At 37.7% G+C, this 62,863-nt stretch overlaps 3 protein-coding genes, 1 non-coding gene and 4 pseudogenes across 4 annotated transcripts; 4 read left to right on the forward strand and 4 right to left on the reverse strand.

Moving 5' to 3' along the window:
- Positions 1-170, forward strand: part of LOC147492039 (uncharacterized) — a 2,850-nt pseudogene extending 2,680 nt beyond the window's left edge.
- Positions 171-859: 689 nt separating this feature from the next.
- Positions 860-2,533, reverse strand: LOC147492040 (uncharacterized; annotated as a pseudogene).
- Positions 2,534-4,641: 2,108 nt separating this feature from the next.
- On the reverse strand, positions 4,642-5,760 carry LOC147492041 (uncharacterized). The gene is made up of 3 exons (XM_086567382.1): positions 5,665-5,760; positions 5,393-5,537; positions 4,642-5,279 (listed from the first exon to the last, which is right to left on the reverse strand). The coding sequence occupies exons 1-3, from the start codon at positions 5,758-5,760 to the stop codon at positions 4,642-4,644; spliced, it is 879 nt and encodes a 292-aa protein (XP_086423508.1).
- A 9,283-nt stretch (positions 5,761-15,043) lies between these two features.
- LOC147492042 (chaperone protein dnaJ 49 pseudogene) lies at positions 15,044-16,021 on the reverse strand (annotated as a pseudogene).
- A 10,948-nt stretch (positions 16,022-26,969) lies between these two features.
- Positions 26,970-29,122, forward strand: LOC147492043 (cytochrome P450 93A3-like). Its single transcript, XM_086566883.1, has 2 exons — positions 26,970-28,060; positions 28,153-29,122. Exons 1-2 carry the CDS (start codon positions 27,089-27,091, stop codon positions 28,840-28,842), a joined length of 1,662 nt encoding a protein of 553 aa, XP_086423009.1. The 5' UTR covers positions 26,970-27,088; the 3' UTR covers positions 28,843-29,122.
- Positions 29,123-51,055: 21,933 nt separating this feature from the next.
- Positions 51,056-51,159, forward strand: LOC147492044 (small nucleolar RNA R71). The gene has a single exon (XR_015200618.1). It is a non-coding gene; the product is annotated as a small nucleolar RNA R71 (small nucleolar RNA).
- A 3,791-nt stretch (positions 51,160-54,950) lies between these two features.
- On the reverse strand, positions 54,951-57,479 carry LOC147492045 (uncharacterized). The gene is made up of 5 exons (XM_086567383.1): positions 56,748-57,479; positions 56,125-56,159; positions 55,805-56,012; positions 55,291-55,437; positions 54,951-55,112 (listed from the first exon to the last, which is right to left on the reverse strand). Exons 1-5 carry the CDS (start codon positions 57,477-57,479, stop codon positions 54,951-54,953), a joined length of 1,284 nt encoding a protein of 427 aa, XP_086423509.1.
- A 761-nt stretch (positions 57,480-58,240) lies between these two features.
- Positions 58,241-59,754, forward strand: LOC147492046 (cell division cycle 5-like protein pseudogene; annotated as a pseudogene).
- Positions 59,755-62,863: the final 3,109 nt, after the last annotated feature.

A 62,863-nucleotide genomic window follows, 5' to 3' on the forward strand; every position in this document is an offset into this window, starting at 1 on the left:
ACTTCCCCATAAACTATATATACACAAAACTATCTTCACTTTTGGCTGCCCAAACAACACTCTTACAAGAATCTAATTTACAATTGCACACATATTAATCGAACTTCCCTTGAGAACTACTATTCTGTATTCAAAATTTTCTAAATAAACCGTTAGCAACCCAATTCAGATGATAGTGTATAGATATTGATTGCTACGTTTCCTATTATACTCCAAAAGGCTTCCATAGGTACGATCAACCACTGCCACAAAGAGAGCCTCAGTATCTGCGCTGAAGGATATTCCTACAATCTCACCGAAAAGATCAATCTCCTGCTCTTTGATGTACTCAGATTGTGAACCATAGATGTGAACAAAATCTGCTGGCTCAGACATTGCCATGAATTGGCCATCTGAGCTGAACTTGATTGCTCTTATTGCTCCCATCCTACCCTTGAGCACAACCAGTGACTGAGAAGGATTCCTCACGTCCCAAAGTCTGCATGTTTGTCCCCGTTACCGGAGCTAGGATCCCGCCATCCGGGTGCCAAGCCGAGGCGAAGGAATAGTCCAAATGTCCTCTAAGACTCTAACCACCCTGCAACGAAATCAATATGAGCCTTCTGGATATAACCAAGTTACCACCATAAATACTAATTGAGATTATACTAGCTGATTATGCAAGTATTGCACTTACTTTTCCTAACCGAGCATCGCAAATAAGGCAATTCACATTGTCACCGGTGAACGCCAAAGCTTTCCGCCGGGGCTAACGTATGTTCTATAGCGACATCAAAGAGTTAGCGAATATTCCAAATATGACAGCAAGTTGCTTGCCACAAATTATGTTAAAGTGGTTGATGCTGCAATGTACTCACATTCACGGACCGGGGAAGGTGAACCGACCAAGGCAAGCAAAATTTTCGTTGTCAAAGACCCTCATCGCAAATCATTGTTTGTCGCCATCACCTTGTAGTGCCGCTGCGGAAAACAAGTTAGATAATGGCAAGGGGCTTTGTAAGTTCAATTTTGCATTTCTTGCAAGCAAGAGGAACTTAAAGAGAAAGGATAGAGGAGAGGTGGTGAACATGTTCTTACTTAGCAGCTTGGTACAGTCCACAAAGATTGGTGATAGCATTCTCACCATCGGTAATTTTTGTACAAAAAAGCCAACTCGAGGCGATTCGGATCATCGCAAAAGATAATAAATCACCAAAGAGAAAAATGTAAGCTTGATTCAATTGCTTAAGTTATAATTCTCAAAATTAATGCCCACGTCATCTGGGTCCTTGAATTCTGAAAATTCTACTACCTTACAAATAAGTTCCCCGTGAAAACCACCAGCCACCGTTAGATTATCCTTAACAGCCATGGTGCTAATTTGTACTCTTGAAAGTGATTGTGTGAAGGATCCATCACATTTCTGTTGAAGTAACATTAACCAAATCACTTTATGGATCTGTCTAAATAGAAATGAAGATTCCAGTGTAAAATGATCCTACACACCATGGTGGGCACAATCGGTCCGGCTGCATTGACAACTTCTTTACCACTTCAGAGCAGAGATGACTAATGCATGACAGAGTAGTTCTCTATCAGGTATGCAGCATGCTTTGATGTTGCCCACAATAGATTCCTCAGCTACACAAGAACAAGGATCATTGACAGACATATCGTGTACATTTCATTACATAAATTAACTGGTAGGAAAAACCCATATACAACATATATAGTAGACCAGTACTCTAATTGTTCCCTGCTTTCATAAGTATTATGATCCAACCAGATATTAAAAGTTCCAGAGACTACAATATACAGTTAGGTAAATGCAACTAATGCGGTTATATGAGAAATTTAAATCAATTATGTGCAGTCTACAACTGTAGCCAATTTTTTATGACTCTGTTCAAAATACTAAACGTTAAAGACATTATATACACACAAAAATCTAAATAAGTTATAAACGTGTGCCAACCGCTCAATATGTAATCACCATCCAAACCATACACTATTAGAGTACCAAGTAAGTTCTATCTTGTCGTCATCCACTATCACTAAGTTCTAACAATAAGAGCTCCTGTAGTAGTCAAAGAAATATTCGAGGTTCACAACGAAATTTAGAAGAAGAAAAAAAAGGTACCAACAACTCATATCATCAGTGTGTCTAATGTTTTATGCAGTACAAATGAACGACTTATTAAATATCGAAATATTGAGTCGGCAAGGGAGAGCAAGCAATAAAAACGCTTTAGTCAGCAGTCATAACACTACATCTGAGAAAATGAACATTCTTCAAAATGTACTCCATAATAGAGCATATTTCATTTAATAGAGAAGGGGACTCCTATTTTCTCTATGAACCAAATAACTGAGACAATGGGTCATCACATAACTGGTGATGAACAACGTTGTCAGCCTCTTCATGACCCCGAAAATACCAACAAAACTTGGGGACATGAACTTCTACAGAGGCCATTAAATTCTAAATATTTTCCTATCATACCATATGGACAGTTAAGCCTTTTCCTCCAAAGAAATGAGGAAGAACTTCCATCCTGCTTTTAATGCAGAAAGAAAGATAAATATCGTTCCTCCTAATCGATACACAAGAGGGGTTAAAGACACATAACGAGATATATTTATACAAGTCATGCAAATCTACAAATAACGAGTAGCTATTTGAAGTCTCTAACAAGAAGGTACCACACTCCTTAGCTGTGACCACAGAAAGATTACGACAAGTAATATTATTGAATAACACCAAAACTGCAGCTTGATAACCGCAATGTTCGTTCTTCACAACATGAACTGATCCTAAATCCTAAAGACAAAATGGTTGTAAGAAACAGTTTTTGAGGTTACTTCATTTGTAGAAGGAGCATTCTTTGGGATAAATTATATGAATCTGCAATAATCGTCGACATCAACCAAAAACCATGAGATAAATTCTAAAACAATCTTATGTTCTTCTCCTTCTCCACATGACTTTCTTTTTGTTTCTCTTCAATCTCTCCACCATTCTTCACACGCGAATTTGCAACCTCATTTTTAATCGGAATTTTAAGATGAGAAATAGAGAAAAGAGGAACCCCATGAGAGGGAGAGAGTAGAGAGGGGGAGATAGGTCACTCTATGTTTGGAGAGAGAATAGGAAAGAGGGAGCGAGTGAGAGAGTTTTGAGGATCCGGCTTCAAAACCCTTTGCGAGATTATATTTTGAAATTTCAATTTTTAAGTAAACGGACATCCGTCTAAGAGCGGGGCTATATATATATACCATTTATGAACAAGTTTATTTATGCATGTTACACCGAACTTAAGGTGTTCCTCTTTGCAGGGCTAGCTCTGAGGGTAGGCCAACTAAGCAGTTGCCTCAGACCCCCAACTTGATGGTTAAAATATGGGCCCCCAAGTATAATCTTATACCCACTAGGCCACATGTAAAAACTGTTCAGTCTAGTCAAATTATGTGCAGTCCAGTCCCTTTAAACATTGGCCCACAACCCCTTGTCTTAAAGACTTGTTCTTTTATCAAAAATATTGGCCCATTTTAAGAAACTCACTTTAAGCCCCTCAAAGTTTAGGGCCAACCCTGCCTCTTTGTCGCAATATCCATTTTGTTGATTTATCAAGTAATTTTAAAAATCTAATATGAACATTGCATGCATATATGTAGTGGGTGTTGCATAACTGGAGCGACGAGAGTTGTTTGAGGATATTGAAAAATTGTTATGTAGCATTACCTAATAATGGAAAGGTGATAGCAATGGATATGATTAATCCTACAACTACTAAAACAAATAATGCTGCAAAAGTCTGCTTCTTACATGATCTTATCATGATGGGACTACTTGGCATTGGAAAAGAAAGAACTGAGAAAGAATTCGAAGCACTTGCAAAGGAAGCTGGATTTTCGACTTTTAGTGTTATTTGTTGTGTATTCAATACTTGGATTATGGAGCTTACAAAGTGAACCAACTTTAGGGATGGCTCTGAGCAAGTGCATGTGGACGACCGCCACAAGGCCCCAAATTGTGAAGGGCCCTGAATTATCATAGTATTTCAATCCAATAAATATAATGTGAAGCGTGCAGGGGAAAAAAAACATAAAAGTAGATAGTACATCGCAGTTTCAAATTTTCAATAATAAAATATAATCCTATTTTCACTCCATCGAAAGCTAGTTTTCTTAATATATTTTGCAATTAAGGAGCCAATAAATTGGTAACATGTTTTAAGAAGAAGCAAGAAAAACAAAATGAATTTATTCCTACTATATCTCTTTAAAAAATTGCTAGTTAGTTAGAACTTACAACTCTTTTAAAGAAGAAAAACATCAATCCAATGCAACAGACGTGGTAGAAACAACAACCTAGAACTACAATGTACGAAATCAACTAAATAACTCATAATAATTAAGAGTAGTAAAACAATGTAAAATACTTACAAAATTACAAACAACCAAGAGAAAAGACACAAAGATTTATAGGGTTCGGCAAGTCTTGCCTACATCCACAATCAAATGGAAAAGTTTTCATTAGAAATAAAAACCACAATAGTACAATAAAATACATACTCACCTTCTTCTTTTTTATCAGCAAGCAAGGTTTTTATAGAAGTCCCCTACCCCTTTTCATTAATATGAAAAAAAATATAGAGTGAGTTACAATCTGATATAAGTTTTTCCCATAGCATCATCATATACAATTTTCTTTGTGTCCTCAGAGAATGAGCTAGGGATAACTTCAATGTACCTAATAGCAGGAACATTACAGGCTAATGCATCGGCTAATTTATTACATTCTCTATAAATATGCTTAACAGAAAATGATTCCATTAGCTCTTTAATCTCCAATGCATCTGTTAGCAATTTCCTTGCTGGCCATGGCACTCTGCTTTTCTTCTCAATGTAAGAAATGGCATTAGTGGAGTCTGTTTTGGCTTCCATCCTTGTGATATTGTGTTGCCTTGCTAATCTTAACCCTTGATATAACCCTTCCAGTTCTATCAGAGCAATAGTGTTGAACCTGGATCTTCCTTTGGCTGCAGCGATAACATGTCCTTCATAGTCCCGTAGTGCTACTGCACATCCTCCTATGGTGCCTAGTAGAATTCCATCTAAATTCAGAATAGTCATTCCTTCTTCTGCCCGATCCCATTTACAAGTTATAGTTTCCCGCATGATAACTTGTACATCCATATTCCAAGTCTGCATGAACCTGGCTCTCTCAGGATCTTCCACCACTTTAACTCCATGATGTGAAGCTTTATCTTTACATCTTTGATAAGAAGTTCCAACACCTATTGAGCAATGCGAAATTTGTTTTCAAAGATCCTTGTGTTTCGTTCCTGCCATACCCAATAGAAATAAGCATTAGTGCATAATCGAATTGCATCCTTCTTGTGACTTTTGCCTGTACAAACATGAATGATCCAATTCAATTCATCTTCCCAATCTATAGCCATGACTCGACTATACCCATCTCTCATGAGCATTTTGCTCCACACATATTGCAAAAAACAACACTTATAGAATAGATGATGTTTTGTTTCTGCCTTCTGCCCACATAACACACATAGATCAGACACAACAACCTTTTGCACCTTAAGTTTGCTCAAGGTTTTGATTCTATCTTGAAACAACATCCATGAGATGAAAGAATGTTTTGGAATTTTATTTGCATACCATTCCATATTCCTCCATGTAACTGGTTGTATCTTGTTCCTTAAAGTTTGATATGTTTCCTTGAGCTGGAACTCCCCATACAGTGATACTGACCATATTGCTTTATCTGCCCCCCCCCCCCCCTAATATTTCCACCTCTTCTTCCACTTGATGAATTATCTCAGGCATGTGAATTCTGAGTGTGCGTGGAACTTGCCATTCTCCATTCTGTATCAGCTTTGACAACTTTGCATTATGACATAGCTTGCAATTGAGTTATAAGTATACTACAACAGAAGGGGTCTATTGCCATGCTCCCTTTTGCAGCGCCCAAAAATTGTTGGTAAATGACATCAATTGCCACGCCTTCCAGTGTCGCCAAAATGTTTGTTGTTCTATCAGCCCCGGGCTTACTTGGATTTACTATTGCAGCGCTTGCGGCGTGGCAAATGCTCTATTTTCTTTTCTTCTTTTTTTTTAAAAAAAAAATAATAAATATTTTTTTTGGAGGAAATTAACCTTGGTGCAACGTTGTTGCCGTCACTACAGTGGACTTAATCAGTAGCAACGCCGTCTTCGTAGCATCAAGTTTTTCAATTCATGTGCTGAGATATTCGTTTTTGCAACAAAAGTCTTTGGCGTGGTCTTTTTCATTCTTGGCTCCAATTAAAAAGGAATAAACTTAGAAAACTCTAAAAACATTTTTTTTTCTCTCTCTCTCTCTCTCCAACCACCCCATTTTTTTTTTCATTTCTTCAATTAAAGTTTTGCAAGCCTTAATCTCCTTCCTCCACCACCACAAAGCTATGGTAATCTCTCTCTATTAAATTTTAAAGCTTTAATTTCGGTATTGGTTTTGGGTTAATCCTCCACCCCCAGAAACAATGTAGTAGCTAGTTTTTGTGAACGGAATTGAGAAGTTTATAATAAGCGATGGTTTGCAGGTAAAAACAGTTTCTACTGAAACTAGTCTGGTTATCCTTCAACGGATTGGAATTCAGGATGGAACTGTGGGCTCTGGAAGAGAGAGTAGTCATTGTTGGTGCAGATGAGGTATGTTCTTGAATAAGTGCTCTACTACTCTGAATTAATCTGAGATGCTACAACATTATTCTGTGCGTATAATTTTTAAGTAGCCAATCCAAAAAAATTGTTGAATCATTTTATTAAAAAAATTTGTAAGTATTGGTTTACTACTTCTATTGCTACTACTACTACTTAGTAATTGTACACCACTGTTGGGTATGAATTAGGTGCTCAACCTGCTGCATCACTCCTTGCATTATTTTCCAAGACACCAATGACATGTATTTCTGTTAAAGCAAAATATGATTCAGAGAAAACAAATCAAGATTGAGCCTTTGGACAAGCTTCAATCACAATAAGACGCTAAAAAGATGAAGTTAAATATGTTGATTAAAAAATTGCATAACAAGGTTCTATACACCGTAGTGAAGGAAGACTTCTTAAATTTTATTTTCGACTTTTTCGCTTTTCCGGTTGGATATGGTATAAAGCTTCTTGGTGTATATTCCTCTTTGGGGAGTATAGATAACTTATATAAAAGTGCCAGTGATTTGCTTCATGAGGTTCCTAGGAATTTTAAGGAATGTTAGTACACACTACTTGATCCTGATGTTGCTTGTCCTCACTTTTGCAAGAGTAATCAATTACTCCACTTGATGGTAAAAAATACAAGCAACTTCCGTATTACCAAGTGTCCAACTTGTTTTAAAGAGGACGATTGATGAAGTCTGCATTCATGGGATTTCATATGAAGACTTAATGTGTGTTAATCAAAAGTTTGAAAATAGAGTTACAGGAACAGGAGGTAAGCTCATAAAGGGGTCCATAACATTCATGATTAAAGTTATGCATGCCTAGTCAGGTTTGTTCCTTTGTCATAGTATCTTGACTAAGTAATATTTAATAGTTTATATCAATTGTTAGTGTTGATCTAATATAAGTTTTGCATATATTTATGGTTGCAGGAATAAGTCGACGATTGAGGACACAATCAACTTCACAACCTGAGTTTGTAATTAAGTGAAGAATGAATCAAGTGCCGGTAAGATTTTATTTTGCAGTGGTATTTCTTGTATGCATTGAGCAAATTATAATTAAGTTATGGGCCTCTGGCTTAACATAGAATGATCTACCTAGCTTTTATGGTGCAATGGTTTGTACTTTGTGCACCATGTAGTGTTTTTGAATAAGAAAAACATTGATATGCGTGTGCTGAAATTCAGTACATTGATATGCATGTGCTAAATTTATGAGGATGTCTGTGTTGGATATATCATTTTCGACCAATAAAAAATTATAGTATCCACATGGTCCAGAGATACATTTGTGCTTCTACAAGTCGAGTTTCCTTAAGTCCTTTGATCCGAGGTTGTATTATTGAGGTTGTCTTATTTTTTGTGTGATTGCCCTTCAATTTTAAGTTTTGCTATCTAGGTGCCCAATGGCAATGTATAAAATGAAACAGTTACAGGTAATCTATTTGCATGTTTCTTGAAGTCTTACTAGTCATTTGGCATATGGCTTTGTTTGTAGTAGATGTTAGCTAGATATTAGATAACTATTTGCAGTTAGTTAATCTATAAGATGAACTAAATGATGAGTTCATCCTTTTCCGTCCCTTGGTCAACTTGAATGAGATGAGGATTCTCATGACATTCATGTACACAAAGACCAACAAGAACAACTCGAGCAAATGTTAAGAGAAAGACTTGTGCATTCCATAATAGAGTTTGCTGGTAAGCTAAGGATTCTGTTTTTTCTTCTTTGACCTTGATTTATTTTTAAATTCTTTGTTTTAGGTCTTTAACTAGGTCATTTTTCAAGCACTCTAGCAGTTTTTATCAAGTGAATCATGGTATGATTAGTTGATTACTACTCCTGGGATCAGTAGAGAGTTTGATTGAAACATTTGTTGTGGAAATTAATTTGAATTGTAATGCTAATATGCACAGTTTTTTTTTTATTAGATGTAACAATGTTATCGTGCATTACTGACATCAATTCATTTTAGCTTTAGTAATATATCAGACAAGTTTGCTTATGTGTCTTTTTCTTAATTTTTTGTTGTACCAGATTGGCATCGGTTGCCCATAGGTTATTGAAGAAAACTTGGGTGGATGTTGTTCAAATTAGCAATCGGCAGAATACGACATTTGGGAATTTCATGAAAATCTAGTTTTGAAGAACTTGTCTAATTTATTAGTTTATGGCTTTCAAGATTGTCTGATGCAATGTTTTGGCAAACACTAATGGTGTGGATGATTCAAATACTTTTGCAATGATTGATGTTAGTTAATGAAATATATTTTGTTATGATTTGTCAATTGATATGAGATTGTTATTGTTATCTTCATAAATTGCATTAAGCAGGATTCTATAAATTTAAAGTATAAATTGAAAGGATTCAAAAAATATATAATATAATACGTAAAATGTAGGAGTAGAGCATTTTGAGGTACAATAAAAACAGCCTATTCGCCACGTTCTGGGTGTTGGTAATTGTTTAAGCCTTTTGTGACAGACTATATTGCTGCTAAAGGCTTTGGTTTTTGCAATGCCATAAAGTGCAGTTACAAGTGACCATTCTGCAACGCCATCGAGTGCCGCTACAAGGAGTTTTTTGCATCGCCATGCGTGGCAAATAGTTCAAAATATTTTCAAAAATAGAAATAGCGACGACTAAAAAGTATTAGCAACGACCCATGGCGTTGCAAAAGATTAGAAGCTTTTGCAACGCCATATATTATGTCGCAAATTAGCTTTTGTGACCCACTTTTTTGCAACGCCTAGGCAACGCCTAGTTTGGCATCGCAATTGGTCTTTTGTAAAGCTTTTTAAGACTTTTAGCGACGGTATATAGTGCTGCAGATGAGCTTGTCTGTTGTAGTAAGAGCTTGGGAAAAATAATCTTGCAGAATACCAATTGGATTAAATACATACTCATCTTGATTCCAAAGAATCCCCAAAGTTCTCAATAAGAAACTCACAACTCTATCTTTTTCTCCTCTCAAATCTCTCCACTGCAATTATCTAATGGTGTAGACCAATACCAAAAGGTTTGGGCATAAACAAATGAAGAGAAGGCTCAAGTCTTTATTCTTCCAAAACCCTCTCAAGAAAGGCACCGAATCTCACCCCAAACCCTAGCAACCAAATATGTCTCACGCACTCTACAACAACCAAAACAATTTCCATTTTATAAGTGTACATGTAATTGGCTGAAATTTTGATAAATTTCGATGAATAAGTCAAAATATCGACGAAATTGGCTTTGTAACCCACCTACAACAGAAAAGGTTTCTTGTAGCGCCATACACTGTCGTAAAAAGTGCCTTAGAGCGTTGCAAAAAGATCTTTTGCCAAGTACTAGATGGCGTTGCAGAGGTGATGCTAAAAAGTGGGTCACAGATATTCCAATGTAACGCAGAACGTGGAGTCGCAAAAGATCTTAGTTTGTTACCAAGCCATTTGGCACTGCTAATACACTATTGTCGTTGATACTTCCCTCTTTGAAAATAAATTCATTGTAAAAAAAATTCAAACTATTTGCAACGCATGGTGTTGCAAGAGAGTAGGGCTGGTCATCGAGCTACCTGTATTAACCCCGATTATACCCTTTAACCTCACACCTCCTCGGTCTTTCACGAAAATGAGACTCCCTCTCTTTTCAACCTTTCCGCTGAACCCATTTAGGCTGCCTACGTACCCCCGACTTCCTGGGGGATCAAGCTGTGTCGTAGTTCTCTCTCATCCCTCCTTTCACTGCCGCCTCCTCTCTTTTTCTCCTTTCCTCTCTCCTTCCTCTCCTCTCTTAGGTCAAAGTCCTTGGGCCTTTTCTCTTTGGGCCCATCTCTTGGGCCCAATACCATCCGAGGCTCGCTTGTCTCTTTGGGCCCATCTCTTGGGCCCAATACCATCCGAGGCCCATTTGTCTCTCTATCACTCCTTTTACCTGTGATGTCCGTGGTCATGATTCTGGCTCACACAAATGCCCCCTCTCGGGTCCGTCGATGAAGACGGCGCACCCGAGAAGACCTTGACTCGCCAAGCACCAGCGTCTCAAGACTCAAACAAATATACCCAAGATGTGTCCTTCCTGGAGAAATTTCGGCAGAACCTCCCTTGTACTTTCAACATTTCATAAACATAATCACCTGTCATAACCTGAACATTTAATAAGAATACAGCCAAACCAAATATAAAACTTTGTTTCTCAGTCATACACCCAACTACTACAAGATATACTGATTCGTAGAACCAGCTACTTGACCATCTCGACCAATGTCAGTTAAGTCAAGTAACCAATCCTCGAATAAGAAGAAAACTATAAATATACAAACAACATTCCAGAAACTTTACCATACAACTTATACAATGTAACTAACATACATCTCCATGTTTCCAGATCAGTCTTAACAAACCCATTTAACCCTACATATTCCAAATACATCCATACACAAAGAATGGATAAATGCCAGATCATTTGAGTAACAAACTAATATCGACTCGACAAATTAAACAAATAAAGATATCTCTAATCTTGCACCCATGCGCATACAAACATGACTAGAAATAGTGACACCCATAGCAATAAATATTCAAGTCATAGTAAAACTTATTCTCTGTGTAATTCCCGCATCTGCCATCATACATCATAAACAAAGAACTCTACGGGATGGGTACTTGCCTAGGGAAGCCTCTCGGCACAGCCACTTCCCTTTCAGGGATCAAGCCATACATAGTTCTTCCATCTCATACTAATACACCAGGATACCAAACTCAAAGAATACTCGGTCCCAGAAGCATTCAATCGCCAAGAATAAAATTTAACAATAGCCATGCGTACACTAAAACCCTAGCTATAAAGGCCATGGGCAATGAGATATACACTCATGTACATACCGTACCATTAGAGCATGAAAGGGGATGATTAATATAACTAAATACACAGACAATCACCTATACAACCATCGCTTGACTCAAACATTTGGTCGTACCAATCAACTTGATTTTAGTGGTTAGCTACATGCATTTTAACCATGTCACCCCCATATCGATAATGACAAAACAAGGCCCAAAAACTCAAATTTGGGGTTTACATGACCTCTCCTGTACTCATACTTGAATTCTAAACCTTCGTCGTATCATGACTTGATCTCATGTTCTTTGTGTCTTCCTTTGACAACCTCAAGTTGCTTCCGCGAAGGGTTCATCCCCTCCGCTATCTTAGAGACGTTGGGGGAAGCTCAGTATGTCCCCAAGTTGAATCCGGACCTCTTCATCCGTGAAGGGCCCCTCCCCTCCGCTGCCTTGGAGATGTTGGGGCAACTCAGTTTGCCTCCAAGTTGACTATGGAGATGTTGGAATCCAAGTTTTCCGTCCATGGATATCCAAGTTGTCTATGGATATGTTGGGGGCCGCTAAGTTTGCCCGGGCCACTCAGCTTGCCCCCAAGTTGCCTCTGGAGATGTTGGGGCCGCTGAGCTTGCCCGGGCACTCAGCTTGACCCAAGTTGCCTATGGAGATGTTGGGGCTGCTGAGTTTGCCCGGGACACTCAGCTTGCACCCAAGTTAGATATGGAGATGTTGGGGGCCGCTGAGTTTGCCAGGGCCACTCAGCTTGCACCCAAGTTGCCTATGGAGATGTTGGGGCCACTGAGTATGCCCGGGCCACTCAGCTTGCACCCAAGTTGCCTATGGAGATGTTGGGGCCGCTGAGTTTGCCCGGGACACTCAGCTTGCACCCAAGTTGGATATGGAGATGTTGGGGCCGCTGAGTTTGCCTGGGCCACTCAGCTTGCACCCAAGTTGCCTTTGGAGATGTTGGGGCTGCTGAGTTTGCCCGGGCCACTCAGCATGCACCCAAGCTGATTATGGAGATGTTGGGGGCTGCTGAGCTTGCCCGGGTAACTCAGTTTGCCCCCAAGTTGAATTCGACCACGCCGTCCGCTGTCTTTGGCCTCATCATCCACAAAGGCTCTCCGCTGCCTTGGAGATCTCTCTCTTTCTCTGAAACCTGAAACTTTCATGTGTTGAGTGTTGTACAAGTAACACATGAGTTATAATGAATAACATTCAGCAGAAGTATATGCATACAAGAAATACCGACGACCATCTGCTCAAGCCTCTGTATAATCCTTCTTATCCTGAGGTGTATGACCATGTTTCTCGTTCATGGTCTGTGACCTCCCAGAGCGAATAGGTTCACGGAATACCACGAGGTCTGGGGACAATCCGGATCTGTCCCCACATACATCTCTGCCAAGGATGGGGACAAGACTTGCTTGCCCCCTGTGTAACTATGGCTGACGGGTAAGTCCCTACTCGTCCGCCCATTATGTACCTGAAGGTAAAAGAAACGAGTTACCTGCCGCGGTGTATGCCTCTCTACGCTTTTTGTAATCATTTTACCATCCATATTCAGACGCTCCAAACCGTTGATCTCAGCCCCAATCTATTGATCCCATTGTTCTTTTGTATCCAACTTCCTCGTTGTTGACGTTGTTATGTTAAATACTCTACAAAAACTAAAATCCCCAATAATACAAAGGAGGGGACTATGCTGCCCCTTGTTAGACCCGTCACCATTCTGGCAATACTCGGTGTGATTACCACCTGAAAATTCACCTAGCACTACTACCATAGATGTTATACAGGCATGACAAGAAACTATGTTAAGAGAATAATATAGTTTGAATGCTAGAATCACATGGTATCATCGCAGGTAATGTGTTAAGCAAATGACATCATGATACTCATCTTGGGTTCCTCTGGATTTCCAAGTTATTCGTTGCATGCATTTTGCCTTTATATCACTATGCCACCTTCATGAATGACTCCCTTTTTCACATGTCCATAGAACAAACATATTTACACGCGTTTCGCCAAACATTCCTTATGCACTTACGCTGGCTGTGAAATACTACTATGATTTCTCCAGACTTTATGTGGAGGCCAAGGTTCAATCTCCAATACATACAAGTGACTCAAGCTACAAAATATAACATTAGCATTTCTAACCCACACAAATTGAGTGACAAAATGTATCCAATAGGAAAAGTATCGTTTATTAAAGATGAATCTACCCATGATAGAGGAAGAAGCAAGCACTAAATTTTTGAAGGTTGTTAAACTAACATAGTGAACTAGAGCCAGAACTAGAAAAATTTAACATCTGCGACTAATAAATAGACTTTGAGCACACTTGTAATTCAAAGATACATTGTCCTTGCCAAACCTGTATTACTCAAGCAGGTTTATGGAGGGCTAACATATATTTTAATCGATGCATGCTACATAACATGATTTCCCTAGGAAAGAAACACTAAAGACATCGTAACCAAACTAATTAAGATTGATTACTTCTTCACAAAAAACAACAATTAACTTATTACTAATGATGGAAGGCAAAACCATTCAAAATACTCATGCTCCTACCCAAAATGCATAAAGTTAAACGCACTAAAAACTCTCCAAAATCCATTTTTCTTCCAATCTAAGCTTTCATAAACCCAGTAGTCCACAAATAGGACTGTATAGCTTAGTAACCTTACGACGATTGGTAGAGATGCTACATATATGACAATATCATGGAAAAATGTAGCATATTAATAAAAAGGGCTTCCAAACCTGATTGTCGAGTGCGAAGATCATAGATAAGAATCAGTTGTCGAACTACAATTTGTGCCTGGTTATCACTCCTCTCCCTCGTCAACTGTCTCGACCTCTTCCACTACCTGCAAAACTCCATATACAACCACCAGTGGCTTCACCAACCGAGCTACTGGACGCTTTTGAATTTGGGTAATGGACTACCTTTAGTGCAGATATCCCTTTTAGTACATTTAGACCCTGGAAGCCCATATCCTTTCTGAATCCAGCATCAACATTTTCTCTATTTCCATATCCATTCCAGCACAAACATAAGTTGCTCACCCCATCAATTCCATCACAACCAATTTTCTATCACCAAGTCCTTGAATCTTTAAAACCATCGATGATAGTAAACAGGACGATTCCTAAAACGCTTACCAGTACGACTTTTGTCAACAAAGCCAACTGACTTCAAGTGCATAATTTTCGGATTATGCAATGAAATTAAACAAAGCAACTTGGTTTTTGTTCACTCTTCTTCTCTGCTATCGAAGTGTAAAAATCAGATAAGAACTGGAAAAAGATAAGCTTTTTATTCCTTTTCGATTTTCACCCGCCAAAATTTCATAACCAAATTCTTAATCGCTCTCCGAGGTTGTTAAGATGTCGACCGTTTAAAGACTTGGCAGATTTGGTTACTCCAAATCTTGAGTTCGATGAATATGAATATCTCCAGCTCTTGTTTCCACAATCCATAACTCTGTTGTAAATAACCAAACTCTTAATCAAATCTGACGACATACCACTTTACTAATCCAAGGACGCGTGCTAATCCGAGGTTGTGCAGCTTGTCGCAGCGAGGTGTAGGATATTGCATGTTCCATTAACGCCTTTGGAGTTCAACATAACAGTAGCAACCAAGCATATTCATGTAATTTTCCCATACACGGTCCTCAAAGTTTGCTCTCGACCGACTTCCAATTGGATAACTCTGATCAAAATCAGATGACTTCACATAAAACTCTACACCATACTTTTGTGTGACCTTTGAAAACTGATAGGCGTAATTCCTCTGTAAAGAATATTCAGGCTCCGAAAAAGGCAGATATGCAAGCAAGAAGATAATCCATGTGGGTGATAGCTGAATAAGAATCATAACATTAAACCCTCCTTGATCACCTTCCCTTTGTTGACTACTCATTCCCCTAGTCCTATACACATGAGAATTAGGAAACACCTCTGACTGACCAAAAAACGACCTGAAGATCTCATCCGGGTCAAAATCATCATGAAAGAAATCATTAGTTGTCGTTCTCCTCCACCTAGCCAACCTCAACAGAACAACACGCCCATTTCGATATTCTATAACTAACACAATCACCTGTGCGCCAAAGCTGCCTTAATCGTCAAGATGGTAATAGGAACCACAAGACTTTTGGTCCCTATCTTTCGTGGATCCCAGTTTGTTGATTCGTGGGCGATGATTAGTTGGGTCCTTCCTAAATGTAATATTCAATTGAGATAAGAAAGAGTTCATCCCCGTCAATAAAATCATTTACTCTCTTAACTTCATGAATCAACTTAACATTCTCTTCACTATAACTCCTCTCCACATTTATACTCTCACTAGAACTAGCCCGCTCGGGTTGTTTCGATCTTCTAGCTGACTGTTTAACCTCATCATCAGTTTTATCACAAATGCAATTGCAGATTTAGCTATGCCCTCCAATCGTACAACTTCATCTTTATTACCATCCATGATTTTTAACCTCAAATCTCAATGCCCAAAGAGATTGTATTGTTGAAATTGGAGTCATCTCGTTTCTGTAAATGTTCATCGTATGGGCCGTTGACTAACAGATGACCTGTAGGTCTCCATAGATTGTATTGGGGTTGGAATTTTGCTCCATTTCGCTACCCCCACCGCATCATTATCAAGATCTAAGGAGACGTCCTCTTTATGGTTTTTGTTGACCCCCAAATAGCATCCACGGCCTCCCTCTTCCTCACCCCATCTGCTCCACTTATCCACTTATTTACTCGGTCCCCACAGACGGTGCCATTGTATTAACCCTGATTATACCCTTTAACCTCACACCTCCTCGGTCTTTCACGAAAATGAGACTCCCTCTCTTTTCAACCTTTCAACTGAACCCATTTGGGCTGCCTACGTACCCCCGACTTCCCGGGGGATCAAGTTGTGCCGTAGTTCTCTCTCCTCCCTCCTTTCACTGCCGCCTCCTCTCTTTTTCTCCTTTCCTATCTCCTTCCTCTCCTCTCTTAGGTCAAAGTCCTTGGGCCTTTTCTCTTTGGGTCCATCTCCTGGGCCCAATACCATCCGAGGCTCGCTTGTCTCTTTGGGCCCATCTCTTGGGCCCAATACCATCCGAGGCCCACTTGTCTCTCTATCACTCCTTTTACCTGTGATGTCCATGGTCATGATTCTGGCTCACACACTACCCGAGTCGAGTTTTGATATACTTGAGCTCGACTCGCACATGCAGAAGCTCGACTCGTCTAGTTTTACTAATAGCTCGAGCTCGACTCGACTCGTTTTACACTTCAAGCTTGAGCTCAAGTTCGAGTTTAGGCTCGTTTGAACTCAAACTCGAGCTCAATTAAACTCGAAAAAAATGTATATAAAACATTAAAACTAGTATAAATTGTAAATTATAGTTGGATATAAAGTATAAAATGACGTATAAATTATAAATTATATACTACGTATGGCTTATAAAACGAGTAGCTTGCGAGCTAATCGAACTACTCGCTATCTAGAATGAGCTTTAAATTAAGCTCAAGCTCGACTCATACTTTTGTGCAGACGAGTTTGAGTCGAGCCTTCGATGAGCCGAACTCGAGTTACTCACAAACAGCTCGACATGATGACCACCCGTACAAGAGAGAGCTTGTACCGATGACAATGGCATCGCAATAGTTACCCCTTTAGCTGCACTACTGAGCGTCGCAAAAGAAAAACCTTTTGCTACATTGTTTGCGTTGCAGAAAGTACAAACCCCTTCTGTTGTACCCCCCACCCCCATTGGCGGAGCCAGGGGGACCCAAGGTACGCCTTGGCTCACCCTGAGTTTGGATAGAAAAATCAATTAATATTGGTAAAACTGTAAATTTTCACTTTCCTTAAGGGCTTCAGCATACCCATTATGCTTTGAATTGTCAATTATGCCTACAAAGAGTAAAATACCGTAAGTGTCTTTAGTTAGATAGGCTAAGATTTTAAAAGTAATTTTGGAATTTATTAGTTGTTTGACTTGAACTGGACGATTTGTAAAAAGTTTCACACTTTCACGTACACTTCAACTGAAAAGATTGTAGTGCACTAGTACTACTCTAAGTTTGTCATATAAATGTTTGCATGCTCCTCTAACCATCATAGGCCATGTGGCATTATATTTTGACAAAAGAACAACAAAAAATAAGAGCAAAAAAAGGAGTAAAAGAGTATAGACAGTTAAATGCACCTTATCAATTAACAAAACAAATAATTTGATGAAGTAACCTATGCAATTAATGATCTTGTTTACTTTAGGAAGTATATTAGGTGTGAGTTACGATTGTTCTTTCAAATTAAAAATTTTTGTTACGTAAACTTTAATATAATTTTGAATTTGAAAATTGACAAACTAAACTAACAGTACAATTGTTTTTTTTGCATAAAAAAAAACTAAAATGAAAATTTGACAAATATTAGACTAAAGAAAAAAAAAAGTAAAAAAAATACGTGTACACTCTAATTGAATTGTGTTGTATAGTGCTAATCGGCTCACTCGAATAAATTCCCAAATTCCACACACACACACACAAGACAACCAAATGTCTTCTAGTGAGACACGAGCAGTCTTCTTCTTCAACAATTAAACTATGAAAATGACGGATCCAATATATGCACATGTAAGCTCTCTGATCACGTCCAACTATGTAAGAATCTTTCTCCATGTTATATCCACTCGCGTGATGTGCATCTAGGCTAGCTTTACATGGATATACAACTGTCTTATATGAAGATTATTAAGAGTCATAACTTATAACCGAAAGATTTCATGACTCGCATTTTGATACAAATATTTTAGACAACATATAAGAGCAATTTGAAAAGTTGAAAAGATGGGAGCTGATAAAAAAAATAAAAATAAGCATACGAGAAAAATAGAAATAGAGTGATTTTTTGCTCCCAGGGTTTTCCCTCCAAGCGCTCCAAGCCGAATCCCAGCCTTACACGTGTAAACCCAATCTCAGCAAAATAGGAAGTTATCGCTTGTACAATATATTCTAAATCTTAACTTATTTATTTGCCCTTAAATAAGATGAAACTATGAAAGTGGACTCTTTAAGAGCATTTATAATGCAGGTGATAGTTCCCCCCTTATTCACCGCCACCTCATCACTTATTCACCCCATTTTCACCAACCCGGTGAAAAACAAGGTGAAGCTGTGCAATGCAAAGATGATAAAAAATATCTCGGATGGGATGTTAGATTTCGTCTGGAGGTGTTTGATACCAGACGGAATATAACATTCCGTCTGGTATTTTATAACAAGACGGGATGTAACATCCCGTCTGATGACTCAATATGAACAGACGCGAACAAGCTCCATTTTCACTTCCTTTCCAGCCAAAATTGCGATTTTCTAGCCTCCATTAACAACATTTTGACACAAACTTCCATTCATAATGACTTCTCCCCCCCATGCATCCCCACCAACCTCACCACATGAAGAGCATTCCCGATGGTTTGGAAATGTTAAAATTTCCAAAAAAAAGGGGCAAAAAGGATCGTCGTCGAGAACGCGTAATGTGGGCGAGGAGGACGAAATTGAACTTGGGTTCAATTTTCCACCACGTTGTGAAATCGAGGAACACCCACCATTAGTGACAACATCGGTCCGACACGTAGCAAATCGAGTGGCGGAGTCTCAAGTAAGTTTTTGATTTTTTTTTTGTTAATTATTATTATTTATGCTAGTTTATATCAAGTTTGTTGTTGTGTAATTAGTTTCAATTTGTCGCATTGTTTTAAAAAAAAATTAGTTGTAATTATATCGTATTGCGTGTTGGTTGAATGTAGGAAGTACACCTATGGAAAGTGCGTTGTGCACTTTCAAATGTTGTGTCGAGGTGGCGTTGTATGAAATCTAAAACGGATTCTAATTTTGTCACGGTTACCGACATTATATCCGCCACACCATTTGGGAACTTTTTGAATTCTAATTTGGGACAAAATGATCAGGCGTTGTTGTTTGGGATAGTTGAGCGGTGGTGGCAAACTACCCACACATTCCATTTCCTATGGGGTGAGCTTGGGATTACCCCTCTTGATTTCACAATGCTCACGGGTATCCCAATTGGTTATGGAGATGTCGTTCCTTTAATGAAACTTTAGAGGTTTTTACTACAGCGATGAGTTTCTTTGAAGGTTTAGATTTGGTTGAAAATGATGAGCAAGATGGGTTTTTGAGATTATCGGCTGAGCAGTTTAAGGGAGGAGCTATAAATATGAGTTGGTTTACTCCGAGATATTTGAATAGACTCAAGGAGAAGCCGAAAGACTATCATATTGGTGAGGAGTCGATCCACGAGTATGTACGTGCCTTCCTCTTCTACTTTGTTGGTGCGGTATTATTTGGATATCTTGATAGTTATTTTTACGATCGGGGTGGATGGCTGCAGTCCTCGGGCGTAGAGAGGATGTGGGATTATGGATAGGGTCAATCCATCTTGGCATACCTTTACCGCTGGCTAGACCTCATGTTGAGGCGAAAAGCCGCTAAAGGCAATTTGTGCGGCTTTGTTTGGATTATACCGGTAAGTCTTATTTATTAAGTTATTATATATATATATATATATATATATATATATATATATATATATATATATATATATATATATATATATATATATATATTATATATTGATATTGTATTTTATCTATTGATGGCGATTGGTGGTACGAACATTTTAGGTGTGATGCATTCTGTGTTGAAGAGGTTGGAAGAGGATGAGACTCATGACCTGATTCCACGTATTCAAGCATGGGGGCTTCATCGTAGGCAGAGGGGGTATGGGGACCTATCGCATAATATTCATAACACTCGTCAGCAGATTGAGCTTTTAGGAGCTACCCGAATTGAGTGGCAACCCTGGGCCGAGTCCTTCATCTTTCAGACCCCTTATGCGGATATTCCAGATGTTCCAAATGTTACCATATATGTGTCATAGAGCAAGGTTTTCTTTCATGATACTTATAGGGTCAATAATCCTTGATGGTACCTTGGGGACAGATGTTGGTGGCAAGTATCTGGAAAGATTGTTATACCTTACCCACCACCCATAGATATGACAGCCTCTGATATTCTTCCTGCTGTTCTTTCACACTATAGAGCAAACCCAAATGAGTGGCGGAGACGCATCGCTTTCATTTTTTACGGCTTAACTATGACTTATATTGGAAGAGGGTTGGTTGAGGTCTCTTGCTAGGTGCGTTATACCGGGGCACCAATTTTGAAGGGGTTACTTCTGGAGCATTGAGGCCCGACATTCATTTCCCAGGAGGAGTGGAGTTGCCACAGTCACAGCCCAGGGTGTTTCATGATATTCAAATGCCACAAAGAACTCCACAGATATTTGATGATGATGACCTTTGGCACTGGAGCATGATTACTTCTCAGGGGCAAGATGTGAGAATACCTATTCCACCAGTAGATGCCGCAGTAGTAGCAAATTTGTCAGTACAGTTTGAGTAGTTAGCCGAGGTTAGTATGATTTGAATTTATTCATGATTTGTTATTATTAGTATTCACTATAACCCCTAACATGCATTTGTTTTGTTAAACAGGATGAAGTAAGGTCGGAGCTCCTTAACTACAGCTCTCTCAGTTATGCCATGCGTGAGTCCTTCATGGAGTCCTCTCGTCGCAGTTTTGAGTACTTACAAGAAGAGCGAAATCGAACTTTGCAGCTTCAGAGACGTGTGCAAGAGTTGGAGAATGCTGGAAGTGGAGTACCTCAAGCTCAACCTCAACCAGAGAGGCGACAACGACGTAGGGGGGAGAGCTCTTCGACCGAGAGCCTTCGTGGGGGGGAGGTCTCGATAGATATTTTTTGTAGTTTGTAATAACCGTAGCCATTACTTGTCTTATGGCGTTTGGGATTGTTGTTTGTAATGAATTTTTGATTAGAAGGTTTTTCTTTGATGAGTTTTGGATATGAATATGTCATTAAACAAAGGAGGTTATGTCCAATTTTTTTTAGAAATTATAAGTTAGTTTTTTTACCGAGTTTTTGTGTTAGACTTGGGTGTTGTTCATGATTGTTGTTTGTCTTATTTATTATTTTCAAAGTATATTAGCATGTTTTGGATATGAATATGTCAATAAAACAAATGAGGTTATGGCAAAAAAAAATTAAAAATTTATAAGTTCGTATGTTTCCAAAAATTTCACATTCGTTTCACTCGTTTCACTCATTTCACATTCGTTTAACTCATTTCCTGTCTTTGTTGAAACAGAAAATTTTGATGGAATATCACTCATTTTTGCAGGTGGTTTGGTTCTAACAGGTGCTGACAGGAATAGTGTATGGGGATAATGAGACGAAATGTAACATCCCGTCTGGTTTTTTTAGATCGAGACGGAATGTAACATCCCGTCTGGTTTTTAAGTCCTTCTTACTGCATCTTTTACTATTCCAAACATTGGAATTATGGATGGGGATGGTGGCCCATTGGAATTATTGAGGGTACATTTGGATAGACATTTGGATACAATGTGTTGTCACTTGGAGAGTGAACAAAAATCTGATAAAATGTGTTGTCAATTGGTAAGTGGACCAAAATCGAAGTATCATATGTGACCTTACCTTTCATATTTCGTTTTACTCTTCTTTCTTTTAGATCAAACAAATAAACAACCATCTTCTTCCCCACAACCAAGCTAAAAATAGGAAAAATGTCTAGAGAAGAAAGAATTGCATATAACCAAAGGTTATAGGGAGGATCTAGTAGTAATAGTTCGTCTTCTGGTTTCATCGGGTCGTCTTCTGGTACTTCTGCTGAAGATGACTACATGGAAAGAGTAAGAGATGAGCATAATGATATGATGAGGCGAAGGAGGAGGAGGAGGTTGCAATTATTATCCACTGCTGGGGCATTAATGACTCAAGCAGCCATTAAAATCGAAGATGTGGATACAGACAAACGCGGTGGATCTGTGAATGGTAGAGAGTACACGTTTAGAGATGGTGGTGATTTCAGCAAACAAAAGATAATGAGGGATTACTTCACAACACCTTGTAGGTGGCCTCCTCATAAGTTTAGACGAAGGTACAGGATGACAAGAGAGGTTTTTATGTATATGTTGCATACTGTTGCATCATTCGACGATTACTTTAAAGACAAGGTGGATGGATTGGGTCGGCAAGCAATTTCTGGGTTACATAAGGGACTAGCTGCAGTTGCACAATTAGCAACTGGTTGTTCTTCTGATTCAACGGATGAGTATTTACAAATTGGAGATTCCACATCAAATGTATCTATGAAGCGTTGGTGCAAGGCAATTATCACGGCGTTGGAGGAAGAGTACTTGAGACGACCAAACCGAAAGGCGCATTAATCGCTAGGATATTAGCTGAAAATACGGCAAGGGGTTTTCTAGGAATGCTTGGATCAATCGACTGTATGCACTGGGTGTGGAAGAATTGTCCAAGTGGATGGGCTGGAACACATGTAGGGTACAAGAAGGAACTAACTTTGATACTTGAAGCCGTTGCAGACAAACATTGTTGGATCTGGCATTGCTTCTTCGGCTTACCAGGTTCGCATAATGACATTAACGTGCTTCATCGTTCTCATGTTTTTAAATCATTCGAGCAAGGTGAGGCTCCTGCTGTTGCATTTAATGTGAATGGTAATGACTATGATATGGGATATTATCTTGCTGATGGTATTTACCCAAAATGGGGCACATTTGTTCAAGCCATTCGTTATCCAAGAAATAAGCATGAAAAGATCTTTACTCAACGTCAAGAAGCTGCAAGAAAGGATGTTGAAAGGACATTTGGAAATTTGCAGGCACGATGGCATATTGTTAAGGCTTCTGCGCGTTATCATAGTGTTGTTGTTCTTGGAGACATAATGAAGGTATGCATTATAATGCATAATATGATTGTTGAGAATGAACGTGAAAGTGGAGTTTGGAATTGGAAAAGGTCAGAGGAAAGAAACAATACCTGCGCTCTTTCAGGAAGATGATGGTTTTCATTTTGTCTATCAGATGATTGAAGTAAGAAATAAGATCAGAAATAAAGTTACACATACTAATCTTCAAAAGGACTTAGTTGAACATGTTTTTAATTGGACTGGTATTGAAGAAACAACAGATCCGGTACCAATTTATGATCCAAATTGGTCGGATCCAGATGAGGGAGAAGGAGGCAGAAATTAAAATGGAAATGAAAGTGTATTTCCTATGTATTTCCTAACTTGAACTATTAAGTTCCAACGTATTTTCTATGTATTTCCTAATGTATTTCCTATGTAATTCCTATAAGTTCTTATGTGTTTAATGAGTTGTGTTTTAATGAACTAAATGCACTATGTATTTTAATTTTATTGGTAATTGTATTTCTATGAAAATAATTATATTGGACAGAACATACATAGTGCATTAATTAAAAAAACAATTAGATAAAAATACATAGTTCATTAATTAAAAATACAATGAAATTAAAATACATAGTGCTTTAATTAAAATAAAATACTAGATATTACATAAGCTTAGTTAGAGCTAGAACCACCTCTAGCCCTTACCCATTCAGCACGTATTTCAGCTTGTTGTTGCTCGATTATAAAAGCGGTATCGGGATGGAGGACACTTGTATCGGTCGCTAAAATCTTAGCTTCATATTGCATCTTTTGAAGCCAATTTTTTTTCCAATTGAACCTGATTTTTTTCTGCTTGAATCCGATTTTTTTCTTCTCTTGCCATCACAGTTCTTTGACCATATGCAAGTTTCCTTTCCCTAAGTTCTAAGCATTTTTGTGTTTCATTTGCATCCTGTGAAAATGTATCCTCTAAACGTGTAAAGTAACCCTCCAACATACCAACTGATTTTTCTTGGTTCCTTTTGGACTTGGCTTTCTTCGATCCAAGAGGACGCTCCATTTCTTTTGGACGCTCTATTTCTTGAGAACCCTCCAATTCAACTCCACCAACACTTGGTGAATTAGAAGTTGAATCTTCACCATCATTTTTGCGACCTTTTCCCTTTGTGGGGCGGCTTGAACTTGCTTCAAAAATGTTACTCCACTTTGGATTATCCTTGAGTATAACGTAACAATGATCAAGTGAAAAAGCTGATTTTTCTTGTAGTTGGTACGTCATCCTTGCCTCGGATAACTAAAAAATAAAATGGTGGTAATTAGACTAAAATAATCACTAGGACTAAGATAATTAAACTAAAATAATAATTAGACTAAGATAATAATTAGATTAAGACTAAAATGGAAATAATAAATACACTAAGATAATTAGACTAAGACGGAAATAATTAGACTAAGACTAAGATAATCAATAAATTCCAAATTGACAACGTTGTAATTACCCGGCTTTGTATTGTTGTACCACTTGCATGTCGAGCCTCCACCGCATTCACAATTGCAACAAACTTGTTCATCATTTTTGAAATATATTTCCACCTACCGCTAATTGAATCGGGAGACCTATCCAACCCACGTGCTTGATTGAACTCGTTTGTTACACGATTCCAAAATCCTTTTGCATTTTGGAAAGCACCAACAATGGAGTCTTCATTAATTTTTATCCAAGCAAGACATAGAGCTTGATCATCGGACATGCTAAAGTGAGTTCTCGCTTTTGCTTGAGTGCTACCACTTGCTTGAGATGCTTGAGTTGATGCCATTTGATATTTGGTTTTTTTTTAAGAACTGATTTTAAAGAAGAAGAAATATGATATATAATTGTTGGAAGTGTGAGTTGAAATAAAACAAATGTTGTATATATACCAAAGTTTTTTATTTTGACCGTTTTTTACCGTTCTGACTTTTTGACCGTTGGTAAACTAGCCATTAGGACTCCGGACGGGATGTTGGATTCCGTCTGGTGAGTTTTGTAATCCAGACGGAATCCAACATCTTGTCCAAAGTTAACAAGTCAATGAAAAACTCGGTGGAAGGTTTCACCTTGTTTTGAACTGGGGAAAATATTCACCGAGTTTATCACCCTGCATTGCACATCGCTTTTGGATCCAACTAGGTGAAAGTTTTCACAAACCCCCCTTATTTCCCTGCATTGCAAATGCTCTAATGCATTTTTTCTTTTGCCAACATGAAATAGAAACCCAATTGAGTGAGAATACCTTAATACATATGTTTACTGACTTTCTATAGTTAATTGATTGCTAGGTGAGAGGGTGAATAAAACTAGCTTTCAAGTAATCTCTGTTAGTGTGAAGCAATATCAATGGAGAATTATCAATTATGGACATGAAATCAAGAGTGGATTAGTCCCAGATCAAGAAAAACTTCATGACCTGGTTTATTAGAGTTTTTTCTTTTTTTCTTTATTTTTCTTTCATTCGTGGTAAAATGGTACATGAGTATTTAAACATTATGTCACCTCCTATTTTACTGGGATGAGATTGAAACGTGTATGGTTGAGATTTGGTTTGGAGCCCTTGGAGGAAAACCTGCTGGGAGCAAAGGTCTGACCTCTGACACATCCGAAATCAGGGGATGAAAGAACCATGACTACAAGATGTGGCAATATTTGTCTATGTAGAGTCGCTATATCGTGATGCATGCTTTGCCATGAGGCTGGAAGAGGCAAAATGATGGAGATGAAGTAGGTACGTGTTATGTTGAGGTTCTGTATTTAGGCTTTAGTAGATACACAATTACAGTTAACTCTAAATAAGACAGATCCACACCAGTTACATTGAAATGCCCTAGTCTGAAGACTTACATTGCCCGAAGGCTCATTAACCCCGAAGAGACACTAGCCTGAAGGATTATATTGCCCGAAGGCTCATTAACCCCGAAGAGACACTAGCCCGAAGGATTATATTGCCCGAAAGCTCATTAACTCCGAAGAGACACTACCCCCGAAGGATTATATTGCCCGAAGGCTCATCAACCCCGAAGAAAACCTAGCCCGAAAGCTTTATCCGATGTGCCATTTTGAATAGACCCAACACAATATATTACAGTTGACACAAAGAGTAATGACAGATGCGCCATTTTGAATAGACCCAACATAATATATTACAGTTGACACAAAAGAGTAATGGCAGAATTATTATCATTTCACTTGACAACCAATACAACATAATTGTAATCCTAAGATACCCATTAGATCAAACTTTACCTGATCCAGCTTTGTTCTCACATGCCGCCCTTACGTCTTCCAATCAATGTTCGTGATTCCGAACGAAATTTCGGAATTCCGTTCAATATTTCAGTTTTTCAAAAAATTGGAATTCCAAATATAGAGTCGAAATATTAATTATTCCGAAATCAATCAAAATTCCAAATATAATAGGAGTCGAAATTTGATGAATTTCGGTTTTTGGATTTGTCGGAATTCCAAAATCCCGAACTATGCTTCAAACAACCTCGGCCCAGATGCCCAGTCAAGTAAATGTATTCCATCAGCATCCATAGTTCTGACTTTGTAATCCGCCTTTCCAGTGCCTCGACAAATTCCAGCGTCACAACATAAGCATTCGCTACATACTCCATCACATTATGCCAAACTCTTTGGAAAAAGGAGAGGAATCTGTATATAAGGAAGTATGTTAGAGTTGATAGCCATTCTTCTCTTTATTCCTCACACCATGGTACTCGAAATCAATACAGCAATCTATACCTTCATCTTCCTTCTCCTAGTGATTTTCTATCGAAAACTTTTATCGTCCAAGAGCCAAACAGGCCTCCCCTGTCTCCCACCTAGTCCCAGAGGACTGCCAATCGTTGGACACCTTCACCTCCTCAACAACACACCTCACCCATCATTCCACAATCTGTGCACCCGTTATGGTCCTTTGATCCATCTCCGCCTTGGCTCAGTCCTTTGCATAATTGCTTCAACCCCAGAACTTGCGAAAGAACTCCTCATTACCAACGGCCTCACCTTCGCTTCACGTCCAATGAATATCGTAATCAATCTCCTTACTTATAATTCTTCAGGATTTTCATTTGCTCCTTATGGACCTTATTGGAAGTTCCTAAAAAAGATTGTTACTTCAGAATTACTTGGTGAAAGAACTCTTGGGCAGCTACAACATATTCGATACAACGAGACTTCACAATTAGTACATTTGCTAGTAGACAGAGCTCATAGTGGGAAAATTGTGAACTTATCCCAAGAAGTAATGAAGCTTTCAAACAATATAATTTCTCAAATGATGTTGAATATTAGATGTTCTGGGGAGGATGAGAAAGCTAGGGAGATTAGAAGTTTGGTTCGAGAGGCCACAGAGTTAGTTGCCCAGTTTAACTTTTCAGATTTCATATGGTTTCTTCAGAATCTTGATTTGCAAGGAATTAAAAAGAAGGCGAAGACTATGAACCACAGATTTGATTTTTTACTTGAAAAAATAATAACGGAGCGGGAAGTAGATAGAAATAAGCAGAAGGAGAAGAGGGGTAATGAAGGACTAGGTAAACAAAAGATGACTGATTTTCTCAGTATCTTGTTGGATATATCAGACGACGAGAACTCAAGCATTAGGCTAACCAGAGAAAATATTAAGGCTTTCTTATTTGTAAGTTAATTGTTACCATTATATATATTGTTCTCCTTTGTTGAAGGAGCATGCATTGAACCCTATCATTTACTAATTTTACATTTTTGTAGGATTTCCTTTCAGCTGGAACTGATACATCTGGGATTGTTGTGGAGTGGGCAATGTCTGAACTTATAAACCATCCATGCATATTGGAAAAAGCAAGAAAAGAGATAGATTCAATTGTGGGACAAAACAGGCTGGTCAATGAAACTGACATACCAAATCTTTCATATATACAAGCCATATTCAAAGAAACAGTTAGACTACATCCACCAATACCAATATTTGAAAGAGAATCAACTCAAGATTGCAAGATTGGAGGTTACCTCATTCCAGCAAAAACCATTCTCTTTATTAGCAATTGGTCTATTTGTAGAGACCCAAATAATTGGAAAGACCCTCTTGAATTTCAACCAGAAAGGTTCATGTCTGACAGCGAAACTGATGATAATGCTGGCATAGTGGATGTTAGAGGCCAACATTTTAATCTCCTGCCATTTGGTTCTGGAAGAAGGGGGTGTCCAGGAGTGTCGCTTGCTGTGCAAGTTGTTCCTACAGTATTAGCTTTGTTGATTCAGTGCTTTCATTGGAAGATAGCAGGCTATGGCGATGAGATGACAGGAAAGCTTGTCGATATGACTGAACGGCCAGGATTGACTGTTCCCAAGGCACAGCCTCTCATGCTTGTGCCATCAACCCGGCTGAGACCATTTCCCAACTATGCGGATTGCGGACTTATAAGAGTGGCCAGAGAATGATCGATGATTCATTGTTCTACTGCTACTTCTACACATATTCGTGTTTGGGAGGCCCCTAATGGAATCTACTAAAGGTTTGTTTTTGTTTTTTGTTTTTCTTTTCGTTAAAAATTAAAAGGTTTTGTCGATTAACAGTTTTGTAAGGATTTTCCATTAATTATAAGTGAATGATCTCTTCTAGTCTTTCTGCTTGTAATCTGGGATCCGTCTGTGACAGACATTCTCACAATTTTGTACTGTTTTTCTCTTTTTAAGAGAATTTAATCTTAGAACATCACTGATCGGCGCAATCATCAGTTCTCTGTTTCTTACATAATAGATTCTGTACTCCGATGTATGCATACATGGTACTGTGTGGATGGAGGAAAATTATCGGCAGGAAGGACATGTATCGGCAGGGTCGACCCTGAGATTTGAGAGGCCCTAGGTGAGCTCTCAAAGCGGGCCTTAAGCTTTAACAAAAGAAAAAAATATATATATAAGCAAAAAAAAAATTTGTTATTTATTTTGAAAGTAGGGGAAATAAAATCTAACCCCACCAAGTCACGAACTAATTAATTACATCAAGTAAAGTATTATCGAAAATTTCCCCGTCCCACAATTTTAGCTGCAAAATCAATTATTACATTTGCATAGTCAAACTCTTCTACCAAAACTTTTTAAATAGATAATATATAGCTAATCCATTTAATCTATCTTGCGACATGATCGATCAAAGGTAAGACTTAATCATCTTCAACTTTGAAAAGCTCCTCTCTGCAGAAGCAACTGTAACAGGTATAGTTAATAATATTCTGCAAGCAATCTACGCATTTGGAAAGCAACTAGCCCTTAAGTTCAAATGGTTTAGCACTTCAATTGTCTTCTTTGCGTCATCTAGTAAAACTTCTTTCAAAAGTTGCAATTCCAAAAATAACTCTGTCCCGTCAATATCAGAAATGTTGTCATCTTTAAGAAACTCTACTAAGTTGCCACAAGAAGCCTTTAAACTATCTTTGTCTATAGACTTCAATTTTTCCAAATTAAACAGGAACCCAAAATGTTTCTCATATACTTGAAACTGTTCAAACCTACTCTTAAGAGAAGAAAGAGTTTGGTCAACAATAAAAATGAAGTAATTGACTCTAAATGATTCTTCAGCTAACTGTGGCACCTCTTTATCCGCATTTTCATCAAATGTCTCTTTCTACGAATGATACGCTTTTCACAAAAAATAGGTTCAATTTGCATAGCACTTGCAATTTCTTTAGCTTCTATTATTGCTTCTTCAAATCCGGTTTCTCTATACTTTTCAAAAAAAAATCAGCATTTACAGTTCACTAATATAACAACATCAATATGCACATCTTCAGTTTGTAAGAGTTTGCTAACAACATTAACACCATTCAATATCGTGTGCCAAACAATCATACCAATCAAGAACTCAAAATTCTCAATATCATGTGTGGCTAGGGACTCAGCTTCACTCTAGTCTTCGGATCATCACTAGTATCCATTAATTCAACTAAAGCATCTCTTATCTGTGGAGTTTGATTTCTAATCGCTTTAACACTTTCCACATGACTTTCCTAACGTGTTTATGACAATACCTTCAAAGTAAGATTAGGACCACTTTTCACATGTTCTTTGAAAACTTTCCACCGTTTTGTAGAAGAAGAAAACAATGTATATACACATTGCACCACTCCAAAAAAGGACACAACTTTAGAGCAAGAGTTAGTCGTATCACACAATGCAAGATTTAGACGATGGCAACCATGCACATGGTGTATAAAAGCTATAGGATTTATTTTTAGCAATCTTTTTTGTACGCCTTTGTGTTTTTGTCTTTCATATTAGATCCATTGTCATAGCCTTGTCCCCTTACATCATTAATATCAAGCTGAAGAGTGCTCAATATAACTTTCTGTTCATTAAAGAGTTCCAAACCCGATGTATTGCCCACCTTCATAAATTCTAAAAAGAACTTTTCAATCTTAAATGGATTTGTTGAGACATCCACACATCGTATCACCAACGACATTTGTTCTTCATGGCTTACATCTAGAGTGCAATCAAAAATAACTGAAAAGTACTTAGCCGCTTGAATTTTCTTAAGAATTGCATTTTTCACCTCACTTGCAAAAAAAATTATGATAACTCTTATAGTAATAGAATGTCACGGATTATCTACCCAAAATAAAAAGGCATTAATAGCGTCACCTGCTAACATCTGAATTAGTTTATTTGGAATGTTGTGACCAAGATAATGATAGTGAATTCATGACTTTCAATACGTCGGATGTGCTCTTGCAATATTAGATCGATCAAATTCTGCAATCATTTCAATCATGCTAAAAAAAAATACCGTTGTTTTCTTCTTTAATCTTCTCATTGTCCTCGCGAAATGTCGAAGTATTTTTAGTAAGAGCTTTCACAAGAACAAGTATCCTCAATAATAGTTGTCTCCAATGTTCTTTTTCTCGATTGATTTGTTGCTTCACACTTTTATCAATTGTTTCATTCTTTCCTAACCTATTTTCTAACTCACACCAACTATTCAAGTGTCTTTTGTGCTCAATACTTTGTTCATGTTTTTGAAGATTTTCACTAATGCAAGATTTTTCCAATTTAAACATCCTTCACTATCTAATTGAGAAAGCCTTCCTCGTTGTTTGAACAACTTACAACAAAAACAAAATACCCTGTCCACCGAATGAGAATAAACAAGCCACTCTCAATCCTACTTCAAACCATTATCCATACGTCGCACGTAGTGGAAGGTTGAAAAGTGTCTACCTTCATCATCTCTAGGAAAATTAGTAACATTGTCTCTTATTGGACCTTTTTCGACCAATAAATCTCTATATTTCTGATCAATCTTATCCCAATTTGCGGATCAAAATAGTTTGTCAGTCCATATTCTCCATTCTCATTCATAGCTTCATTGAGTTCTTCTTGGCTTTAGTATTCATTGTCTCTTCATCTTCAGCATTTACTCTCTCTTCTAATTCAATATTATTCACCTCCTCTTCAGCTTCAACATTTAATCTCTCTTCAAATTCATCATTATATTCCCGCTCTCGTCATGTTCCATATTCACTATATTTTCAAGCTCCTCATGCGCAACATCTTCATTAGAAGTCTCTGTTTGTCCACTTGTAGAAAGAAATTTAAGAATACTTCCCGCCTAAGATTGAGTGAGTTCTTCTTGTTTTTGCTTCTTTCACTACTAAAAAAAGGCTTTTTGTGTCCCTTTTTAAGTGACACAAAAAGTCACTTATGTCACTTTTGAAATTAATTCTAAAGTGACCTAACAGCCCCCGTCACATAAAGTTCAAAAGTGACATAAGCCTTATTAAATGTGTCATTTTTTGTTAGTAAAATGACACTTAAGAATAGCCTCTTGTGTCACCTTTAAGAAAAAGTGTCATATGGTTTTTCAAAAGTGACACATTAAATATCACTTTTAGACCAGAGAGTGACATAAGTACGTCAAAAACGACACATTAAGTATTCTAGTTGTGTCACTTTTGGACCAGAGTGTGACATAAGTACGTCAAAAGCAACACATTAAGTATCCTAGTTGTGTCACTTTTTGACCAGAGCATGACATAAGTATGTCAAAAGCGACACATTAAGTAACTAGTTGTGTCACTTTTGGGCCAGAGCGTGACATACGTATGTCAAAAGCGACACATTAAGTATACTAGTTGTGTCACGTTTGAACCAGAATGTGACATAAATACGTTAAAAGCGACACAAATGCTGCCCCACTTCTTGTGTCACTTTTGGGAATTAACTCAATGTAACTCATATGAAAAAGAAAGCGACACATAAGAGTGGTCAGTTGTGTCACTTTTAATATATATTATGTCGCTTTTTCCAAAAGCGACACAAATGATTTTTTTTTTTTTTTAAATCTTTTCTCATTTTTGTATTTGATCGTATTCATTTCTATTAAAAACAACATTTCTCAACCTGCATCCTATACATCATAACCAAAATCCCATTAACCTGTTTTATGACATAAACAGCATCCACATACATTTATCAAAACATCACAACCAAAATCGTTTTAACCTGCTTTATGATATGGAAACTTGATAACATCCACTCGGAAAAAAAGTAACAACATTCAAAACAATTAACTTCTATTGATTTCATGGATCAAACTTAGTATCTATCATCAAGTTTGACTCCCAACAAAATAAGTCATTCTCATACCAAAAGAATCACAATAAAGCAAACAAAAAAAAACTACATGACGCCAATGACGCCAACGCTATCCTAGCCATATCTTAGCTTGTTGTATGTGTGCACTTCCAACACCAAAAAACCTAGCTGCCATCTATTCATCTATTAATCAATCCATGCATCTGCATCATGAAGTCCTCATCCCACTATGACTAGTATATAAAATTAAAAAGCAAGTGAATCAAGAAGGGTATGTTGCACAAGTAAGAAAAAAAAAATCGATAAGAAAAGTATATATATATATAAAGAAAGGGAAAATATGGAAGCCCACTTACCCAAATTAACTACTCAGATAAATTGTTGGATAAAGTCGATGAATTCAAGACAAAGTTCATCTATTTCAGTGGTGTAACTCTTCTTGCTAGAGAACTCCAATACCTATTCGACGAAAAATATATTATAAATATTATGAAAATAAATAATGCAGGCAATGCATTGCCTACCATATTTACACATGCACCAATTTATAAGCTAGCAGACTATGAAAAATAATGCTACTTTACAGTCACTTTCTTTTTGAGTGGTGGACCAAGATCCTCCACTAAATCTCGCATAAAGCTAGAGCAATACATAATATCTGCATACAATCCCCCCCTTGTTGTTGTGGGCACTACACATAATTAATACTTGCATTAACACATATACACAAATTGGAAGATATTTTGTATTGTATTCTAAACAAACTAAGCTTACTATCACATAGTTTCAATTTGGATTTGGATTCATCTTTCTCTTTCCTTTGGACATATTTGATGTCTTAATCGTACTGAAAATGTATGCATTTGTTTCATTCTCATTATTTTCAAGATAGAATCAAATATACAATGAAAAATACAATAAATAAAGACTAAACTCACGGGTTCACTAATAATTTAAAAGCCGGATCTGGCGGCCCTCGAAAATCTTTTAAAAAGTCCAACTAGTACACTTCCATTGATGGTATGTCAAGAACCATTAAGACCCAATGCCCCCCTACATGACCAGTTATGTGGATACAAATCCAATTAAACACTTTTAATTATATAACCAATCGGAAAATAAAAATAAAAATAAAAATAAAGTAATTTTAATTATATGAAAATAATGTATATATACTGCAAATGTATAAGCACAGTTACCCTGTGTTGAAAGGAATTAAAAGCACACGATCGCCGTGTTCTTCAGCCAACTTCTGAATATATCGAGCCTTCTCATCATCCTTTGTATAAATAGTAAAACTTTCTGGGTTACCAAATGCGTACTTTGCTTGAGCAATTACAAACGTCGAATATAAATATCTACAACATATACATACATTTTGTTAAGTCGTCACATATGAAAAGTTAAATTATATAACTAACACAAATAAGTTCACCAAATTATTCATACCTCACGTAGGAGATAATGCAACTACCATTTAACATTCTCTTCTCACACACATCCATCAACTCATCTTTTGAAACTCGTACTTCCCCCATCTCATCATGGAAAAGAGTTCCAACCATTGGAACTTAACATCTATAAAATAGTCTTCTTTCACTAATTTGTCAACACAATCCACAAACTTTCTGATATTATATTGAATACTGCCCCGTGGAAGTGGAATACGCTTCTCTACCTAACAAAAAGGAAGGTGAACAGGATTGATGTTTATATAACAAAATTAAGTAAATTAACATACAAAATTCATATCCTTATACTACCTCGTCACTTTTAAGTATCACAAGTTCCTTAGGTCATGCCACAAACTAGTTTACCACATCTTTAACAAACATGTTCATCGCCGTTTCGAATTGGGAGGCATCACCACACAATGCTTTATTTATTGAGACCATCATATATGACTCCCCCAAAGGCATGTTGTGAACAATATCCTCTGGCCCCTTCCTTGCTGAAACACGACCTTCGACAACAATGTTGTCTTTAGATCCCAATGCCAATCTACAGTCTTGGTCTTATAACAAATAAGCAAAACAAAGACAGCATTATGGATCTACTAACAAATTTGACACAAACATTTAATCAACCTTTGAGTTTAATTAAGAAAATATTTTTTTACCTTCCCATCTTTAGCTTTAAGTTTTTCCGACACCGCAATGCTCTTTCCGTTGTCCATTTTTGACTAAACGATGAAGTGTATATCAAGTTAGTATATGTGAAAGCACTTGGAATAAAGGAATGAAAAAAGCTACGTATCATTGCCTGCATTTACTATACCACAATGAATATAACATGGTTAAGGCAACTATAGAATGAACTTACCTATACATTTTTCGACTTAAGTTTTAATGATGTCACTCTTTTTTTTTTGTTGACCACCATCTTTTCTCTATACATTAAATAAGAGTTTAGTTAAAGAGAACACTCGAAATGTGTAGAAAATCAGAAATACAAATTTAAAAGCCAAAAAACTTACCTTCTTAGACTTGGCAATCACCTGTTGCTTATTATCACTTTTGGCACTATTGGATTCCACATTTTCTAATGGTAGCGAGTTGTTTGGTCCTTGCTTGCGCAACTCGCTCAACAGTTCTGTCGTCGTTGGTGAATTAGTCACACCTTGCTCTTCTTTTAAAAAAAATAAAAAAATAAATTGGGGTTAGGCGGACCCCCACCTGTATTATATTACTCATTAACCATTTCGTACATAAATTTGTCCACTTACATCATCATTTACTATACATTGTAATCTCTTATCTAATGGGGGAACAAATTGCAATACAAAATCAGTTGCATTATGAAGGGACGCTAGGTACTCTGCAGCTCGATTCACTTCTCTAAACGCGTGAGAGAAGGATATGAAATTGAAGTCGCTCCGCTTCATATTAATAGCTTTGAGTATATCCCGGCAGTACCACGGAGGTTTTTCCACTTTGTTGATTGCATTCACCGCTCTCAATGAGTCAGATTCCATCTCCACCTCCTGGTAATCCTCCGCTTGTTCTTTAAGCACATGTAGCACCAAAAATTTTAACTTCTCGTTTTGAGCTTCTTTCTCTTTCAACTTTGCTTCCAAATCCTCGTGGTATTTCTTTGATCTTTTATTATAAAGGAAGATTGAAGTACATAGTGGGAGTGGTATATTGTCCACCTGCCCTAACTTGACAACTAGGCTTTGGAGTTCCCAATGCCATAGTAAGTATGTCATTCTTTCCTTCCGTTGCCAAAACCCCCTCCTCTACCTTATTTTTCAGCACCTCCTGCAAAAATAGATAAGAATCTAGTAATATGGACTACAATCTTTTGAAAGCAGTAGATGCATTGTTTTCAATTGGCATGTACTACAAGCGAGCAGTAAACAATTGGCAGAAACAAGTAAGATGACAAATGTGCAACCATTTCATGCATTTATATTTAGATAATCAGATTGGTACACTGAACAAGATGCAGTGTATCGAGCATGGTAATGATCCTCAAACCCATCCAGAGAATTCAATTTTGCACCACAGTTAACAATTGGGCAATATATAACCCTGACAATAAATAAGCACATCTTACACAAAAATTACGGTTTCGCAAACTACTATCATCAAAGAGTATGCAAACTGAAATATTTCAAGCAAGCATTACAATTTATACACTTACAACTGGATGCTAAAATATGGCCTATCGTCCTTTCTGCCACAGCTTGGGCTCTTTGGTATACACACACAGTTGTTATTAAAAGAGACGAGAGGCTTCAGTACATAAGAACACATATATTTGTCTCTTTACCAACATTGTTAGGTGCGAGTTTTCAAGCCTCAGTTTTTGGGTAGGATAAGATAGTCCTACTAGGGTAATAAGCTGTATTTGATTCTTGAAAGCCCTAGGTCTCTCTCAACTAGGAAGTAAGAGATATGTCTTAGGTCACTGACTTGCTTAACAACCTAGGTCACTGACTTGCTTAACAGCCCTAGGTCTCTCTCAACTAGGAAGTTTCAGATCCTCCCGTTGGATACTAGAAGACCACTTCATATAACATGAATAGCCTGTGCAATTATGTTGCTTATTGAACCAACCTCCTCCTTTGCAGCCAAAAGCACATGTCAACTCAAGATACATCAAGGTCCCAGCGAGGTACCTGATATTGCTTGCAGCTTACGTAGTTTCTAGAATGAAGGGTCATATAGCTGTGCAGTTACTGATAATACAGGTCATAAGTGAACTATACAAGACCCACCGGCAATTGCTATCCGCAGCAAACATTGCAATGCTTCTAGAATTTTTTTGTCTGTTGCATCTCATGCTCACGAACTGAACTCTGAAACTGCCCTTCAGCTGAAGCTGCAGAAAGTTTGTGCTGTCCTGGAAGTTTCAGATCCTCCCGTTGGATACTAGAAGGCCACTTCATATAACATGAATAACCTGTGCAATTATGTTGCTTATTGACCCAGCCTCCTCCTTTGCAACTTAAGACCTAACAAACACATCAGACATACATAGTGTTATGTTCTTAGCCTTTGAAGTGTTATGTGGACATTTGCCAACCATATATATATGACTGGAGGGACTAGAATTTTCTCTTCCTTTTCTCTTTTAGTGGGATATAGTCAATATCAAGGAAAAATCAAGATATCATCGGCAAACATACAGAGCTGACAAATGCCCACATGACGGAATCGTATGGTTCCTAACTACAGCATGATCATAGCTTAGCCAATCCAATAATAGTAGAGACTTGAACGATATTTCTGTTTTAACCAGCAGAGCAGAAATTTACTATTAACATGCACTCCTAATGGGAGTCAAAATTATCCCCCTATATCCCTAATTCCCTAGTAAAAATGTCATCATTGGCTTGAGTCCACAGATCCAGCTTGCTTAACTAAGAAGTAGACTAGAAGAGGTTGTTTTTTTAGCATCAGTATAAGCCTATAAGGGAGATTGGTGTGAGATGAATGACGCTTCCAGATGACTCAGAAAATGAGGACGGCAAATTTGACAGTAAAGTCTGCTTCTTAGTGTAAGGTTATTTCCTTGACCTAATTTTGAAAGTCAGCAAGACAAACTATACGTTGTTGGAAAGACGGAAGTTAAAGGTTAAAGCTTCAGGAAAACTAAAAATGTTATGAAACCAGTCAAAGATTCTGCCTTCCAAACGATTTAAGAGAAAAAGGACAACAATGCTAAACAAATGAGAGAGAGAGAGCTAACAACCAAAGTATCTTTATGGAATATGTCATACAGAGGACTGCTTAACTTCATATACGGGATAGTAGAAATAGATAATAAATATTCACCAGTTGATACTATAAAAGGTTATTTAGACTTTGGTCCTACTATTAATAGCGAAATTAGGTTTTGGTCCTACTTTTCAAATTTATTAGGTTTTGGTCCTACATCTGTTTGTTGACTGTGAGTCAATATAGTTGACCCTGGTCAATCTATTTCAATCTGTTTGTATTTTCAAAATGACAACATTACCCTTCAGTGTGCTTGTCACGAGAAAAAAAATAGTTTTAATCAGATCACAACAAATAAACAATTATTTGATCAAAATTTAACAAAATTAAATATGGGGTTTATTAGTTATACCTCTTTTAAGAATTTCGCATAATTTCCAAGAAGAATTTCGCATAATTTCCAAGAAGAAGACTATTTCCAGGATCTGATTGAATCATTTTCTGATAATAAGAATCAGTGTGATTTCCATTCTCATTAGAATTTGAAAATCCATAAAACCCATCACCAACTCCATCTCCACCATTATATTTACCACCACCATTAAACCCAATTCCACCACCACCCAAACACCTCCTCCTCCTCCTCCACTAATTCATCTAACCCAGAGCTAGAAAACAGCTGAAACCTCAAATTCGACTTCAAATTTGGCTCTTCTGTATTTTCTAAAAACTCATTGAGTGTTTGAACTAATGGTTTTCTCTTCTATATAGTGAGATTCTGAAGATCAGTATCAGAACGTGCTCTAGTCATTCTTCTAGATGAATCTTCAAAATTAGATGGTGGAGATATATGTTAAAGTAATTAATTTGGGTTTCGGGCCGGTATCAAGTCGTATAAAGTCCACCAACCTTTACAGTTTACAAGAATTGAACGAAGTCCCCACGGGATGACTGGAAGAACACCGAATGCTTAGAGCTGCATAGTCGAGAAGCCAAAAATGATGTGGTTTACAAGTAATTGATTTTGTGTCAAATGAGGTAGTTTTCAACCTAACAAACTTTTAAATTGTAATGGGTAGGACTAAACTCTAATTTTGTGAAGTTCAGTAGGTTTAATTCCTAAAAGATGACTTTGTTTTATGTACCAAAATATAAGTTTATCCAACTTGTGTTTTAGTTCTCCTCGAGATGTGCACAACAACAAATTGATGGTCCAATATTTTAGTTCTCTGTAACCACATCCTATATCGACACATGGCGAACTAAATACGTCAACATAAAAACACATGACATGCACAAGGAGGGGTATTCTGGCTATTTTGAAATAACAAGCAGCTTGACCAGGGTCAACTATATTGACTCACAGTCAAGGAAAAAAATATGACCAAGCCTAATAAATTTGAAAAGTAGGACCAAAGCTTAATTTCGCTATTAATAGTAGGACCAAAGTCTAAATAACCCTATTATAAACTAGCTGAAAAACTAGCTCATCATTGGAAATGTCCATGATTTCGCTAACATAGGTTGAACACTCGCAAAATTCATGGAATATTCTCAGACCAAAATTCGACAAAATGATAACAACTCTAATCTAACATTTGTAGCTACCAAGAAGGTAAGCCTCATGTAAAGAAGTTGAACTGGAGTGCAATCTAGCAGAAACAACTGCCTTGTTTATAAAGTACTTTGTGGGGTATGTAGACTAGAAAAGGGTCGTAACTTATCTTCAAGTCATGGGAACAAGTATAACCCATATATGCAACAGTTTATGCAGAGATGGAATGTATACATTGAACCTATATATGCAACAGGTCAAAACAAACTCTACAAATGTGCATGATACTTACCATCTTTTGAACTACCTCCCTTGTGGCATCATCATCATATTCACCCACCAGTGCCGGCTCAACCCTTAGGCGCGAGTTAGGCGATAGCCTAAGGCCTCAAATTTGGAAGGCCTCATATTTTCTAATTTATCCACATATTTGTTTATTATTATCTAATTTTATAAAGAAAAAAAGACCAAAAAAGGATATGATAGTCAATTTGTTTACAAATGGGTTTTCTATGCACGCACTAAATTTCGGAGTGAATTAATGTGGAGTGTATACAATCTAATAATCCACCGCACAAATGACATCTCAATGTATTAATATGAATCCAATGGCTACAAGCACGTAGTAATTTCAATTTTTTTAGGAGTGTGCTCATTTAATCAACTTGTTTCATTGGAAAAATAAAAACAAATGAAAATCCCACGTTAAGTGAAAGAATCTCCACATTCTATGCATTTTCTTCTTCTCGCTCTCTTATTTAAACTATCTTAATTAAAGAAATTGTCATTACACTTCTCTCATTAAATATTTCTCTCTCACTTGTTCTATTTCACCAATTTCAAGTTTAACCATCTGTCAATTTCACTTTTGAGTTATAAACGGTTAATCATCAATTCATCATCTAATACTCACAGTTTTTGTGAAATTTGATTTTTTTTTTTAATTTAAATTTGAATCTATTATTTTATTTATTTATAGTTTTGATGTTTATTTGGTTATGTTCTTGTTGTTTTTTCATTCAATTTGAGTCATGATACTAGATTTTTGCTCTTAATTTATAATAAAATTGTGAATATATAGTGAACTTTTTTGGTGATTATAGATGGCCTAGGAAATAAAGGCCCTCTAAGGCCACATTTTGGCTTGAGTCGACCATGTTCACCACTTTTGTCTTGTCGAGCTAAACGCCACAAAAGAGATCTATCATCTTCATCAATAGGTATCCCAGCTGCTATCTATTACCAATTACAAATAACCAAACCAACTGATAAAAGGTTAAAATTGAATAGTCTACCTACGAAATGAACGATGAACTCAAAACGTAAGTAAACTAAAACTAATCTTATGATGCTTATATTTATCAAAGATTCTACTCTCAACTCTATTGAGATATAGTAGAGTAGAGTGATTCGTTCCACTCTTAGTCCTTCCGCATGCTATGTTCTCACGTGTTCGTACTATCTACTTAAAGTCTAATGAGAGATTTACGAAAATAACAACTAGATCACATGCAACTACCCACAAAATGCAACTAGTCGACGATGGGGATAACTAAGGGAATGCTACGTTGATTCGATGATAAGGAGTTAGAAGGGGATTGATTCCACCTTAACTCGACTTAATCCTATTAACGACGAATCGTTGTAATCCGAATTGAATCGCCCGTAAACAATTTGGTTCTTCCTAATCCCTAATTACACATGGCATTCCTACCAATTCATAACTAGCATGTGAACGATTAAACCCATTCTCATGGTGAACTAATCATTTCTAGAGTGGAAAGGAAATTACATACAATCTATCGATATATTCGAATCAAGCTTTCATCAAGGCTTCTCAACCCCCTCTAATGGAGGTTTAGCCGAGAATCATTACGCAATCATTTCCGATTACATTTAAACTAAACATGATATAAAGAATCGAAATTTACTTAATTAAACAATAATGAAATCTAATTTAATGACTCAAATGAAATAAGGACAGGAATTGAAATTAGATCTAGAAATGGAAATGACAAAATCGAAATTTAACAACTAGCTATTTTATTAATCAAACTAATTAAGAGCAATGATTCTAATAGTTTAATCTAAAACAAGAATTGGATTTGAAATTAAACTTAATTAAAACAATTAAATCTAGATCTAGAAGCTATTCTAATGGCTACTTTCTATTCTAAGCTCCTTTATTTTCTAACCTAAAAATCTACTATTCTCTACTAAAAAATCTACTCCTCAATCAAAGAGCTAAACTTTTGTTTTTATACATTCAGATCCAAAAATCGTGCATGGGCTTGGAGCCATGTTTTGGGCCAAAGAATCAGGCCCAAAACCCAATTCTTTCAGTCCAAAAAGGCCTCTTCAGCTGCAGTTGGGTTCAACAGACTTTTCGTCCACTTCTTCTCCTCTGATTGGATCAAGACTTAGACCATTGGAAAGCTCTTTCCGAGTCGGTCGTTTTGACATAAGGTAGGCCCCATTCCGAGGTATGAGTCCAAAGATATGGCCTTCGGAAGTTCTGCTGACTTGTGTGCTATTTTTGCCCGCGTCGACTTTTCACCTCTTTTGACCGGGCTTTTGGAAAGGCTTTGTCTTCTAGAAACTTGGCCTTTAATCACGGAACTCCTTAGTAACCCCCTTTTTGCTCCTTTATCTCGCTAAAGTGGCACATTTCTGCACATAATGGACTTTGAAATCTGAAATGCATAAAAACACGTAATCAGTGTTAACTCTTAATTATTACTCACGTAATTGGTCTAAAGGTATGTTTGTTACAGGGTTAAAACTACAGTTTTGGGCTCTTATCAAACCACCCCAAACAGCATTTTGCTTGTCCTCAAGCAAAGATGAGAAATTAGAATAAGTGACCAAAAATGGAGTCCTAACTACTCGTTTCTGAGCGCGATTGCATTGACCATATGCACAAGGCTTTAAACCACTAGGAATTCCCTAGTGGGCCGAAGTTATAACCTCGTGAGAGTTTTCCAGTGAAGGTACTCACAAACTTCATCTATACTACAACGACTAAGAAATAAAACTATTGTTTCCTTATTCATGCTCCAAACTATCTATACATCTCACTAGCTATGAACAAGAATAACCAAGTCAAAAACCTAAGCTAATATATGCATAATAATAAATCATCTATAATAAACATATATACAATGAGTAATACTATGAAATGTCTAGCAGATCCGTTTCTGAAACTCGGAATAGCATCCTTAAGTAGGTTCTCACAATAATAGTCAAGATACAACACTCTGATTTTTCCACTCAAGTTTAGCTACTCTAGTGCGCAGTGGGCACACTTTACCTTACAATCTCAATGACAACAAGGAAGCCGGAGTCGATCAAACACATCTGCCACTTACTATCACACTAGTCTATTCCTAATTGAGCTAGAGGTCTTTATTAGGTGTTGCGGGGATTAGGAGATGGTTTAAGAAGGAAGGAAATGGATATTCAAAAAGGACAAGTCCGAGATAATAGAGTCTTCATATTATGTAACTAGAGAAAACCTTGTTATTTACTTTTGCTTCTACACTTTGTTTCCATCCTTAGCCATATTTTTTTCTTTTTCTTTTTTTTTTTTTTTCCTTTGGCTTTTGACTCCCTTTTATTCTATTTTTGGAGTTTTTATTTTATTTCTATTTTTATTTTTCTTTTCCTTGGATGGAAACTTCTTTTCTTTATTTTTTGAAGCAATTAACTAACTTTTGTTTACACAGGTTTTTCTCTTCTTCTTTCTTCCTCATTCTATTCTCAGACTTATTCTAAATTGGGTGGGTTGAATTATTATTATTATTTTTTATTTTGTTTTGTTTTTGTAACAGGGTAAAGGATTTGTGGTTTATGGAAGGCTAAAGAAAGGCTCAGAGGGGCGACTAGCGGAAAATAATTCATAGGTTTGAATTTCTGGCTATATCGATCCAAAAAGGGCCTAAATTCTCACTTAGGATATGGCATAGTGATCAAGCAAGTGGACGTGTGATTTCTCTATCCGGATTTTATTTCTCCCTTGTGTCATTTCTCAAATGTTTAGCTTTCATATAAGGCTTTTTAGGCTATATTCTCACAGATTTGTAGAATAAGTACTCTAGCCTAAATTTCAAAACTTACTGTTAACAATCATAAATACTCATGTAATATATTTATAGATAGATGCAAAGATTATTACCTATATATTAACCTAAGTTTCTAACAATTATTCTGATGCAACAGCTACGTGAGACTTCTAGATTGTTAAGAGCATGGAGAAAGAAACAATACCAATATTCCTAAGTGTATAGCATGAACTTATTTATTTATATTTTTGAATTTTTAAAATTTTAACTAGAAATAAATGCATATTATACATATCTATATCCTAACAGATGCCTTAATTACATGTGTTTCTATGCCCCAAACAAAAAAAGCATGCTTTGTCCTCAAAGGAATTAAATAAAGAGGGTAGGAAAAATACCATTGAAACGCGCGTGAAATTCGGGAACATCTGTAAAACAAGGTTTGAACGTACTAATATAGGAAATAAAACTGACACAACTCTATACGAGTTCTACCCATTATAGGGTTAACAAGAATGAAATTGCTTGGGACATAAGCATACACTAACTAGAATGAAAACTTACCTTATCCCCCCGCATTACTCGTCATCTTCCTCATTCTCTTCTTCCATAAAGAAGTGAGGTTCCTTCGCGTCCTGCCATGCCATGATAATTTGCCAGGCTTCCCGCCATTTATCATCTATTATTGCTTGCTACCTATTAAGAGTCACTTGGTCTGACGGGGTGTAGGGTGCAACCAGATGAGGTTGTATCCTCCACCCTTGCCAAGTCATTGCACGGAAAGATCGAATAATACTATTGGTGGGTCGTATAGTGTCGACCGTAATCCAATCCGTGAAGCGTGTACAAAAAATAGGAAAGAAACATAGCATAATATGAGAAACTAGAACGGGCATAAGAAGGTACTTATGCCTCATGCTATGGGATCGAGCTAAACTAGACATCAAGGTTCGGGGAAGGTCATGACACATACGTCCCGTGGCTAAAGCAAGGAAGACGCTGCAAGTGGCATCATTCACAGAAGAAAAACGTCATTCCCTTAAAATGTTTAGCATGATCCAAAACATTACAGTTCCTATGTTCATGGACAGGCTACCAAAGGCGACGTTATATTCCCCTTGGTCCTCAATACGGAAAATGCCCGCGTCATACGACTCATGCAAAAACTCGTAAGTGTAGACATACATATTATCGACCCAATAGCACCATGGGTCTTGTATTTCAGCGGGCATAGCCAGCCCAAGAACAAATGCTAGCAAGAACCTGGTAATTTCCATTGGTTCATTATCAATGTTGATGGAGAACACTTGTTCTCCATCTGGTCTTTCAAAGAAAATGCAGTTATCGTAAAAATAAGATGCTAGAGTCGGAGAATAAAGTGCATCCGGTCTTATCATAAGCGGCTCCCGACCAACGAATGTGATAAACCCACGAAACCAAGCACCATAAGGAGTGCTTTGGAACAAATCTTCGAAAGACTGTTCCGATATCAATGTTGGAGATGTCATCTCAAAATTACGCTTTGGAATAGCTGCGAATGATCCGGATACTACGCACAAAAACTGGAAATTTCCTGGTCCACGGAAGTCGTATGCCGAAAAGCGCTCTGATAGAAGATAAAAGCCCTTCGAAGAAATTGAAATTTCCAGTGTTTGGCTGGTCGCTTCAGCTTGAAGCGCCGCCTCGACAAAAACTCAGAAAAAAATATACAGAGCCGAAAGTCGCTGTAGAAGAGCGCTGAAAAGTTTCGGAGTTCGTAAACTTCGGAAAATGAGCGAAACGAGGGAATCGCGGGGGAGTGAAAGGTGAGTGATGGAGTTTAGGTGTAGTGTGAGTTGTGAGGATAGATTGTATCAAGTTTATATATGGTTTAAAGTTGCTAAAATGGATCGAAAGTTGCCAAAACTAATTACGGCAGTTTCGGAAATCCTAAAATTTCCAAACCCGAAAACGGAAACAACTAATATCCTTGATTCTAATTCAAACCCAAGATCTTTTAGGTTGATTTTATGATAGAATGTACCTATTTAATCTAGATTTCATCCTACAATGATACTCAATCATAGATATGCCTAAACGGCCATATTTTCACCTTGACTCATAATAAATTCTAACACGAGGGTTATAAAAATAATGCTTGAATTGATAAAACCACCCCTAAACAAGTTGGGAAGGTGGGATCAATATGAAACAACCACGCATACTGAAAATAACCCTTATATTAAAATTTTCATTCGGAGTACATTACACTACAAAATTCAAATTACGGAAATAAACTTGCATTAAAATAAATAACAATAATGAAATTACAAATAAAACATCAAACATCAAACTATACTATCCCTAGCTACTCCAGAACTGGTGGCGGAGGGAACATGCTCCGAGATCGCTCCGAAGCTCCCCAAGAGCCCAAAGACCATTTGTCCTTCGGGCGACGACGCGTGCCGGATGGTGTGTCCTCGGAAGGAGAGTCCCCATGAAGGTGGGAATCGTGTCAGATCTCGCCCCGAATCGGGCGGTCTGAAGCTTCTAGCTCGGCTCATCTGTTCCCACCTCTCGCCCTCTCTCGGGTACGGAGCTCGAAGTTGTGATGCATCGTTGCTGTCCGAGTCCGGAGGTCTTCACAGATATAGTGTTTAACGCGATGCCTCGATGGATCATAGCCATGCGCGCTCGCATCCGTCCAAAGACCTCTCCAAGGCATCCGCGTCAAAATAGGTCAAGTCCTCCTCATCCTCGGAGGCATCCTGATGTCCCCGAGCCTCCTCGGCATTCTCAGCTCCTCCATCCTCTTCTTCTTCTTCTCTATCCTCAGCCAATCTCCAAACCCGTTGGACACACTCCTTATAGATCATGAGGGTTTACGGTGGAGAGTGATGTATGTCCGATCAGTCGCCTGAGCTACTCTCAACTTGAGCATGATCTTTGTTATCAACACAGGGAGAGAGGCAACAGACCTCCCTACTCCCCTAATCATGCTCAGTAAAAACTCTAAGATGCTGAAGTCATACTTCCGCTCCTGGAGTATCCATAAGATATGGAGGCGATTCGGGCCGATATCGCCGACCTTCCCTTCCCTCGATGTTCGACCAATCCACTGGGCAGTAGCCACCGGTTGTTGGTCCTAAGGGAAGCTTGTCGAACACAATGCGATCTTGCATTGTAGTCCCTCCAATAACTGTCTCGTGCATCAATGGCTCTACCCCATTATCTTTGGGACTCTGCAGGGTGACATCATTCAAATGGATTCTAGGCGGAATGCCTAGAATCTCGACCAAACAACCGATCGTCACTTCCTTCCGCCTCTTATTTACCACAACAAAAATCCTAGTCCCTTCCAACTCCCTCAGATCATAGAACCGTCCGGACTAAGTCCTCGTGTGGTAATAGGCTTCGGTCGAAAGTACCACAACCTATTCCAGTCTCGACCGATCATCTCATCACCGTAAAAAGCGGCCGCGAAGTGGTAAGCGGTAAAAGTTTGCTCGAAAAATTCGGTTGTTGAGCCATTGGAAGTTTGGAATGTAGTGGGGGTTTAAATGTGATGTAGTGGTGGGATTTTAATCGACCGGTTGAAGCAACAGTGGTGGTGGTGGAGTGGTGGTGCGGCAGCACAAAAATTTTGAATTTTCGGTAGTTTTTAGTGATGTAAATCGGTGGGAGTGGTGGTCGGTGGTGTTTGGAGTCGATTTGGGTTGGGATTTGATTTTGGGCGTGGGTTAATTCTCGTTTTCTTTTTATTTTGATTTTGTTTTTTAGGTTTTTGGAGCTTGGCGTTAATGGCGGAATGGAGAAGAAGATCGCGAGTGTCTTTAAAAAAGGTAAGGGGCCGTCGCTATTACTGTAGTGGGCGAAGTTGGGCCCAAGCCCAAAATCGAAATTTGTGATTTTTTTCGATTTTTCGCGAAACTTCAAATCAAAATTGCCGCTTCGTTACCGGTCCGATTTTTGCGAATGAGATATGGAAATGATCAGGAGAGAATTTCCAATCCAATGATCCATAAAACACTCTATTCCGACTGTGGATGACATATAAGATAGTGGAAAACGCCTCGAAGTGCGTGCATGACGTACGTTATGCGAACAATTGAACTCTAAATTCATGGATTATGTCAACCCGAATCGTAATACAATAAAACGGCCTAAGCAACTCTAATGGGACATAAATATTTAGTACGGAAATACGAACACCCCACCCCCAAACAAATTTTTACAACGAAGCTTAGAAAATTTGTTTTTAGCAGTGGATCTTTTAAAGTCAGATTCCCGAGACTTCCTAGGTTACTATGCTTATTCTTTAATATATATATATATATATATATTATATATATATATTATATATATATATATATATATAAATATATATAATATTTTTTTTTTTTAATTTTAAAAATAAAACAATAAACAATAAAGACATAATTTACCCCATAGAGAAACATGACTCAAAAAATCCGAAAACATGCAAGAGTGGAAAACGTGAATTATGTTTAAACGTGGACTTAGGATCCGGTACTTACAGCCACACACTCCATAGGGAGGGCCCGGTTACCTTAATGGTGCACTCACCAATATATGGAAATGAAAGGAAATGCACCAACCACAAAAGTTGAGTCGTTTATAGTCAGATACTCGAGACTTTATCTAGACGTATGTATGAACATGCAGTTTATCATATATCAACAACCGAAATAATTGTGGATCATTCCATAAATAAATATCCCAGAAAACATATCCAAACACAATCAAGCACCAAGATTTCCCATGACTCAACCTAGTGAAATGAAAGCGAAGTCGGATAACCCTATTATGTAACCTATCATGCACCTTATTTTTCATTTTTGAATGAGTGGGTGTTCTAGTAAATAAGTGTGGAAAAGTGAATGGTTGTGGAGAATATGGTGGATATGGATAAGTTGTAGAAAGACAGCCTGTAAACAATTAGGATGTGGTTTTAGCACAAAACTCATTCATTGTGTGTGTAGGGACTGTCTCAATTCTGAAAATGAAGGTGTCAAGTGGTTTGTCCTTCTGTAGTATTTGTTTACTAGGTGGATTTAAAAAATTATGGAGCACGGGAGAAACAAAAGGATCGAGTGCAAACTCGAGATTCCTTTGAAAGGGTGGAAGGAGGGGAATCGAGGTGGATGTTGTGCAAAGTAGTTCTTGATAGGGTGATTCATCACCTTCTCGAAGAAACTCATCGAATTGCTCATCTAGATTGGTCATATCCTCGTTACTATGATAGTCCTCTACATCTTTGAGAAAGTCATCTATCTCATCCTCATCCGTAATATGTGTATCGACTAGTGTAGGGATGGAAATGTTGGAGTCTGAACTTCCAAAGGAAAGAAATTTGGGCATATGATTATCAGGGAACATGTTGTTGAAATAATCTCGAGCAACACTCTCGATCATGCTAACCTCTCCATCCATAGACGAATCGGGTAACTGTGTCTTTGTTTTAAAAACATTGACTTCAACAGCAAGATGGCCAAAAGACATGGACATTGAACCATCGCGGCAATTAATGAGCGCATTGGCGGTTGCGAAAAAGGTCAGCCCTAAAATGATCGGGACGAGTTGTTAACCGACTTCTCGTGTCGAGGATGACAAAATCAGCCGGATAGTAAAAATCCTGAATTTTTACGTAACATTTTCGATGACACCCTTAGGATACTTAATAGACCGATCAGCTAATTGCAACGCCATTCTAGTGGGTTGCATCTCGCCTAGACCTATTTGTCTATACAAATAAAACGGGTGTAAGTTGACACTAGCCCCTAAGTCTAATAACGCGTCGTCGATAAGAATCTCCTAAGGTGCATTGTGCGATGGGGCGACCGTGGTCCTTGTACTTAACAATTCCATTATGTTCGGATATAGTTGGAAATTGTTCTGTTAAAAAGGCGTCTTTTGGTATATTGGTCTTACGCCTAGTAGTACACAATTCCTTAAGAAACTTCGCATGGTGTGGTAGCTTTTTTATAGCTTCAAGGAAGGGAAGGTTTATAGTTAGATTCTTGAAAACATCCCTAATCTCCTCGTAATTTGTATCCCTAGTTAACATGGCTAATTTTTGTGGAAACGGTGGTTTTACGTCTATATTTAGCAATGGTATTACCTGGGTGTTTAACCGTGGCTTCCTGTTTCTTAGGTTGTGTTGGGCCGGTACCTCTACAAATGGTAGGCTCTTTCGTTTCTATTTCGGTATCTAGTAATATAGTAGGTGTAGGGGCTCTTGGTGGGGTAACTATAGGCATAGTTACTTTGTTATCAACCATTCTGCCAGAACGGAGGGTGGTGATGGCCTTTAGCTCACCTACATTTTCATACTCGTTACTAGTATTATCGGTTACCTCAAAAGCTGTATTTGTTGTTTTAGGATTAGGTATTTCGTTACCTAGAAACACACCTTTGGGTTGGGCTTTATCTTGAGCCAACTGTTTGGTTAAATTATTAACGGATTGTAGAAGCCGCATTTGGTTAGATTGAGCCATGGTTTGGAAAAGTTTTGGCTCACTTGTATGAAGGTGTCAAGACGATCCGGTTGTGTGGGTGTAGTAGTCACGGTGGTGTGTATTTGGAACTATTTCCGCGGAATTATTTATGGGTGGATTTTGATAGTTATTATTTACCTAACGATACCTCTATTAGCATTATAATTATTATAATTACCTTTGACCTTGTCGAGTTTGCACTTGGTTGTTATAATTATTAAAATTCCCCGACCACTCGCCCTTTGTCGTAGTGGGGCTTTGGTTAAAGCCGTGCGTGGGCCTAACATATTGGTTATTGTACCCTTGAGGTGTGACGCTTTGGTTATTTCTCCAACCCGAAGTTGGGAGTTTGTCTCCGCGGCGTTAGGTTCACTATTAATGGAAAAAGCCTGCTCATAGGCTATAGGGACGATGGAGTCGGGATGCTCGGGGCTCCAACAAAAACTACATGGATTTGAATTTACATTCATGACGGGGATTGGCTTTTATTGTACGAAATGGCCTCTACCTTTTGTGAGGGATTCAATTAGAGTTTTAAGCTCGGGATCTGATTTAACCTCAAACATCTTGGTAGCCTTAATCATTGAAGAAGAACTAGCGGAGCGGAGTAATCGTCACTACCCCCAAATTGTTATTTAAGCTTTAGTTTGGTCCTCTAAAAATTTATAAGCCTCCGCCTCCTTTGCTTAAGAAACTACCCCCATTCATTATGTCAAGGACTTCTTTATGGTGGTGTAGAAGTCCTTTGAAAAAGGCAATTAACTAACGTGTCTTTTCGCTAAGTTATGATGTGGACACTCTATAAGGAGATCGGTGAAACGATTCCAAGCCTCTGAAAATGTTTCATGAGGATTTTGTCGAAAGAAATAAATCTTGGAAAGCATCTCATCCGTCTTTAGGGGTGGGTAAAAATGTTCCATAAACAGCTGAACAAGTTTAGCCCACGAGTCCACAGAATTAGGCGTTTGGTCGTTAACCAAGATGCCGCCCTTATCGGCTAAGGTGAAAGGGAATACCCTTAATTTAATTTGTTCCGTACCAACCGTAGGATGGTGGAATGTTGTTAGGACTTGTTCAATCCTCCCGCGATGTGCCGATAAGGTTTTTCATGGTCTAATCCATGAAAAATGGGTAACAAATTAAAATATTTGGGGATTCGAAATCCCCGGGTGGTCCGCTAACGATGCGATGCGATTTGGGGCTATCGCTCAAGGTTTTGTAGAAGTCGAGAGGGCCTCTCTTCTTAGGTCGGGCATTGTCTCAGGTGATGTGTGTGAAATAGTAGCTAGAGGTGTAGTGGGTGGTATACTAGATAGACTTGTTTGTTGACGTTGTTGTGTAATTACGTTCGGTGTTTTTGTTCGGCCAGACCTTAATCTCATACAAGGATAAAACCAAACTTAGCTAAACACATCAACACTCCAAACAATTCTGATATACTAGTATAAACCTCTAACGGAGATGCGAGGTGTGGAAGAAAGGAATACCTAATTGCGTCCTTGCTTCGCTTATGAATAGCGTCTTGTTTACGCTTGTTCAGTGTATATAGCAGGTTAGAACACTGAAAAATATGAAAGATCAAAGTTCGAATCAAAACTGTCGAAATCCGAAAAATTTTGTTAAGGGGGCCGGTCGGCTCCATTTTATTCCAGGGGAAGGGTCGCTCGAGGTCCGAGGTCCATGAGTTAAGGGGGTTAGGCGCCAAGAAAGCGCTACAGACGCCAAGGTGTAATTTTTACCCGGAATTTTTCAACTCTGAAATGGATAACCACAGTATGAATCAAACAAGGGTGGGTGGGTGTAATGGGACTTTAAGAACAGTACTAACACTACGAAAACAATACGAAAGTGAAACTAAGATGGCAGCGGCGCCATTTGATAAAAGTAAAATGATTAGTTTTACCTACGAAATAAGCGATGAACTCTAAACGTAAGTAAAACTATACTTAAAACTTTTGTGTCTATATTATCAAAGATTCTACTCTCAACTCTATTGAGATATAGTGGAGTAGAGTGATTCGTTCCACTCTTAGTCCTTCCAAGATGCTATGTTCTCACGTGTTAAATACTATCTACTTAAAGTCTAATGAGAGATTTACGAAAATAACAACTAGACTGTGATGCAACTACCCACGAAATGCAACTAGTCGACGATGGGGATAACTAAGAGAATGCTACGTTGATTCGATGATAAGGAGTTAGAGGGGGATTGATTCCACCTTAACTCGACTTAATCCTATTAACGATTTAATCGTCAGTAATCCGAATGAATTGCTTCGCAGAACAATTGGTTCTTCCTAATCCCTAATTACACATGGCATTCCTACCAATTCATAACTAGCATGTGAACGATTAAACCCATTCTCATGGTGAACTAATCGTTTCTAGAGTGGAAAGGAAATTACGACGAATCTACGATATTCGGAATCAAGCTTTCATCAAGGCTTCTCAACCCCCTCTAATGGAGGTTTAGCTGAGAATCATTACGCAATCATTTCCGATTACATTTAAACTAAACATGATATAAAGAATTGAAATTTACTTAATTAAACAATAATGAAATCTAATTTAATGACTCAAATGAAATAAGGACAGGAATTGAAATTAGATCTAGAAATGGAAATGACAAAATCGAAATTTAACAACTAGCTATTTTATTAATCAAACTAATTAAGAGTAATGATTCTAATAGTTTAATCTAAAACAAGAATTGGATTTGAAATTAAACTTAATTAAAATAATTAAATCTAGATCTAGAAGCTATTCTAATGGCTACTTTCTATTCTAAGCTCCTTTATTTTCTAACCTAAAAATCTACTATTCTCTACTAAAAAATCTACTCCTCAATCAAAGAGCTAAACTTTTGTTTTTATACATTCAGATCCAAAAATCGTGCATGGGCTTGGAGCCATGTTTTGGGCCAGAGAATCAGGCCCAAAACCCAATTCTTTCAGTACAAAAAGGCCTCTTCAGCTGCAGTTGGCTTCAACAGACTTTTTGTCTACTTCTGCTCCTCTGATTGGATCAAGGCTTAGACCATTGGAAAGCTCTTTCCGAGCCGGTCGTTTTGACATAAGGTAGGCCCCATTCCGAGGTCTGAGTCCAAAGATATGGCCTTCGGAAGTTCTGCTGACTTGTGTGCTGTTTCTGCCCGCGTTGACTTTTCAGCTTTTGACCGGGCTTTTGGAAAGGCTTTGTCTTCTAGAAACTTGGCCTTTAATCATGGAACTCCTTAGTAACCGACCTTTGCTCCTTTATCTCGCTAAAGTGGCACATTTCTGCACATAATGGACTTTGAAACCTGAAATGCATAAAAACACGTAATCAGTGTTAACTCTTAATTATTACTCACGTAATTGGTCTAAAGGTATGTCTGTTACAGGGTTAAAACTACAGTTTTGAGCTCTTATCACCAACCAACCAATATTAGATCACCTACGTTGGTTTTATCTAACAAATTTAAATATAATATCTACTTACCATCTTATCGACAAGGCCATCATAACCTAATTTGCTTAGTTGATGGTTATACTTGTTCATGTTTCTTCTTTCCAATTTAATCTTGCTTAGTTCCTAACATCCCAAATGAAAATACTATATTAATTTATCACACCTTAAGAAAATTATAAATTTATTAGAAATGAAAATTCAAAGGAAATGAAAGATATATACTTGGAACTCTTCCGATAACCTTACTTTTACAAATTTCTCCCAATCTTGCTTCTTAATATTTGGATAGATTTTTGGTGGATTCATTAGATCGGGGTCATCTATGTAAGGTATGACAAAATGTTTTGTGCAATAATTCTTAAATTTCCGCCATATCTTACCACATTGCTGCAATCCTTTTTTCTTAAACTTAAGATCTACCTCAAATTTTTCCTACTAAGAACCAAGGCAGAGATGAGTCTACACTTCTAGGAAGACAACAATAATAATTCAAAATCAGTATAATAGGCAAAGCAACCGCTTACCAGCACTGAATCCCATACATCATTTTTTATTTGCTTGTCAACTTTCGTCCAGTTTGGGTACTCATCAGCTAGTGGAACCATATTTTTAACTAGTGTGCCAGCCCAATTATTGAACTCGCTTCGAATAAATGTTCCTTTGATCTTTCCTTTCGCATTAAACTCCACCACAAGCTTACCTTTAAAATGCTTAGTGAGTGAAAGCTTTTGAGCTTGACCCCTAACACTTGGAATATTGTCCCCTTCTTCCTCGATTGGATGCTTCCTTTTTTCCTGAGATGATTTGGCACTTGTTTTTGGATCCGCCATATCTAACTAAACCTACAAAAACTATAGAATAGGAAAATCATTAGAAGATGACATGATCAGTAGCAGTAAGCATGTCTATGGCAAAAACCTGATATCATAATTTGAACAAAACCAAAATAATCGTAAGGCAATACATAAAAGACAAAAGTTGGTCACAATCTCTTATTAACAAACCAAATTTTGATTCCACCACAAAAAACAATGAAAACTAATAAATCAAAAAGTTTTTTATGCTCAATCGAAGTGCCCTCACAATCTTCACGGACATAAACTGACTGAGATTTGTCATTAACATCCAATGAGTCAACATTTGGCAATTCAACAAAATTGTCATCTCCTACATGAGCATCAACGAGCTCATAATCGTTATCATCGTCGTTTTTGTGAAAGCATCTTTAAGGAGATTCTACAACAACTAACCACGTTGGGTCAAGTTGATCAGGTACATAGAAAACTTGCTCGGCCTGAGAAGCTAGGATGAAGGAATCAGATTTATGGCCAACTCTACCAAGATCCACTAAAGTGAAACCCATGTCATCCTTCCTAATTGCATCTTGCTATCAACCCAATCACACTTGAACATTGGAATCTTGAAATTTGTATAATCGAGCTGAGCAACAATATTTCAACAATAATACCGTAGAAAGACATGTTCGAAAAAATCGGGTTTTGATCCTTTGCGCTTGAAACATGCGGTGTTGTTGCTATCAAACTCACGCCACTGTTTTGATTTACTTGTAAAGCATCTTGCTGTTTTGTGGCAAAACGATAACCATTAGTGACATAGGTAGAATATTTGTAAACATGTGCCAAAGGCCCCTTTGACACCCACTTCAAGGTGTTTGACACCTTGTTGTCAGGATTTCCCCTCTCGAGCAAAACCTGTGCATTATTATGTAAACATTTTAGTCCTAATCTAAAGTAAATTAACATACAAAAATAACAAAAAAAAAACAATTTATAATATACCTTGTCTTTAAGCCAATCACTAAATGAGCGATTGTGTTTACGATGCAACCATGTGGGTTTTTTACTTACGAGGTTGTTATTCCTTCCGATAGTTCATATGTTCTCTATCATGTTAGGCCACAAAATAAAATATATAGTTAGCTATCGGAATCCGAAACCAAGGAACTAAAATAGACTTTTAAAGTGAACAACTAAAGAAACCTTACTCGATGTAAGGCTAAACACCTCTTGTGTTTTGCAACACATAGAGATGTGCCTGGTCCAACGTTTTTCTATCTACTTGACTATAGGTACTTCCTGGGAGAAGATTTCCAGATGATATCAAATATGTGGTAGTGTTATCTTTACGGAGAGGAATCCCAATTGCATCTAAGTCAGGTAAGAATTCGCTACAAAATTCAATTGCTTCCTCTGCAATGTAATTCTCAGCAATACAAGCTTCCGATCGATTTTGATTGCGTATAAAACCATTTAGCACGATCATGTACCTAAGAAATCGCACAATAGTAATGTTCATAAAGAAAAGCGCATTAATAAATATTGAAGGGTAATATATAATTCATTGTACCTCTCAAATGCATACATCCATCAGTAGAATACAGGACCACAAAGATCAACTTCTCTAACAAGGTGCACTGTTAGATGAATCATAATGTCGAAAAATGATGGCAGAAAATACTTTTCCAGCAAACATACTGTGAGCACAATGTCTTCCTAAATTTGAGTCAATTTTTCCTTATCTATTACTTTCGAGCAAATAGCCTTAAAAAAAGAACATAGCCTAATAATTGCACATCTCACATTCTTTGGCAAAATTGTTCTTATTGCAACCGGAAGAAGTTGCTCCATCAAAACATGACAGTCGTGTGACTTCATATTTTGCAATTTTAGATCTTGCATCGAGACAAGAGGCCTAAAATTTGAAAAGTATCCACTTAGGACTTTTAACTCATGCAAAGTTTTGCATAGTCTTTTTTTCTCATCTCTACATAGTGTGTGACAAGACGGAGGCAAGAACGATCGCTTTTCCCCAATTGTTGGAGTCAGTTCTGTCATTAGACCCATTTCTTGGAGATCAAGACGAGACTTAATGGTGTCTTTATTTTTACGTGGAATGTTAAGTAGGGTCCCAACAATGCTGTCGCATACATTTTTCTTTGTGTGCATAAAATCCACATTATGTCGGAGTTCTAGATATCTCCAGTATGGAAGCTAAAAAAAACTGATTTCTTCTTAAAACAATTGGTAGCACCCTTAATGGTTCCCTTTGCTCCCCATATGACTTTGATCCCTTCAACTTCTTCCAGTACTTTCAAACCAATTAAGGGTTCAGGTGCCTCCCGCAACTCTGTTTTACTATTGAAGGTTTTTTTTTGTCTTCGATATGGATGATAGCGCAGAAGAAACCTTCTATTGGCTGTGTATACGTTCTTCTTAGAGTGTTTAAGCATGGTTGAGGACGTGCCCTCGCCGCAAATAGGACAAGCAAAATAACATTTCACAGTGCACCCAGAAAGATTGCTATACGCAGGAAGATCATTGATTGTCCATAACAAAACAGCTTTAAGTATAAATGATTCATGTCGATACACATCATAAGCCTCCACCCCTCTCTCCCACAGAACATTTAAGTCGTCAACCAAGAGTGCCAAGTAGACATCGATATTGTTTCCAGGTTGATTTGGACATGATATCAACATCGTAAGCATCATATACTTTCTTTTCATGCATAGCCACGGTGGGAGGTTGTATGTGACCAGCATAACAGGCCATAAACTGTACTTAGTACTAAGAGTACGGTGTGGATTGACTCCATCGGCTGAAAGTGCTAGGCGAAGATTTCTGGATTCTGCTGCAAATTCTGACCAATTTTCTTCAGCCAACTTCCATGCTGGAGAGTCTGCTGGGTGGCGCATCTTACCATCAACCACCCTTTCATCGGCATGCCATGTCATTGACTTTGATGTTTGGGTAGATTGAAACATCTTCTTGAATCTTGGAATTGGTGGAAAATACCACAAAACTTTTGCTGGTACTCCACCTGATTTGTTAGTCGCTCTCTTGGTCTCTTTATATCTTGAGACTCCACAAATAGGGCACATAGTTTCATCTTTGTATTGAACACCCTATAGAGTATACAATCATTTGGATATGCATGTATTTTCTCGCGCGTACTTCAGCCCATAAACAGACAATGTCTTCTTGACTCCATTCAAGGATTTCGGCAAGAGATTTGGTTGAGGAAGCATCTGTCCATTAGCTTCAATAACTTCGAAAAACTTGTGTCAAACCACCCACTATTTGCTTTCAGATTAAATAAAAGGGGAATTTTGACTTAACCCCCCACAGATGGGTAGCGGTTTGACTAAACCCCCCATTTTTAAAATCATTTGAGTTTGCCCCCCACTCCGTCAATTTTGTGTGTAACAGACGTTGGTATTTTAGCTATTGACCATTTTACCCTTATGAAATAGATGTTGCATTGCCCCCCACATTAACACGTTAAACCTAGCTTTGCAAAAACCCCCCAAACGTTGCCATTATTTAATTTTTGCACTCTCTCTCTCGTTATTTTACCTATTGACCATTTTGCCCTTTCTGACAAATTAAGTGTTTTTTTTTATTTATTTATTTTTTCCGTTAAAACAAATTAAGAGGTTTACTATTAGTTAGTGTAAACCCTCCAAACGTCAATATGCTATTTGAAACCCTAGACAAAAAACCCCATCGATTACAGATTTGAAGATGAAAAAAAAAATAGGGGAAAATGAGGATAATGATAAAGGGAGGTGTTTGGAAAAACACGAGATATTAAATGAGAAATTAAAAATCAATGGGCTAGAATTTCATCTCTACTTGTTAATGAAATAAAGCTGGGTAAAAATCAATGGTTTGGAAAAACCGCGGAAGATGATTTCATCTCTACTTGTTCAATGGGCTAAATTTCATCTAAGCAATGTAAGCAATGTAAAGTTGGTATGAATGGCTTGATCCTTCTATTAAAAAGTAAGTTTCTTTTTCATTTGTTTTAATAATTTTCAAATCTAGGGTTTACCAATTAGTTATGTTTATTGTTTGTTTAGACCGAGTGGACAAGAGAAGAAGATGAGAAACTGCTCCATCTTGCTAAACTTATGCCCACACAATGGCGGACGATTGCTCTATCGTTGGCGGACTCCTTCACAAAGCGCTGCCTTGAGCGGTATGAGAAACTTGTCGATGCCGCATGTGTCAAGGAAGAAAACTATGAGCCAAATGATGACCCAAGGAAGTTGCGTCCCGGAGAGATTGATCCCAACCCGAAATCTAAACCCGCGACGTCCGGATCCCGTTGACATGGATGAGGATGAGAAAGAAATGCTTTCGGCTTCGGGGCTCGGTTGGCTAACACCGGGGAAAGAAAGCGAAAAGAAAAGCCGTGGAGAAACACTTGAAGAAGCAAGGAGGCATGCGTCTCTGCGAAGCGGAGAGAACTTAAGGCACCGGAATTGATAACAGCGCAGAGAAAGAGAAAAAAGGAAGGGGATAGACTATAATTTTGAGATCCCTTTTGAGAAAAAGCCTCCACCGGTTTCTTCGATGTTGCGATGAGGAGAGAGTAGTGGAACGACCAAAGTTTTCGACAACCATTGAAGAGCTCGAAGGGAAAAGAAGGGTTGAAGTTGAAGCTCGGCTAAGAAGGCAAGATGTTGCCAAGAACAAAATTGCTCAAAGGCAGGATGCCCCATCATCCATCTTGCAGGTTAACAAGTTAAATGATCCGAAAATAGTTAGGAAGAGATCGAACCGATGCTTCCAACACCGCAGATCTCGGATCATGAATTGGAAGAAATCGCAAAGATGGGTTATGCTAGCGATCTTGTTTCGAGAAGCGAGGAAATGTCGGAAGGAAGTGGTGCTACACGTGCTCTTCTTGCCAACTATGCACAAACTCCAAGACGGGGATGACACCATTTCAACTCCACAACGCCACCCGGTGGTAAGGCTGATGCAATTATGATGGAAGCAGAAAACCTTGCAAGATTGAGAGAATCACAAACACCATTGTTAGGCGGTGACAATCCAGAGTTGCATCCTTCATATTTTTCCGGTGTCACTCCTAGGAAAAGAGAAATACAGACACCTAACCCAATGGCTACTCCTTTATTGACTCCTCGAGCCACGGGTCTTACTCCTAGAAGTGGCATGACACCTTCATCTGGTCTTACTCCTAGAATTGTTTACTGTTAACTAAAAAATTGGGGGGTTTATGCAAATATCATATTGACGTTTGGGGGGTTTACACTAACTAATAGTAAATCTCTTAATTTGTTTTAACTAAAGGAAAAAAAAAAAAAAAAAAAAAAAAAAAAAAAAAAAAAAAAAAACTAATTTGTCAGAAAGGGCAAAATGGTCAATAGGTAAAATACAAGAGAGAGAGTGCAAGAATTAAATAATGGCAACGTTTGGGGGGTTTTCGCAAAGCTAGGTTTAACGTGTTAATGTAGGGGGCAATGCAACATCTATTTCATAAGGGTAAAATGGTCAATAGCTAAAATATTAACGTCTGTTACACACAAAATTGACGGAGTGGGGGGCAAACTCAAATGATTTTAAAAATGGGGGGTTTAGTCAAACCGCTACCCATCTGTGGGGGGTTAAGTCAAAATTACCCTAAATAAAATAATAACTATTGATAGCTTTGTGAATTTTGAGCAACCCTCGTACAAAGGCGTTTCGGCATCTTCAAGCATATCCTTAAATTTCTCGGGATTAGTCGTATAATGGTCCCCTGCACCCTTCGCCATTTCTCTCATGCGTTCAACATCTTCAGGAGTCTCAATCTCATCATAATGTCCAACATCTTCAGGAGTCTCAACCTCATCATAATGTCCAAAAGTGTCTTGTTTTGTAAAACTAGTCGGGGTCTCGGAAAATAGAGAGCTTTCGTCATGAAACCGCCAACTAGTGTAACCTTGGCTAATACCACATTCGAAAGGATGATTTCTGACCTCACTCTTAGTTAACTCGTTGATATTTGAACAAACTCTACATGGACAACATATGAAACTTCCTTCTTCCTTTCCAACAGTAATTAACCTTTCAACTCCTTGAATATATTAGCTTGCTAACCGGTCCTTGGACATCCAAGACTTATCCATATCGTAGCAAAATGCAACAAACCGATCTCTTAAAGAAGAACAAAGTAAAAAAAAAAAATCAGGTACAAAAACCACACATTCAGAAATAAAGTATCATGGCAAGATGATATCAACACATGACACATTAGTAGAAAAAACATTAAGCAAGTCTAAGATTATATGATAATGGTATTATGCAAAATCAAATTACATTGGAAATTTCACATTGGAAATCTAACTAACCAATTTAGGCTACTTTCAATAACCAAATAGAAGCATAAAAAATGACACAGTAAGAAAAATTTGACAAAAAGCATCGAAGTCGATAATTTACACTCTCTAGCCTTCAATTTTTTTTTCTTTCTTAAGTCATCTGAGCATGTGTATGTAATCTTGTAATTCATATCATCTTACAAACCATAAAATAGTAATGAAATCAATGGTGTGCAACAAATACAGAGTGCTATAATAGCAGTGACAGAAACATGGATTCAAAAACAAAACTTTAATCAGATTAATTTTCAATAGCATCCAAAACATCAGACAAGTTCTCAAACTAAGTTATCGCAAGAGATAAACCAGTACTTGCTCAATGAAATTAAATAAAAATGAAAAAAAAAAAATCTTACCTTTATTTTCTTGCTCGAGAGAGAGAGAGAGAGACGGATTGACGAGAGACCGCGGATGGATGAGAGACCACTGGGTGGGAGAGCGCGCGTGGTGTTAGAATGCCGGTGAGAATTAGTTGGGAGGAAGAACGGTTTTTGCGAGACAGTTTTTCTTTTATGTTTTTTTTCTTCTGTTTTTTTTTTCTTTTTTAACCCTAAGTGATGAGTGCTAAGTGATTTAAACAACTTCAGTTTATTCAAATCCCTTTCTATTTCTTTTCCTTTTAGGTTTAGTAAGTTAGTTCTTTTAGGAGGGAACCTAAAAATATTGCCGCGCGCCCAAATCACAACTTTGAGTTCCATGGCATACGAAGCAATTACTCGTACTTGTGTTGCTTATTTATTTCGATAATTTGTTAATTTTGTTTTCGATATTTTTACAGCTAGAAGTGATACAACAAGGCAAACCACTAGTGTCACGTTCAAATAAGGGGACACAAAAAATAAAATTACTTGTGTCACTTTTCCTAGAAGCAACACATCGGCCCTCGTTCCATAAAAAAGTGACACATCAAAACTCTGTGTGTCACTTTTTTCTAGTAAGTGACACAAGACAAAAAAAATAAGTGACACAAAAAGCCCTTCTTTTAGTAGTTTTTTCTCTTAGCACTACCCGATGGATATTTTCTAGCGCTACTCATGATACTAACCACTCAACAAAATTTCTGAACAACAAAGACTAGCAAGTCAGACAACTAGCTTAGAACATTTTTCAGACGTTTGAGTCATTCAAAATATAACATACATAAAACGAAAAATTCAATCAAATTCATATAAGATTATTGCTATGATGCGGTCATAGTTCAAATTAAAACTCAATGAAAACTAGAAATATTAACAAATAATATGCAATATCTAAATATCCAATTTAAAAAGAAAAAACAATAAATTGAGAATTGATTAGGGTTAATGGAACATACAAAGCATGTATATTGGGAGCACCTCTGGTAGCGTAGCAGTCTTGTTTCCAACTCCTCAAAGACTAGTGGTTATCTCTTCTATTTGTTTTTTTAGTTTCTCATCCTGTTTCACCTGTTTGAAACTAACCTTAAACCCCTCGGGTTTTTTGAAATAGGAAAGAGAATACCAGAACTCCAGAAGACCGAATAGAAACAATAACCGACCTTATTGTTTGTTTTTGTTTTTTGTTGGCCTGGGCTTAAATTAATTGGGTCAATGTAATTTTTGGGCTTTATTGCTTTAATATGTATTTTAGATATGGGCTTTATTAGAATTACATATATAGTGGGTGGAGAATTGGGCTATTTTTTTGGTCAACAAGTGGGGGCCCTAAGCGGTCGCCTAGTTGGCCATGCCCCAGAGCCGGCCCTGTGTGTAGGAAACACACACACACACACACACACACACACACACACACACACACACACACAGAATACTATGACGGGAAGAGTGCGTAAAATTTGCCAAACGCGGCCCAAATATGATGGTCAAACTATTTTAGAGTTGCAAAGAGCTGAGGTTTGGCTGCAAATAGTGAGAACCCTCTTATTGAAGTATGACATTTGTTTTAATAGAGATTGGGCCTAAAGC

Source organism: Coptis chinensis, chromosome 6 (genome assembly GCF_015680905.1).
Source record: "Coptis chinensis isolate HL-2020 chromosome 6, ASM1568090v1, whole genome shotgun sequence".
In the NCBI taxonomy this organism is placed as follows: Eukaryota; Viridiplantae; Streptophyta; class Magnoliopsida; order Ranunculales; family Ranunculaceae; genus Coptis; species Coptis chinensis.

Bases quoted from the DNA above. Each gene is read 5' to 3' on its own strand.
- LOC147492045 (XM_086567383.1), bottom strand. From the start codon at position 57,479: ATGACATGGCATGCCGATGAAAGGGTGGTTGATGGTAAGATGCGCCAC. The intron at 56,013-56,124 runs GTATTCTACTGA...GCGATTTCTTAG, and splicing joins AAGTTGATCTTTGTGGTCCT to GTACATGATCGTGCTAAATG. The intron at 55,438-55,804 runs GTAGATAGAAAA...AATAATGCACAG, and splicing joins CAGGAAGTACCTATAGTCAA to GTTTTGCTCGAGAGGGGAAA.
- LOC147492043 (XM_086566883.1), top strand. From the start codon at position 27,089: ATGTTAGAGTTGATAGCCATTCTTCTCTTTATTCCTCACACCATGGTA. The intron at 28,061-28,152 runs GTAAGTTAATTG...ACATTTTTGTAG, and splicing joins ATATTAAGGCTTTCTTATTT to GATTTCCTTTCAGCTGGAAC.
- LOC147492041 (XM_086567382.1), bottom strand. From the start codon at position 5,760: ATGGTCAGTATCACTGTATGGGGAGTTCCAGCTCAAGGAAACATATCA. The intron at 5,538-5,664 runs GTATGCAAATAA...TTATGTGGGCAG, and splicing joins ACATGGAGGAATATGGAATG to AAGGCAGAAACAAAACATCA. The intron at 5,280-5,392 runs GCAAAAGTCACA...ATTGCTCAATAG, and splicing joins GATCATTCATGTTTGTACAG to GTGTTGGAACTTCTTATCAA.